This window comes from Hyperoodon ampullatus, assembly GCF_949752795.1.
Source record: "Hyperoodon ampullatus genome assembly, chromosome: 4".
Lineage (NCBI taxonomy): Eukaryota > Metazoa > Chordata > Mammalia > Artiodactyla > Ziphiidae > Hyperoodon > Hyperoodon ampullatus.
In genome coordinates this window covers 23,115,961-23,172,943 of record NC_136917.1, presented here as the reverse complement: position 1 = coordinate 23,172,943, position 56,983 = coordinate 23,115,961, and the positions used below count along the sequence as shown (strand labels likewise).

Here is a 56,983-nt window from a genome sequence, read left to right as displayed (position 1 = left end):
AGAGTCCGCCTGCCGATGCAGGGGACGCGGGTTCGTGCCCTGGTCCGGGAAGATCCCACATGCCGCGGAGCGACTGGGCCCGTGAGCCATGGCCGCTGAGCCTGCGCGTCCGGAGGCTGTGCTCCACAACGGGAGAGACCACAACAGTGAGAGGCCCGCGTACGGCAAAAAAAAAAAAAAAAAAAAAAAAAAATTCTAGTTGTCACTCCTCCAACTACTTTTAATAGGGTCTGTTACACCAAAATGGCAGGCCAAGGGATTGAGATTTTCATCATACAAGACTCAGATACAGGACTTAGAACTGAGAAATATTTCCAATTCAGTGTCTATTCTCCAAATTGAGGCAGGACTATGCCCCATTTTAGCAGAAAGTGGCCAGAGCCGTTGTCATCTAGTTCCCTGAACTGAAACTGAGCGGGACTCTGTGGGGCTCCGGAGTACAAATCCTTTCTGTGTCCCCTGTTTCTTGTTTGTAGGATATAGGCTTCATTCAGCCTCTTTGACCTTCCCTGAGTTCCAAAGGGCAGATTCAAACAGTTGCTAATCGTGGAAGGGAGGGGATGCAGAAACAGGGGAGGAGCAATCAAATGGGGGTGCACCCTTGTGGCAGGGTCCTGGTTCCTCCTCAAGGAGTATGCGTAAGAATATCTTTGAGCTCTTCCACAGAGCTGGGGCCCCCACCCAGGTGGAGGATGGTAACTTAAGGCTGAATTCCAGGTTCCTGGAGCACCGCTCTGTTACCTCACCACCAACCAATCAGAAGAAAGTCACATACCCTGCAGCCCTCACCCCAAATTTTGCCTTCCTTTTCTGGGCCCAGCAATGACCATCCTGTTAGGCCTCCTGTTTGGCCCCTGTCTATTTCAACTGCTTACAAGGTTCATGTCCAACAGGGTCCAACAGCTTCAGGCTAAATTGCTGTTATTACAAGGGTGAATGCCGGTTTTGGGCACAGAATACCTCGATTTAGATCAGGTGGAGAGAGACTTCTACTCTACTAGACAGGACTATGCCCACTCTCAGCAGGAAGTAGTCACAGAAGAAAGAGACCTCTGCCCCAATTCCCAAGAAGTATCTTGAGTACGAAGTCTCTTAGCAGGGAGTCAGGGGAACCACTAACCGAAACCGCCCGCCCTGGCCAGGCCGATAGTAACCACCTGCATGAGTTATCTTACAACAGGAGGTCCTCGTAAGGAACCCAGAACTAACAAGCTACCACCAACTGGAAGAATTTGGGAAAGGTCAAAAGGAGAAAGGAGACACCAACCAGTCCGTATGTCCTACCAAACCCCCAGAATCCTTCTCGCTGGAATCCATCTTGGCTGAGTGATGCATGCCCCACCAGGAAGGACTCTGAGTCAGAATGACTGGCCAGAGAGAACCCGGAAACTAACCCCATTACCATAAAACCTGAGACTGCGAGCATCGTGGCAGAGCAGTTCTCCTGGGTTCCCTTACCCCTGCTGCTCTCTACTCTGGTCCCCTTTCCAATAAAGTCTTTTGCTTTGCCAGCACATGTGTCTCCTCAGACAATTCATTTCCAAGTGCTAGACAAGAGCCCATTCTAGGGCCCTGGAAGGGGTCCCCCTTCCTGCAACAAAAAGATGACCTCAGGGAAGTATATGCTCCTCCAATTCTGCACCCCAGTTCCAACGTGTGGGTTTTTTCCCCACATCGCCAAGCAATTGATAAGAGAAATGTTCACATATTGAGGTATGGGGAAGTCATTCTGGCTTATACATGAGTTAACTTGAATTTTATGCTAACTAGAATAACCTGTTTGTGGCCTATCAAACATACATTGTACATCTGCTTTAATTATTAAAGAAAAGGGCACATTGACCAGAAGTAAAGAATGTTCATGTTAAAAATAAAGATTAAATGCCTCCCTTCCTGGGACGCCAATGCTGGTACTCCTTCAATGGTAAGACTCCCCTCCCAGGTGCTAAGGCCATACTGACTTGCTGTGTACGTGCTGGTCTGGTTTTTTTGAAGCCTTCAGGAAATGTATCCCTGACTTGTTTAATGTTCTTTTTTCTGCCAAGATTTAAAGCTGTGTTGAAAACCATGCTTCTCTGGAGCAGTTTCTCAGAGTAATCTAGAAGGCTGGCTTCTGGTTTATAGTCCTCAGTTTGGCTCAAATAAATCTCTTTTCTTTTCTTTTTTTTTTTCCACCACAGCTTGTGGGATCTTAGTTCCCTGACCAGGGATTGCGCCCAGGCCCATGGCAGTGACAGCACAGAGTCCCAACCACTGGACAGCTAGGGAATGCCCCAGGGAAGGGTTTTTAAAGGCGGTATTTGGGGTGAGGGTGGCAGCTCATGGACTTTCTTCTGACTGGTTCATGGTAAGGTAATAGGGTGATGTTTCTGTAATCTTAATCATCAACCTTCTGGTTCTAACCAGTCTGGGGTGTAGTGCTTGTGGTCAGCATGTGGTCACCATCCTCCACCTGGGTGGTGGGGGTGGGTCTTAGTTTCTGCAGAAGAGCTCAAAGATATGTGTCAGATTGTTGAGGAGGAGCTAGGACTCTGCTTTATGGCTGAACTACTGTTTTAGCCATCTTTACTTTCCTTGTTTGACAGCTTTTCCTTTGTTTCTGCATTCCCTCACTTCCCTAATGAGTAACTGTTTGAGTCTCCTCTTTGGAACTCAGGGAAGGTCTAGGAGACTAAAGCCTTTTTCCATAAATAAGAAACAGGAGACAAAGAGGGCTTTTGTATCCAGGAGGGCCCTGCAGGTTCCTGCTTGGTTTTGATCCCCCCATTTCTTTGATCCTCCTCAATCACGAGGGAAACGAGGGTGAGACAAGAATGGGAATAAAGTTTTGGATAGAAAAGTTAATCATAAACTCAGCAGGGGAACTTGGTTTGGGGGGCGTTTGGTTTCACTTCTGACCAACTGGCTATATCAAGAGATTCCCAAGAACCTCTCCTTGGATTCAATTAATTTGCTAGAGTGGCTCACAGAACTCAGAAAAACATTTACTAGATCACCACTTTATTAGAAAAGGATATAACGGACTTCCCTGGTGGCACAGTGGTTAAGAATCTGCCTGCCAATGCAGGGGACACGGGTTCGAGCCCTGGTCCGGGAAGATCCCACATGCCTTGGAGCCACTCAGCCTGTGAGCCACAACTGCTGAGCCTGCGCTCTAGAGCCCACGAGCCACAACTACTGAAGCCTGTGTGCCTAGAGCCCGTGCTCCGCAACAAGAGAAGCCACCGCAATGAGAAGCCCACACACTGCAACGAAGAGTAGCCCCCACACCCGCTTGCCGCAACGAGAGAAAGCCTGCATGCAGCAACGAAGACCCAACGCAGCCAAAAATAAATAAAAAAATTAAAAAGAAAGAAAAAAAGAAAGAAAGAAAAGGATATAACTCAGGAACAGCCAGATGGAAGAGATGCACAGGGCAAAGTATGGGGAAGGAGCTCGGAGCTTCCACACCCTCTCCGAGGAGCACGCCACTCTTCCCAATCTCCAGGTGTTGACCAACCCAGGAGCTCTCCAAACCCAACCTTTTGGATTTTTATGGAGGCTTCACTGCCAAGGAATGATGGATTAAATCATTGACCAGTGCAACTGACCAAACCTCCAGCCCCTCTCCCCTCTCCAGAGGTCAGGGGGTGGGATTAAAAGTTCCAATCCTCTAATCACATGGCTGATTCTCCAGGCAAACAGTCCTCATCCTTAGTTGCGTCCAAAAGTCACCTCATTAACATAACAAAGGACACTTTAAATCTTCTTATCGCTTAGGAAATTCCAAGGGTTTTAGGAGCTCTGTGCCAGAAACAAGAAGACCAAATATATATTTATCATTTTAAATCACAATATCACAGCTCCCTTTCACATTTAGGAAGTACGCTTATAGCAGCTGCCTTCAGGAACCCCCAACACCGACTACTCCGACTCCTACCCTGTCCCTCTTGGACAGAGGGCCTAGCCATCCAGACTCCTATCAGGGCATCGGGTGGCCTAAGCAGGCAGGGTCCCTGGAGGTCATCCAACATGCCTCTCCTCTTACAGACCCAACTGGTCTGACCCAAAGCTTTTCATGCTGCACCACAGAAATCCTGCCACTCAGCTGCAGCCTAAATTCCCCGCTTCTCCCAGCAGCAGCAGCAGCCACATTCAGGCTTCCAGGACAGCTACACAGGAGCCAGTTTAGCTAGTCCCTCTCCCTCACCCGGGCATCCAGTCTATGGGCACAGAATCCAACCCTGAAGGGCTGAAGAAACCGTGAAGGGCATGCAGTTCAGCTACACACGCAACACTTGGATTCCCTCTGAATGGCTGAGGCGAAACGGTTGTCCAGGCTCAGCCTGAACATTCCCCCACCTCCACGTCAGGGAGTTGGCCACTTCCTGACATTACCTGTTACATCTTGAAACAGTTATGATGTTGAAAAATGGCCTTAGGTTGAGCTGAAAATTGCTTCCCACACACACATTTTCACTGGTCCTAAGTTTTTTCTGGGGTTTCACAGAACAGACCTGCCTCCTCCGCCTGCATCTTAGCCCTTTAAACATGAAGGCTACGATCACACCTCCAGAGGGTAAATATCCCCCATTGTTCTGGCTGGTCTTGTATAACATGTTTCAAGTCATTAAGGGATCTGTCCCCACCTCCAGGTATGTTCCAGTTTATCCAAATCAGGTGTTGCAAACTCAGTGCCTACGGGGGCCAAGCCAGTGACATCAGTGTGTGAGGTGGGTGGTGCACAATAGAGAGTGGCAGCCACTGCAGCAAAGAGAGTATGTACCTCGGTTACTGGAAACAAGCCAGTTGTTACCATGCAGAAGTGGGGCCCCATTATTGCCAGTTCTCTCACTTTCCAGTAGAAACAGGAAATCTGGATTTGTATTTGAAATGTCTTGATTTTTTAATTTGGTAATTAATTAAAACAAAACACTACATGAGTCAATACTGTGCAGGCAAAACAAAAACCTATGGACACCAGTATGTAATCTCTGGTCTACAGGCATCTATTGATAAAAACGTGTCACCTAAAACTGAATGTGACACTCAGAGGTGGTTGCTGACCTATCCCATCCATCCTTCCTTGGGAAAGCCTCTTCCCTCCCTCTTGATGTCTGCTGTTTCAGGTCTTCACCATCTCTCACCTGGACCAGGCCTGCGGTATGCTGACCAGCAGCCATCTCTCCCTCTCCTGCCTCCTCCTCACCACTGCCCAGTGCACGACCATCACCCCAGCCCCCGCCCTACGACCTACTGTGGCCAGACTTCAATCAGCCAGGTCTGGTTCCTTCCAGAGAGCCGACAGGCCAGGGCCTCGGTTAACATGCCCCCTTAGCCTCTGCCCCTCTTCTGATGGAAGCCCCACACTTTTCTGCCCAATCCTCCACACCTTTACTCAAGCCAGGCCTCCCTCCAGGAATGCCTTCCTCCTCCCCCACCCACAGGCTTACTTCCTCCCAGGGCCTTCCCTGGCAGTGTCAGCCCTTCCCCACCCCTTATACTTTGCCACATCTGTAATATGGGGAGAGTGACAGACCAAACTCAGAGGGTGTTTGAGGAATAAATGAGGTGACCCGTGTCACCTTGTTACTGAGTCCAAGCTCACTCTGATGGCCACATGACAGGCCAATAAGTTGGGAGATGAGGTGTTGAGACAAGGAATAGCGACTTTATTCAGAAAGCCAGGTGTCCAAGAAGATGGCAGACTAGCGTCCTAGAGTACCATCTTATGGGTCTGGATGCTAATTTCTTTTATAGAGCAGAGAAGGGAGGAGGTGAGGAAGTAAGGTAAAAAGGCCCTAAGTCTTACAAAATATCTCCAGGTTTTGGCCAGCCTCGGGGGAGGGGATGTGTTAAGTTCTTCTTTTCTGCAGCCATTCACAGGTGGGCAGGGTCAGGGTGTTTCCCTGTGAGCTGAACAAAGGCACTTTAGTTTAACATTCAGGCAGAGGGGCAGGGCTCCCCGAGGCAGGCCATTATGTATGCCTATAGCTATAGACAGAACAAAAGTAACGGAAAGCAAAGGTCAAAGGAAAAGAAACAGGGCCTCCCTGGTGGCGCAGTGGTTGAGAGTCCCCCTGCCGATGCAGGGGACGCAGGTTCGTGCCCCAGTCCAGGAAGATCCCACATGCCGCAGAGCAGCTGGGCCCGTGAGCCATGGCCGCTGAGCCTGTGCGTCCGGAGCCTGTGCTCCGCAACGGGAGAGGCCACGACAGTGAGAGGCCCGCGTACTGGAAAAAAAAAAAAAAGTAAAAGGAACAGATCCAACATGGAGTCAGATTTTGTTCTTCCCTGTTACAACCTGCTTCGAGCAGTACCAGGCACACAGGAAGTGTTCAATGAGCATAAGCTGTGACCATTAATACCTGCTCAGCACAGAATCCACAGGCCGTCATGTGCCTTTTCACATTTGTTACTCACATCTTTCCAGCTAAATGATGAAAGAAGCCTGGATGTGGACACTGGCAGACCTGGGTCTGAATTCCATCTCTCCCACGTTTTACCCTGGTGAAGTCATACAACCTCTCTTGGCCTCTGTCTCTGCATCTGTGAAATGCAGCTAATGGTTCCCACTTCTCAGGGCCGTGATAAGGATCAAATGAAGCAATGTCTGCAAAAGCTCTAAGTAAACTGGGAAGAAATGTTGTAAGAATGACCAGTTTCTGGAGGAGGAAATTCCAGACCAGCCACCATACTGCTGGAGACAAGAGCACGTGGTTCTGTCTTTGAGTAGACCTAGAACATTCTTTTGTTGAAAGTTCAACAAATAGTTCTTGAGCAGCTACTCTGGGCCAGACACCATGCAGAGTTGCTGCAAAGATGAAGGCCCAACCCTCAGAGTAAAGGCAGTTAAGTCACCTTAGAGGTGGCCCCACCAGGCCTCTGCTCGTTCCCCCTGTCCATGCAGACCCTCACCTGGGACCTGGTATTCCCCACACCTCCTGACTTCCCTTCCCAGGCTCTTCCCACTCCTGTCAGTCCTCTCACTGCTCCCAGAATGACCTTCGTGCAACACATTCATTCACTCATTCACACAATTACATAAATATTTATTCAGTAGTTACCAGCCTTCTGAAAATAAATCAGACCAGAATCCCTGCGCCTCAAGGGTTTTACATTCTAGTAACTCTAGTAACTCATTACCTAATTTCTTTGCTTTAAAAGCTCCACTGGTCTTCAATTACTTATGCTAGAGTCAAGTCTTGAGCTTGGCTTTTGGGACTGCTCACATCCGGCTCCACTGCTTCCAGCACCTTCCCCCTTTCCCAGGAAGTCGCTCCCACTGGCTCCAGGTGGGCCACACCCCTTCAGGCTCAGTTTCCTGAGTTTCCTGGTTGTTTCCTCAGTCTGGGAAATTCCTCTTCCAAGTTAGAAGCAGCTGAATGTTTTCTCTGTTTTCTCTGTAGGGGAACCTGTTCTCAGCCCTGCCCATGAGCTCTGCCACACTTACCTGGGAGCTCGCAAAGGTCATTTTCCTTTTGTTTCCCCAGCATCTACAGAGTGGATGCTCAGCCACGGGGATCTATTTGTGTGTATGTGTGTTGAGAAACAAGCTGGCAATGAACATAAATGGTTTTGTGGATGGCCAGAGAAGAGACGCAGAGAGCACCTTTCAGTGGGGAGGTAACAGAGGGCGTCTCAGGGAGGCTGTCCTTGTTGCCTGGGCCAGGATGTGACCACAGGAAGGAGGATCACCTGTTAGGCAGACGGGTCAGTAGGTGCAGGCACAGTGTGGCCAGGATGGGACAGGCTAAGGAGCCGTCCAGCGCTCCATGGGCCAGGAGAAGAAGGTAAGAAAAGGAATGGAGGGAGAAAGAAGGTGGGAGAGAGGAGATGTCTTCTGAGTTGGAAAGGCCTTGAATGTCAAGCTTGGTAATCTGACTTTAGCACATCAGGGGTCAAAAGCTCAGATGGAACAAGGGCAGGTTAAGGAAATGAATGTGGCCCACGAGACCCAGGGGAAGTGCAGACTAGGGCCTTTCTGAAAGGGAGAGGCATTCCTGGCTCCCTGTGATAGAGGCAAAGGTGGAAATCTGGGCTCAGGGCTGCCATAGCTTCACATTTTAAAAAAAGAGAAGCCAGAAGTCCAGTCTTTATAGTGAAATGTTCTGATGGAAAACACCGCCACCACCACCAAACATGTTTATGGGTCTTGAGTTTGCAGCCTCTGGGCAGGGTTTTAGGTGGCAAGACCAGAGATGTGTGTTGGCCCAGTAAACTGGTGACTGGTGTGGAAAATGGCCCAGGGACGGCCAGGGTAGAAGCAGCTGCAGAGGATTCGAGGGGGCTGCAGTAGTTCAGGTGGGCCTGAGTCAGGGGTGGGGATGGAAAGGAGGGGAGAACTGCGGGAGGAGTGTAAGGTTGTCAGACAAAACACTGAAACCCCCAGTTCAATTTCAATTTCAGACAGATTATTTTTTTAGTATTAAAAAGTGGTATAAAAAATAAATCATTGTTTACCTGAATTTCCAATTTGCCTAGAGTTCTGTGTTTTCATTTGCTAAACCTGGCTGCCTTACAGACAGGTCCCAGGTGGCTCAGGGCAGGGTAGCAGCAACCTGGCTGGGGGGCCTGGTGAGGGTGGCTCGGCCCTATGAACCCAGACCCGACCCACCATTCTGGATCAAAGAGCCGGTAGAATCCCAGACACCTGCACCCCTGCTTCCTTGCTCCAGTCCAGTCTCTGCAGGGTGACCCTCAGGCTGGGCTCATGAACAGTGAGGAGATCCGGGGCCCCTGGAGTTGAGGAAGAACAGCAGGACTCCGTCCTTGCAGGGGCCTCTCCCTTCAGCACAGCAAAGCACTCCCACCACGCGTCTTCCCATCAGGTCAGCTGAGCGGGGCTCCCCGTCACTCTACTTTCCCGACCGACTGCATGACGGGCAGGGCAGCGCGTGCACACCTGGGCCCAGCCAGACCCGGAGGGCAGGCGGGGGTCCGAGCCAGGTTTCCTCCTCCCTCTCTGAGGGTCTCGCTGGCTCCTCATCCTCTTTGACTTGCCTTCAATATGGTAATCCCACCAGCCTTGACCTTGAGCCCCATTCTCTCTCCAGAGGATCTGAACCTCAGGGCTTCAGTGATATACAGAGGGCGACAGCAGGGCAATTTTTTACCCTGCCTGTTTAAACCCCAAGGGTATTCTGTCCTGCTGTACCCTGCATGCTCTCCCGTCTCCCCAAATCCTCCGTTTCTCCCTCCCCCTCTCTTTCTGCCTCCCTCTGCCCTTTCTCCTCTCTTCCTTCCCTCTCTCCCCATGTCCTGGTATTCCTCAACTATTCTATTCTCTCACTCTCCATTTCTGTCTTGATCACAAAACTCCTCAAAAATTTCTCCTGGATTCCCTAAGAAACAGAGACAAACTATCACTCTTCCACCGAACACCACCAAATAAAACTGACAACAGCTGAAACTGCACCGGCAAAATGTATGATTGGCTTTAAAATGTTGGAAAAATTCAAATCTTCTTGACATAGCTTAGATCTTCAAAACCTGATCCAGGAGATTGGACTTGATAGACATAACAGTCGCAAAAGGAAATGCTAACTGATTGATGAAGAAATTGATTTTATTTTAAAATTGGATTGAATAAAAAATTGAAAAGCAGTGATAACCATGAAAATAGTTTTTTGCAAAATAAACTTTAAATGCAAAAACTAAGAAGTCGTTTGACTGTTCTGTATTTAAATTTTTTTCATCAAAATAATTTGCTTTAATGCAATTTATTCAAAAAATGCTTTATTGACCCAAGAAAAAATCATCAGTGTTGGCAAAAATTCTAATTAAAATATTTCCAAGAAAAACACAGGGTCAAAGTGCCCCCTTCCTACTGAAGACTCACAATGTTATATATCACTGCCTGAACTCCAGACCCAAATATGCAACTGCCCATGGAACATTCTCTCTTGGATATCCCAAAGCCTCATCAAATATACATACCCAAAGCCAAACTGTTGATCTTCTCTTCCCAAATTGTTCTTCCTCTCAGACACCTGTTTCTGAGACTGGGACTATTACATTCAGTTACTCATGCCAAACACACAAAAAAACCCAAGCCCATCATCTCAACATCCAGAGTAGCTCTCAGAATCTGTCCTCTTTCCAGTTCTGCATCCAATGCCCTCATCCAAGCTTACAGCATCTTCCACATGGATTAACATAACTTGTCTCCCCAAAACCACTCTTGTACTTTCTGATCCACCCTCCACACTGATAGTTTAATAGTTTAAAAGACAAACCAGGCAGTCCAGTGGTTAGGACTCGGCGCTTTCACTGCCGGGACCGGGTTCGATCCCTGGTTGGGGAACTAAGATCCTGCAAGCCCTGCAGCGCGGCCAAAAAAAAAAAGGCAAACCAGGACCTTTCTTCCAGTAAAGGCAGTCTAGATATTTTGGACAAAACCTCCTGCTGAAGACAGCTAAAGGAGCTGGGCAAATGCTCATACAATTCTTACACACACACACTCACATACTTTTTTTGGGGGGGGGCCCTGCAGCATGGCTTGCAGGATCTTAGTTCCCTGACCAGGGATCGAACCTGGGCTCCAGGCAGTGAAAGCCTGGAATACTAACCACTGGACAGCCAGGGAATTCACACACACACACACACACACACACACACACTCACTTACTCACTCTTAAAAGCATCAAAGAGCTAACAAGATATTGAGGAACTGCTGTGCCGAGGTCCCAGGGAGGACAGGATTCCAAAGAGGTGACCCTGATACTTGATGTTGTGGTTGCCCCCAGAAACTTTTGTCAATTGGAAAGAAGTGGCTGAGAGGTCAAGCTCACCTCTAGTGGCCTTGCATGGCTAGAGACAAAAATCAGAGTCAAGGGCCTGCCAAGGCCAGGGGGTGGGGGGGACTGACAAACCAGCCTGACACTGGATTCAGCCCCAAACGACTGCACCCCAGAAGTAAGGGTTAACTGAAAGCAAACCAGCCCTGCCCTGAATGGCAGTCAGGCTCTGACTCATTCAGGTGCCCCAGAAAACATCATGCCCGAAGTATGAACTAACATGATCTCAGTTTGCTAATCCCTCGAGGCACCTGGCAAAAGCAATAGAAAATTCTCCTTGAATGACAAAATCACCCCATTTCAAATTATCTCTACAAATAATTTCACAAACACAATATTCAACATACAAAAATAACCAGACACAGGAGGAAGCAAGATTCCTTGAGCAAAAACCTTTGGAAATAATAATCAACAGAAATAGAGCTGGAGGAACTCCAGACTACAGAACAAATTATACTTACTATGTTTAAGAAATTAAATACTAAAATTGAAAATGTTCAGCAAGGAACTGGGAACTCCATAAAATTATGTATCATACGCAAAAACAGAATAAATAGAAACTCAAAACTCGAAACTCAAATTATAAACTGAACGGATGGGTTTAACAGCAGATTTGACACGGCTGAAGAATGAATTAGAGAACAGGAAATCTGCTCAGAAGAAACGAACCAGAGAGAAGTATGGGAAGGCAAAAAGATGGAAAATACAGAAGCTACGGAAGTTACAAGATCTGACATATTTCTAATTGCAGTTCCAGAAGGAAAGAAGAAAGAGAGACCAGAACAGAGGCAACATTCAAAAGATGGGTTGAGGGGACTTCCCTGGTGGCTCAGTGGTTAAGAATCTGCCTGACAATGCAGGGGACACAGGTTTGATCCCTGGTCTGGGAGGATCCCACATGCTGCGGAGCAACTCAGCCCGTATGCCACAACTACTGAGTCTGTGCTCTAGAGCCTGCGAGCCACAACTACTGAAGCCCACATGCCTAGAGCCCGTGCTCCGCAACAAAAGAAGCCACCTCAATGAGAAGCCCCCGCACCGCAACGAAGAATAGCCCCCACTCACCACATAGAGAAAGCCCGTGCACAGCAATGAAGACCCAACGCAGCCAAAAATAAAATAAGTAAATTAAAAAAAAGATGGGTTGAGAATATTCCAGAACGGATGGAAGATATTAATCTACAGATTTGAGAACTCAAATGGATCCCAACCAGAATAAATAAAAAGAAATCCATGTCTTGACCCAACATAGTGAAAATGTAGAAAATCAAAGACAAATAGAAAAATAGTAAAAGCATCCAGAGGAAAACAGGTAATAATGCTGGTTATTTACCTCTTGTCTCTCAGGTCTCAACCCACCCTTCCATAACCTTCTCTGTGATGTTGGGGCGAGGGTCTGAAAACCATATTTCCCAGGTCCCCTTGCCAGCTGACTTTCTGTTCCGTTCGGCCAACGGGAGGCACTAAAGGGAGATTAACAGGTGGGAGAAGGGGATTCCTTCCTGTAGCTTCGCTTTAGCAGCCCCAGCTCCTTTCAACACTCCCAGCACCAGCCACACCAAACCCCCTCCCAGGTAATAGCCCAAGCCAGCAGGGCCCTTCTTATGGTCAGAGTCCCAGCTGCAGGTCCTCCTCCAAGCCTGTAGGTCCTGCTAACCCTGCCTCTTCCCTTTTATCCTCCCAGGCCAAGGGGTGGCAGCTGCTTCCTGTAATTACTAATATCCGGGTAAACTCAGCATCCTCTTTTGCTCTTGCAGCCTCCAAAAATCTGTGTAAACAATCCATCTTGTGTATTATATCCCCTTTGTTTGAAAAAACAAACATAGTTTATATTTCCCTGGGTGTACCCTAAGTGCTACAGAACTCTTGAAAGAAGAGTATCCCTCAGTATCCACAGGGGATTGGTTCTAAGATACTGAAGTCCCTTATATAAAATGGTGTAGAATTTGCATATAACCTACACACATCCTCCCATATACTTTAAATCATCTTTAGATTACTTATAGTACTTAATACAATGTAAATGCTAAGTAAATAGTAGGCAGGCACAGAGCAAATTCAAGTTTTGCTTGTCGAAGTTCCTGGAGTTTTTTCCAAAATTTTTTTGTTTTTAATTTTTTTGCCGTACGCGGGCCTCTCACTGTTGTGGCCTCTCCCGTTGCGGAGCACAGGCTCCGGACGCACGGGCTCAGCGGCCATGGCTCACGGGCCCAGCCGCTCCACGGCATGTGGGATCTTCCCAGACCGGGGCATGAACCCATGTCCCCCGCAGTGTCAGGCGGACTCTCAACCACTGCGCCACCAGGGAAGCCCCCACATATTTTTGATCTATGGTTGGTTGAATCCACAGATGCAAAACCCTTGGATATGGAAGGTCAACTGTATTTGCCGCCAATCCCCATGGGAGGCTAGTATTTTTCCACCCTGCTGAAGTCAGGCATTGGCCAATAACATGTGTGGATGAACGACATCTGCCACCACTTCTCAGCAAAAGCTTTACAAACCATCACATGATTTTGCCATGGTTCTTTTCCCTCTGCTAGGAGACTAGCATGTCCCAGGTAGGAGCTGCAGCCAACACTTGCAGGACATGGAAATGAAGCTAGAAACAAACCTCTGTTGTTGCAAACCAAGGAGATTCAGGGGCTGTTTGTTACTGCATCATACTCTAGCAAACCTGACTGATTCACAATATTCGACTACATCTGGCTCCTCAACAGCAAAAATGGAAGCCAGCAGATGGCTGAACAATAGCTTCGATGTACTAAAAAGAAAACTAGTGCCAACTTAGAATTCTATACACAGAGACACTATCCTTTAAGAAGAAACATTAAATATACACATTGTCATAAAAAACTGAGAGAGGAAGGAAAATTCCTTGAGATGGCAGATCATGGATGCAGGAAGGAATGGAGGACAAAGACCATGGTAAATACGTGGGTCAATCGAACTGAAGATTGGCTGAGTGAAAGAACAATAATAAAGTCTGTGGAGGGACACCCCTGGTGGTCCAGTGGGTAAGACTCCATGCTCCCAGTGCAGGGGGCCCGGGTTTGATCCCTGATCAGGGAACTAGATCCCGCATGCATGCCACAACTAAGAGTCCACATACTGCAACTAAGAAGTCCACATGCTGCAACTAAGAAGTCCGCATGCCACAACTAAGACCCGGCACAGCCAAAATAAATGAATATTAAAAAAAAAAAAAAAAGCCTGCAGAGTTATACAGAGAACAGTACCTCAGAAATCAAAGGGTAGTAACTGGAATTTAAGTGTTCTAAGGTCTTCACACAGTCACCAGTAAGGAGATACACTAATATCTTATAGCCCCTGATACGCGCTGAGAAGGCACACATCTCTGTGGTACCCTTCCCCATGCTGCTCAGCCTCAGATAAACACAAGCTGAGGATATTCTACAACACACCTGGCCAGTGCTCTTCAAAAAGTGAGGTCACAAAAGATGAGGAAGGATTAAGAAACGTCAGAGCCTGGAGGAGACTAAGAAGACATGACAACTAAACGCCTTGTGGGGTGCTGGGCTGGATCCTGAACCAGAAAGGGGGTATTAGTAGAAAAACTGGTTGAATGCAAATGAAGTCCACAATTTACAGTACCGAACCACTGTTAACTTCTCAGTTGTCAACACTGTACCTGGTTATGTTTGACATTAACATGAGTGGAGGCTGAGTCAAGGGTATAAGCAAACTCCACTATTTTTGTAACTTTTCTCTAAGACCAAAACTATTTCAAAATTAAATCTAAAAACAAATCACCCAGAAACACTGACTGTTAACATTTCTCGTGTATTTTCTTCCTGTCCCTTATCTTGCACGGGGTGATGTTCTACGCTCCACATAAGTAAGATCATGTCAGACACGTGGTTTTATTATAAACCAGGCTTTCGGAGATGTTACCATGTTTAAATCTTACAACAGGCATCATCACCCTCATTTTACAAATAAGGAAATTAAGGTCTAGAGCAGGTTAAAGGTCACACAGTTAATAAAGGCCCAGACTCAAGGTGAGTGCAGGTCCCCTGATGCTAAATTCCAGAATCGCACTAACCCAATTTTTGAAGAGTAAGTTCATCCACTTGTTCACGTATGCATTCGACCATACCCCGCACCTGCTGCGTAGAGACAGTCTAGGAGACCATGATCCCACCATTAACCTGCTTCCATGCTAAAGGTTTTATACTGCAGCCCAGGGCCCCCAGCCACACAGCCTGCCTGGTGTGACTGGGTAGGACAAGGTGATGTGCCCCTGCAAGAAACAACTCATTGGGCTTCCCTGGTGGCGCAGTGGTTGAGAGTCCGCCTGCCAATGCAGGCGACACGGGTTCCTGCCCCGGTCCGGGAAGATCCCACATGCCGCGGAGCGGCTGGGCCCGTGAGCCATAGCCGCTGAGCCTGCGCGTCCGGAGCCTGCGCGTCCGGAGCCTGTGCTCCACAACGGGAGAGGCCACAACAGTGAGAGGCCCGGGTACCGCAAAAAAAAAAAAAAAAAAAAAAAAAAATCTAATTGTGGTAAAATACACGTCACACAATTTACCATCTTAACTATCTTCAAGTGTGCAGTTCAGTATTAGGTACATTTATATTGGGCCACCGATCTCCACAACCCTTTCATCTTGCCATAGACTTCCCCAGACTTCTCTCAATCCTTCCCCCTCCCTTCCATACTTCTCCATTGCCAGCCACCCATAAATCACTATAACCAAGAGACCGGAGCCCAGGTCTCACAAGTTCCAGGGCAAGGTTCCCTGCTACCACCCTGAGTGGCAGCTGGGCCTGGGCCTGGCTGTGGGGCCAGTGGGCTGGCCAGGCAGCCTGGACTTCCGGGCAGCTTTCACACTGCAGTCCTGCTGGCTCCTGCAGATCTGAGCTCTCTGCCCCAGGGCAGGCACCTGAGCAAGTCCAGGCAGCTCTCAGCTTCCACCTGCACCTGTTGGCCTGAGGCTGCCCCAGGTCACCAGGGGAGGGTGGGCAGGGAGGGCAAGAGAGGTGAACTCAGGCTCCTCCCCAGCACGAGTGACTCAAGGAGGGGAGTCCAGGTCCCAGGAGTCCACTTTCAGCCCAAGGCATGAGGTGCAGGCAGGTGAGCAGGGTCCTACTGCCTCCACCCCGACAGCCATAATGCCCCGGTCGTGACAGAGCTCTCAGGTTTAGAACAATCTTGGACCTGGCAGAAGCTACAGCGGGCACCAGGAGTTACCTGTTAGCCTGCTCTTGCCGTGGTCTGAAATCCTCAGTTGCTGCCTCTCCAGGAATGGCCAGCTCACCTCCCTCCTCCCTTCACCCTCGGGCTAGGGCCTGGCCCCAGGGGACAAGAGAAGACAAAGGAGGACAAGGAGTGAAGAGCGGGTGGGGGGTGGGGGGGCACACAGCTGTGAAGCCTCTGTAAGTGCCAGTTCTTTCCCATGGGTTAAGCCATTTCATTTATGACCTGGTTCTGCCTGTTTACAAGTGAAGAAACTGAGGCTCAGAGAGGTCACCAGGAAGTTACACTCAGGATTAGAGCCAGGGCTGCCTTTCTTCATCCTCCTCCTCCTGGTTAGAAAGCAGTCATGAAGTGGCTTTTTTGCAGATGGTGGGTTGGAGCTGAGCGTGGCCAACCGTCAGGTTTGGGGAGGCACTGGGGGATGTGGACTGGAGGCTCAGAACTCGCTGTCTCCTGGGGGTGACAGCCAGATGACCCACAAGTGCCAATGCACTGCATCAAGCACTGCATCAAGCACTGCCCCAGTGACAGAGGACGGGGGAGTGGTTTTGCCTTGGCGGTGGGAGGAGGGGCCTTGGGCACAGTGGATGCCCTTAATGGATTTTCCCAACAACAAGCACTTACAGATGAGGACACTGAGGCAGTCCCCAGCACAGAGGTCCGTGAGGCAGGGGCCAGAGCTGGGCCTGAAGGAGCCGTGGGACCAGTCCTGAAGATGGGACGCTACCTCTCAAGCAGAGGAGAGTGGAGACATAATGCATAGGCTGGAAAGTGCCCTCCAGGGCAGAGTGGGGAAAGGCCAAGAGTAGGCAGTAGGGAGCCCAGGCAGGCTGCTGCAAAAATCAAGGAGAAAGGTGATGAGGCCAGAGGTGGCAGCCAGAGAGAAGGTGAAAATTCCAAGCCTCCGTGGGTGGCTCCAGGGTTTTACAGTCTTGGCCACTCACAAGTAGCATGGATGCACATATTACCCAGCGCAGGGAAACTGACCCAAGACAATGTGAGTGCGTGCTGGGTGGGGGTTAACAGCCTTCCCAGCCACTTTAAGCCAGGCTCTGTGGCAAGCATTCTGACCTTCCGATCAACCTTCCCTATAAAAAGGAGAAGGACAAACTGACATTTACAGATGCCTACTATCTGCCAAGATACTGTGCTGCGCATGTGCTTCACAAATGATACTTCATTTAATCCTCCCAGCCAAATTATGATCCCCTTTTTGAGATGAGAAAACCAAGGTGCAGAGAAAGAGATGAAGTTGTCCAAGGCCAGCGGATTCAGGAAGTGGGTACACCCAGGGAGCTTCTTTCCCTTCCCCGGGACCAGGCATTAAGTGCCTTGCCCCTTGACATCTGGGCAGTGTGGCTCCTGAGCCAACTCCACAGGGATGCCGAGTCTGGGGGCAGGTGGCCCAGGCAGAGGTATCTGCCCTGTGAGCCCAGGAAGGTGAGCAAAGTTCACTGCATACAACCCCCACCCCGCCCACTCTGGCCTCTCCCACACTGTCCAGGCAAGCATGTATAGGGGGACAGAGGCCTGGTTCCTGCCCAGCCCGCCTTCTTTTTTTTTTTTTTTTTTTTTTTGCGGTACGCGGGCCTCTCACTCTTATGGCCTCTCCCGTTGCAGAGCACAGGCTCCGGACCTGCAGGCTCAGCGGCCATGGCTCACGGGCCCAGCCGCTCCGCGGCATGTGGGATCTTCCCGGACCGGGGCACGAACCCGTGTCCCCTGCATCGGCAGGCGGACTCTTCAACCACTGCGCCACAAGGGAAGCCCCCACCTTCTTTTTTGTTTTGTTTTGTTTTGTTTTGTGTTTCACTGAGGCTGCTGGCATTTATTTTTGCTGGCATTTATTATTTATTATTGTAACCACATCAACTCTGTGGTTACCCATTAACCTTGGGTAAATGTCTCCACACCTCTCGGAGTACTGTTTTGCTCAGCCTTCAAAAGGGAATAATACTGCTTACCTAGGAGGAGGCGGCGAGAATCAAGGAGGTGATGGACGGAACGCGCCTCTTCCGAAGCTGTCGGGTTCTGGAAACGGAGACGGGCGGGCGAGGCAGGAGGAGAGGAGACGGCGGAGGAGGAGCGGGACGGGCTGGGCGCCCTCTGGGAGCATCGGCCACGCTTCGGGCTGCGGACTGGCCCGGGTCCGAGCTGGCGCACACCGTGCGGCCGCGGCGCAGAGCGCAACCGGCAGGGAGCTCAGGCGCCACCACTGCGCGACATCTCCACTGGCTGGGTTAGGCTGGAGCCGAGAGCCCGGGCGGGGCTCAGGTTGGCATGCAGTGGGCGGGGGTGGCCCCTGTCCCCGCCCCCCACATCCGGGGGCCTGGACCCGGCTGTGGGCCGGCCGTGCGCCAGTGAGTCAGGCCGGGTTTTCCCTCCGCCTCTGGGGCAATCTAGGGAGCGCTGCCGAACGAATTGGCGTCAGTCCCTCGCCAATCCGGCTTTGGCGCCCGCCCGCCCGCGTTTTTCCGGCGCTTGCCGCCTGGCCGCTCCAGCCTGGTTCGCAGTCTCGGCTGGAGCCCGCGCCCTGGAGGGAGGGTTCAAATCCGCGCAAGGGAGCTGCAGCGCGCGAGGGGTGCGGAGCGGAGCCGGCATGGTGAGTGGGGCGCGCAGCGGCCTGGGGCCGGACTCGGGGGGTGGGGCCGGCCGCCGAGGTCTAGCTTACCCCGCGACCTTGGCCAAATTGGAGCCCTACGCCGGCCGAGGTTCACGTCTGAGAAGTGAGCGAGGGTAGCAAGGTGCGGTGTGCGCCCAGGTACCCCTTGCTTCCAGATACCGAAGCACCGAGGTGCGGGATCGGGGACCGTCCGCGAGCAGGGACGCTCTGCTGGGAGGGCGGGCTGCAGGTTACGCTGCAAACGCGCTTTCCTTGGGGCAGCTCCTGGGACCCCTGTACCACCGCTGGGGTGGGGCAGGTGCCCTTGGCGCAGGAGTCTGACCTCGGTTTCCCCGCCCCCAGCCTATCCGCTCGGGGCAAGCCTTAGAGAGGAGCCTGGAAGAGACATCCCCTTCCGCCCCTCAGGTAGCTGGAGGACCTCCCGCAGTTCTGGGGTAGCCCTCGCCTCGGGCACAGCCTTCCCCGGGAAAATTCCATGGAGATGCCAACCTCGTCTGCCCCTCCACCTTACCCACGAGACCCCTCTCCTGCCCTCTCCCGCCCCCTCCTGGATACCCGCTTCCTCCGCTACCTCCTACCCTGTACGAGCGGCAGCTGCCAGCCTGCTGCCAGGGGTCCCATGAATAGGGGACGCTCCCAGGTCTTGAGCACCATCCCAGCCTGGCCACAACCATTGGCCAAAGTGAGGGCCCGCCTGGGGCCGGGCGGAAATCGGGGACCTGACTGCGTCCAGAAAAAGGACTGGGACCTGTCATCTCCCACCCGACAATCTCCCCGCCTCCACGAGCAGATCGGGGCTCTCCTCGCTTGCACCAGGAGCTCAGCCTGTCCCTCGGCCTCGGTGCTCCCTGCCCCGGTGCTCCCTGCCCGGACTAGGGAGGGAGAGAGGCAGGAGGCTCTCCTGGGCCCGGTGATGGGCCTCCTCCCAGAGCCCTCTTAGGCAGGGCTTCTCTCTCTACCGGCTGGCTGTGTGTGGGTGTGTATGTGTGAGACTGAATGAATGCAGCCAGCCTGCTCCCGCCACCGCCTATAGAGCTAGCAGCTTCCAGGGCTCAGAGTCCAAATGCAGCCGTGCTTCCACTATTTGTTCCTGACCCAGGGGCAAGCAGGGGGGATTCCAGGCTGAGGGCACTGGGATTCAAACCAACTTGGTTGCAGGTGCCCTTGCAAGTGTGGGGAGCTGAGCAGATATAATACACAGCAGTGTGTGCCCATGGAGGGCAGCTGGTAACCCCTGGCTGGGACAGCCTGGAGCAGAAGAGAGGGCCTTGCCTGGGGAGTTGGGATTGCTTGTCGTGTGGGATCTTAGGCAGGTCACCTCTTTCTGGGCCTCAGTTTCCCTAGCTGTAAGATGGGGTAAGGGTAACTACTGTCTTCCCTGCCTCCATGAGGCTGTCGTGGAGATGAGATGATGAAACGAAAGGGCTGATAAAAACTGTACAGTGCCGTGCAACTGTAAGTGACCATATAATGATACTAAGAATCGCTCCTGCAGCATTTAGACGCTGGACTCTGCCTTTTCACAGGTCGAAGTGGGACTAGGGAATGCCAGCCTCTCCCATTCCCTTCTCGGGCCCCTCTTACTGACTGCCCCCTCTTTTGGAGCTGGGACATTCCAGTCCCATTCCTCAGGGGCAGCTGCAGTCATGCCCCTCAGCAAAGCTGATCCCGCAGCAGGTGGTGGGACCCTCCCCTGGGGCCAGGGCTCAAGAGGGGCTAAAGGCAGCCAAGGCCAGACTGGGAGCTTCCTACCTGAGTACTCTGGGTGCACCCCAGAGGAGATGCACAGTGCCTCCCTGAGTGTCCTCTCTTTTTCTGCTTCGTGGCCAGGGTGGTCCCCCAGCCCTGTTCTCCTGTCTCCACCAAGGGTTGGTCCAAAGGAGATGCTCCCAGTGTCCAGGCTGTCTGCGTTTCTGGCTAATCTTGGAGCGGGTGGAGGAGGAGGTGGAAGCAGGAGTAAAGGGGCCAACCGGGACCTGTGCAGAATAGGACCTATGTGGCCCAGCCAAAACCTTGCTGGCAGGGCGGTGGGGTGGTGGTGGTGAGGTTCAGCTCTGTGCAGAGCTCTGGGCCCCAGGCACGTAATGAGTTCTGGGCGGGGAAGCCCAGGCACTTGGAGGAGGAGGCCCTGTTTTTCGCTCTGGCGGTCCCAGTGAGGCTGCAAGTTACTTGCTGTCTCTCCCTCCCTCCTCCCCCCCCACATCCTCTCCTGCACAGCTGCCCTGGCCTGAGTGGACCAGTCCCTGGGCTTCCAAGCAATGGGAAGGAATGTGTGTGTTGGGGGTGTGGGGGAGGCAGGGGAGGTGGATGGACTCCTTTAGGAAAAAGGACTGTCCCCATACTGAGACCTGGGCAGGGTGGAGCCTCCCAAAAGCCAGGGGCCTTGGCCCTACTTGGGGAGCTAATAATATAGCCAGAGAAGTTATCTAGGAGGGGTGGAGGGTGGAGGGTGGAGGATGGAGGGTGGGAGCCTTAGGGAAAGACAAAGGGAAGGGCTGTTTTTGCCCCTCCATCTAGCTCCATAGTTATTTCAAATTGCTCAACTCACTTGTGGAGAAAAGCCGGTCCCGTGTGTGTGTGTGTGTGTGTGTGTGTGTGTGTGTGTGCATGCACACGCACACACACACACACACACACACACACACTCCCCTACATCTAGCAGCCTTGGGGCTAGGGAGGACAATATGTATTCGTGTGTTATGTGTGTGTCTGGAAGGTGATCAGTGCTGTGTGGATGACCTTGAGCGTGACTGTGTCTGCTGTTGGATCCTCTCTGTGTCCTCTAACGGAGGAACTTATGTGCCGCTGGTGGCACTGACTGGACTGCCGTATGTGTGTGGTGTATGTGCTGTTTTGGCCCATGGCTGCCTCTCCCCTGGACCTGAGACCCTTCGTGGGGATTATGGAGTGTCGGTTATTGCTCCTTGAGATAGGAATTGAGGCTCTGGCGAGCAGAACGTGAGGCACTGTGTGTTTGGGATAAAGTGGGCATATTTGGCACCACTGCCACCATCCCAGCCACCATGCTCTCACCAGGCTTACAGTTCACAAACCCTTTCACCTCCCCATCTCTGTGACTGTCACAGCAACCCTATAAGGATGGCAGGGCAGGTAGAGTCTTTACCACTTTGGGGAAGGGTGGGGAAACTGAGGCATGGCGAAGGGAGGTGCCCCGTGGAGAGATGGTGTGAGAGTGCGCTGGAGACCAGATTCTCTGCTGTCTACCTCCCCAAGAAGCAGTGACAGGAGTTCAGTGGGCTGTCCGACACAGCGGTGTCTGTTGCTGGGTGGGCTTGTCATGGTGAAGGGGTGTCAGACTGGGGGGCAAGATGCTTCAATTCCAGCTCTTGAGCTGTGGGTGACATCCTGGGTCCCCACTAGACATTTGGCAGTCGTGGTACTAGAATCACAGGCATCCTCACTCTGACCAGCTCTGTGACCTTGGGCAAGCCACTTCACCTTTCGGAGCCCCCAGTGCCCTTACCTAAAAACCCAGATAGTTAACCATGTGCCAGGACTCCGTGAGACCCCTACGCAGGACCATGTCACTGTAGGTGCCCAGCACCTGTCATTCCTTATCTGGATGACTCCCTTAACCCTGTGTGGCTTGTGACACCCCCAGAGGGGTTGAGCTGTCTGGGGGCTGGTAGGGGAGGGTTGGGAAGGTTGCTTTTGCCCGGGGTGAGATTGAGGGCCACAGGGTGTGGGGGCAGGGCCGTGCCCTTCCACCCCCCTCCCTCCTTCCCACTCCCTGTGAGCTTTGTGTTCTACAAACACAAAACCTGGAAATGGTTGAGGAAGATGGAACCTCCTAACCATTGTTTGGAGCGGGAGTCAGTGTCCCGGAAGCATATTGGGTTGCGGGGCAGGGTGGGGGGGTGGACTGGCAGCTGCATTGTGCCTGCTGGGTGTCTGTCTGTGAATGGGAACAGCTGGGTGGGAGGCAGAGAAGGTGGCATTCGTTCATTTAGCGAGTCTTTTCTCAGCACCTACTATGTGCCAGGTGCTGGCCTGGACACAGGGGATCCAGCGGGGCACTAGGGACAGGCCCTGCCCTCCACAGTGTGGTCCCAGCACAGGTGGGAGACCTGGTCGCTCGGGAACTTGCTGGCGGCGTTCACGCATCTACCAGCCAAGCTCAGCTTCAGCCAGCCTGTGTTGATCCTGGCTGTAGGCCACGCCCTGGACTGGGCGTTTTGTCCTCTAATCTTAGCCAGTCCTCGCAGCATCCCTGAGTGATAAGAGTTGTCATGGCCATTGTCCAGATGAGGAAGCCAGGGCCCACACACTGATTGGTTCCACACATTGGGTCAGGATGTGGGCCCCGCTGCCTGGTAGTGGGCTTTGGAGGGGCAGCATATACAGGGGCTGGCAGGGGCTCCAGCTGCCCTTCCCCCTCACGCCACTGCCCCAACATGGACACCTGTTCCGGAACTTGTGGCCATTGTTCCCACCATCCTCCTTCCCCTCGGGCCCTTCCTGTTTGTATCCCTCCTGCGGTAGTCCCCAACCCCACCCGTGCCAGGTGCTTCCCTTGGGAAAACTCTGACCCTCTGCAGGAAGCGGGGTTGAATGGGGTTTTCCCCCTCCCAAGGGAAGAAGGAATGGAAATTCTGAGGCCACCAGCCCTGGTTCCCTGGTGCCCTCTGCCCACCCACCACATTGGGTACCTGGCAGGAGAATGAACAAAGTCAGAGTCAGACAGCGATGGAGTCCTCAGCTAGCCCAGTCCTGGGAGGGGCCCCTATCCTGCTGCTTCAGGTCCTGGTCCCCCGTGACCCCAGTCACACACTAGCCCCTCGTCAGAGCTGGAGCACTAGACAGGTGGCCTTGGGATCTCTTCTCCTTTCTCTAGGAATCCTGTCTTGGATTCCCTCTGGAACCCACATCTGCCACTCCTGGGTGGGCCAGGTGGGGAGCTGACACAGAGAGCAAGCAGCTGGTTTTAGGGCATCAGGGGAGTTGGGCAGCAAACACCTACCTACTCTGATGGAGCCTCCCGACCCCCAGAAGCAGCCGCCTGTGCCCTGGTGAAACTTCATGGCCACAGCCCCAGGCCCTGCTGGCATTGCCATGGGCAACGTGGGCAGCCTGTTGGAACGGCAGGACTTTTCCCCTGAAGAGCTACGGGCAGCACTCGCAGGGTCTCGGGGCTCCCGCCAGCCTGATGGGCTGTTCCGGAAAGGCTTGGGCCAGCGCGAGCTCTTCAGCTACCTGCACCTCTCCAAGAAGGACAGCAAGACCACCAAGCGGGCCCCTCGGAACGAGCCTGCCGACTATGCCACCCTCTACTACCAGGAACATCCTCGGACTGGTGACTTCAGCAAGACTTCGCTGCCTGAGCGGGGTCGTTTTGACAAGGTGTGCCTCTGCCGTGCCCCTCCCTACTGTAGTAGTGTGGGGATGGGGACTTCCTTGGAGACCCTGATGCTGGGATGGGATGTGAAAGTCTTTTTTTTTAATAACATGCGGAATTTTTTTTTAATATATAATTTATTTATTTGGTTGCGCTGGGTCTTAGTTGCGGCAAGTGGGCTCCTTAGTTGCGGCACATGGGCTCCTTAGTTATGGCAGGTGGCCTCCTTAGTTGCAGCATGCATGTGGGATCTAGTTCCCTGACAGGGATTGAACTGGGGCCCCTTGCATCGGAGAGCGGAGTCTTAACCACTGCGCCACCAGGGAAGTCCCATGAAAGTGTTGCTATGGGCTGGCTTGAGACTTGGTCACTGCCTCCTGGCGACATGTCCCCCATGTTCTCAAAGAGGATTCCCAGGGGCTGCGGGAGGGAGCATCGGAGGGCAGAGCAGAGCAGTCAGCCCAGGGTCTCATTCCTGCCCTCTCTTCCTGGCAGTGCCACATTCGCCCATCAGTATTCAAGCCGGCATTGGGCACCGGGAAAGGCTTCCTGTCCATGCAGAGCCTGGCGGCCCACAAGGGTCAGAAGCTGTGGCGCAGCAATGGCAGCCTGCACACGCTGGCCTGCCACCCTCCCCTGAGCCCGGGGCCCCGGGCCAGCCAGGCCCAGGCCCGTGCCCAGCTGCTGCACGCCCTCAGCCTGGATGCGGGTGGCCCCGACCCCGAGCCCAGTCTGTCCGACTCCTCCAGCGGAGGCAGCTTTGGCCGCAGTCCCAGAACCGGCCCTAGCCCCTTCTGCTCCTCCCTGGGCCATATTAACCACCTCGGGGGCTCCCTGGACCGGGCCTCACGGGGTCCCAAGGAGGCTGTGCTGAGCTGCTTGCCCGAACCACCACCCCCCTACGAGTTCTCCTGCCCCACTGCCGAGGACATGGCGGCCGTGCTGCCCGACACCTGCGAGGAGCTCAAGAGGGGCCTCAGTGATGAGGATGGCACCAACCCCTTCACGCAGGTGAGAGCAGCCCCTGCCTTGGTGCGCTGTTCTGTCCCTTGGCATTAGAGCACAGGGCAGACAGAGGGTCACCAGCCAGCTCTTCCACACGGCTCTGGGCACAAGAGAATAAGGAAGAGAGAGGTGATTTGGCTCCTCTCCCCAAGCCCCATGTGGTGGGGATGTCATGACATTGGTGGTCCTTGCTGGGAGTTGGGTGGGAGGGAGACTCCCTGGGAGGGCCATGTGTTGAGGACACTTCACCTCTGGAGGACATCGTGGGTTAGGGCACATGTGTGGCCAGAGCATTGGACCCTGGACCCTGTGGTGTTGAGGCACAGGACGTTAGAAGCAGCTGGAGTGTTGGATCTGTGGGCCAGCCATGGGAGTGTAGGCAGCCGGTGTCCGGGGGGCAGGGCCGTGTGTGGATATCGGGGCATGGTGGGTGCCTCTTCCTCTTGGCAGGTGCTGGAGGAGCGCCAGCGGCTGTGGCTGTCTGAGCTGAAGCGCCTGTACGTGGAGCAGTTGCACGAGGTGACCCAGAAGGCCGAGCGTAGTGAGCGCAACCTCCAGCTACAGCTGTTCATGGCCCAGCAGGAGCAGCGGCGCCTACGCAAGGAGCTGCGGGCACAGCAGGGCCTGGGCGCAGAGGCCGATCCCAGTGCCCGATTAGAGGAAGAAGCCCGCTGGGAGGTGAGAGACTAGGCGTTCAGAAACTCCTGCCCTCGTTACTGTCGTCCCATCCTCTGGCTGCCTTCCAACTGGTCCCCCCTTACCCTGCTTTGCTTGGCTCTTGCCCATCCCTGTCCCCCTTCAGGTGCGCCAGAAGACAGCAGAGATTAGCCTCCTGAAGCAGCAGCTGCGGGAGGCCCAGGCTGAGCTGGCACAGAAGCTTGCTGAGATCTTCAGCCTGAAGACGCAACTTCGGGGCAGCCGGGTGCACGCCCAGGCCCAGGACGCAGAGCTGGCCCAGCTGCGAGAGGCTGTGCGGAGCCTGCAGGAGCAGGCCCCTCGAGAGGAGGCCCCAGGCAGCTGTGAGACCGATGACTGCAAGAGCAGGGGGCTGCTGGGGGAGGCAGGAGGCAGTGAGGCCGGAGATGGTGCCGAGCAGCTGCGGGCTGAGCTGCTGAAGGAGCGGCTCCGGGGCCAGGAGCAGGCACTGCGCTTTGAGCAGGAGCGGCGGATATGGCAGGAGGAGAAGGAGCGGGTGCTGCGCTACCAGCGGGAGATCCAGGGGGGCTACATGGACATGTACCACCGCAACCAGGCGCTAGAACAGGAGCTGCGGGCACTGCGGGAGCCCCTCGCGCCCTGGAGCCCTCGGCTTGAGTCCTCCAAGATCTGAGGCCAGCGGAGTGAGCTGACAGCAGAAGCACTGTCAGAAGATGGCTTGGACAAGCCCACTCTGAGACAGCCAGCTCCTTCCTTACATTGGTCTGGGGCAGAATCTGCTGTGACCAGCCAAAGATGGAGAGGCTCGCTGAGAGGAGGGATCCAGTGGGGCTGTGGGCTGGATGGATGCCAGCAGCAGGAGCCAGGGCAAGGCCCTACTGGCTGAGGAATACCCAGGCAGAGCCCAGCCCTGCTTCCTGAAGTAGGCGTGGCCCAGGAAAGGAGGTTTGGGAGTGAAGAGCCCTGTGATGCAAAAGGGCCAGTGTGAGGGAGGGAGGCTGGGGTGGGAACATTGGCCTCCCCAGAATAAAATCACATTTTCTACGAGGAGGCACCAGGTGATGATGTTGGGCGTGTCCCTGACCTGAGTCCAGAGGATCGTGGATGGTCAGGGTTAGGGCTGTTGTCCCAGGCTGTAGCTCCACCATGTTCATGGTCAGTGGGGAGGGTATGCCTTGTGCCTCTGTGTGCAGCTGCTGGACATGCACGTTGGGGACCGGAGGAATCCTTGCCCTGGCACCACAGAGTTCCTTAGCTGCCATGTGGGATGAAATTCCTTTCTTTAGCATCAGTGGGACTTTTCAGAAGGCAAGTCAGCCAAGGTATTGCTATAACATGGAACGACGTCCTCTTTTTGGAAAGTCTGGGCCCCAGGTTCCCAGGCCCAGCTGGATGCAGGGCCGGCCTAAGACAGCTTCTGCTGGAGAACCTGCTGGAGGGGCCCTGCCCCTCCCAGAACATACCTCCCACCTTTCTCTCTGGCTTGTGCACCCCTCCCTCCGTTGGGATGAGGGCCCTGGGAAGGTGCGGGAGATGAGGCAGAGAAAGCTTGGTAAAGGGCCAGAACCACAGCCCTTTACCACAGAACCACAGAACGACAGGGAATGTGGACGTTTCCCTGTAGGCATGGGGGGCCATGGGGTATTCTTGAGCAGGAGTGAGATATCTGATTTGTATTCTGGAAAGTTCTTTCCTGGGAGGAAGCACCCCCATCCCTGGCCCTGCATTAAGCTTCCTGACCCTTGCTCTTAGCCAAGGCTGGTCCTTGGCCCCTAAAACCCACTCCCATCCTTGCGCTCTCAGACATCTGGCTTCCCCTCTGGCCCCTTGCTCCCTCCTGGGTGGGTGATCTGGAGCACAGAACCAGTCTGGCTGTGCAAGAGGCATGTCCCTAGCCCTTGCTCTGAAGTTTGATGTCCTTACAGATGCATCCATATAACTGCTGCCATGCATGGAGCACTTCCTGCCTGCCTGGTGCTGTGTTAGGCTGTCAGGGCGTGGGGGGGTTGGGGTGAATTAGATGTGCTTCCTGCCACAGGGGAGCCAGCGCACAGACGTCTCCCTCCCAGGCCTTGTCATGGTGGGGCAGTGGCCACCTCTGAGATCTCTGCAGAGACCCCCAGTTTGTTCCCTATGGCTGTGATCAGCTCCTTCCCTGGCCACGCCTGGCAGCCCCCTCAGGCCCCAACAGGTGGGTGCTGGTGGTGGAGCGGAGTCGCTGTGCAGGGGTTTGGATGCAGCTGTGGAGTGTGAGCCAGTGTGCCCCACCTTTTTAGGGCAGAGAGCAGGGTGTGTGTTGTCTGCCGTGAGGGTGGTGTGTTTATGTCTGTGTGAGTGTCAGGTGTGTATAGTAGAGATGTGCTGTGGGTGGTGGGTGTGTCTAAGGGGGTGTGTTTGGGGTTCCTGGGTTGGAGGGCTGGAGGGCTGCTTCCTGGCCCCACCCTCTGTTGCATTCTTTCCCACCAGTCTCAGCCCGTTTTAGCACTGGCCAGGCTTGGCTGGAGCCTGTGGCCAGGGCAGACCTCTGGGCCTAGCTGAGACCCATCTGGGCTCACCCCTGAGCCCAGGTCCTCTGCCTGGGGAGGGAAAGCAGGGACACTTGGGTTAGGCTGGCCTGTCCATGACAGGCCTTAATACCCATTTCACACACCCCTTCTAATCGAGGTTTCGGGGTCAATGGTTCCTCCAAAGGGCCCTCCAGAGCTCAGTGCTAGCCTGAAGCCTGAGTCACCCCCAGGGCCTGGAGCTGGTCAGGCTGGGTGCCCATGTGCCCCACGGTGGCTGGGGTCCACCTTTTGGTGTCCCAGCTCTGCAGAATAGCTCCCCACCCAGCAATTAGGGAGCTGGGCTGGCCAGTATAGCCAGCGGGGAGTGGGCGGGTGGTACCAAAACTTGGCAACTGTGCCAGAAACCAAAGCCAAGCCCAGATATAGGGGGAGGGCACGAGAGAGCCGAAGCTGGGGTGGCTCAGAGGGAACCAGATGCCTGTGAGCTCATCCCTGCTGGGAAAACCAGTTCCCTGTCCCCAAGCCGGCTGGGTGGCTCTGGGGCCAGCCGATCACAGGTGTCACTGTAGTGGCTACTGCTTGCGGCAGCCCCTCTGTCCTGCCCCTGGTGGATCCCTCAGCTCCCCAGCTGTCCTCAGACCCCCTCCCCCGGCAGACTAGGCCCAAGAGCTAATTCTCTCCAGACTGAGACTAGCTCCCTACACTGGGCTCCCTGCTCTTGGTCCCTCTTGTTCTCAGCTCAGATAGCTTCACACCCTCCAGTGGCTCCCTGGGCCCCTTAACCTGTCACTTGAGGCCTCTGACAGTCTCCCTCCAAGGTCACTGATAGTGGTGCCCCTCCTGATGCCAGCAGCCCTCTGGGCCCTCATTCTCCAGACGCCCCCTCATGGTGCTCAGATCTTGCCTCCTTAGGAAAGCCTTCCCTGCACGGACACCTTGCCTAGGCAACTCCTCACTCCCTATGCCCGCAGCCCCTCCGTCTCTCCACCAGCTTTTTCTGTGCTGTTGGAATTGTCAGTTTGCCTCTGTTGCCACTGGGCTGTGGGCATGGTTGGGGCAGGGCAGGCTCTTCTGTTTTCATCCCCAGAGCCTGCTCTGGTTCCAGCCCAGCAGGCACTGGGGGGCTTTGGAGTCAAGAGAGACCACACCCCTCCCCTGACTAGCATATGGATTCAAGCTGGTGGGGCTGGGGGAAGATGGCAAAGGCTCTAGCTCCAAGCGTTCATTCACCTTTTGTGCCACCTGGTCTGAACCAGGTCTGTGCCAAGCACTGTCATTCACTGCACAGTGATGTACTGAGTGCCTCCCTCGGGGAGGAAGCCAAGGTGGTCAAAGCCTCTGCCCCCATGGCCCTTCCCGGAGGGTGGGGGAGAGAGACAACACACACACAGGTCCACAGTAGTGACTGGCCCAGAAGAGTGCAAACATACAGAGGTGGGGACAACAGAGGCACCTCCACAGTGGTGAGCAAGTCAGCAGATCACGGGGAAGGCAGAGGGAGCCCATCTGGGGGATTGAGAGTAAATTTCTTTCAGACTGGGGGAGCTGCAGGTATTAGGGAAACTTTTTCCAAAGAGGGTGCAGGTGACAATTCAGATTGCATAACCACCACCCTAGTAGGTGGGGGCTTTAGCCCTCTGTATTGGATTCAGGAAAGAAAAAGAATGTGCTGTTTCTTGAAACAAAAACAAAAGTGGAATAGGTCATGAGAGGTGAAGTTTGAGTGCCATGGAGTTCAGAGGAGAGCTGGCTCACTTATCACTCCACGTCATAGTGGGGCAGGGGGACGGATGTTGACCAAACTTTGGTCAGCCACTTCCGAGCTTTCTTTTTGACCGTGCCTTCCTGTGTCCTTCCTTGTGCAGTCCAGTTCTAGCGAGAATCCTGCTAAGTTAGGTTGGACAGAGTTCTCCCATCCTCCATATTTGATCACCTTCCATATCCAATCTGGTTCCTCAGCCTCCACCATCTCCCAGGTTATGTCTGGTCACTCTGGCCTGCCTTCATTGAGAATCCTCTGAGGTTGTTTAGCCAGTTCACCCTGCACCTTGAGGTTTCCTCTTAGTAATTTTCCATCTGCTGACCTCCACCCTGCTCCTTGGCTACGAATTCAACATTTCCTGGTTATATTTGGAGTTGAGGCCACTCTCTGGCCCCTACCACAAAACCCCATTCCAGTAGCCCCCCTTGAATAAAGTCTCCCTTACCATTCCTTAACACGTGTCATGAGTAATTTTTTTCTTTAACAGGTAATCTTCTCAGAGGAGGGGAAGTTGGGGGGTATTTCCTCTGGAGTAGGGTGAGATGAAGGCATTCCAGGATGGGCCTGGATTTGGTCACGGGGAAGCGTGGGGCAGGTCTATGTGAGGGTCTTGTCTGGAAAGGGGTGAAAGGAGGCAAGCTGGACAGCCTGGCAAGCTGGCACAGAAGGACTTCACCTCCTGTGACTGTGGGTGGGTCCCTCAGGTAGCCAAGGGGAAGGGCCAGAACCAGGACCGGCTTTGTGTGTGTGTGACCTGTGTAGTCACCAAGGGCCCCACACTCAGAAGGGCCTTAGACTTGGTGCAATGCTCTGCTGTCATCATCCGGAAGTTAATGATGTTTGAACAAGGGGCCTCGCATTTTCATTTTGCTCTGGGGCCTACAAATGACATAGCTGCTCCTGGCCTGAACCAAAGCTTTGCAAGCAGTGGCAGGGGTAGGGAGAAACAGGAGACTGATTGGGAGCCACCTGGAGGGTGGAAGGAAGAGCAGGGCCTGAGTGGGCAACTTGAACTGATGTTGAGCCCTGGTGCTCCCAGGTTCTGCAGAAGGCAGGTGGTGGCTGCACTACCCACCGTTGCCCTCCATCCCCCCAGCTATCGGGGGGGTTCATCTTTTCCTAGCCTGGCCTTCCTGGACACACTCTGGGAGGTAAGGAAGGCTGTTTTTCAGGAGAGCACTCCAGGGCTTGTCCTCTCTATCAAGAACCTTCCTTCCTTCCTTCCTTCCTTCTTTGTTATCTAGTATGCTCTTTGTGTACTGGCCTCCCTGCCCCCTGCCATGTTTAAGGTGTAATTTACATACAGGAAAATTCACTGCTTTGATAGTACAGAGAATTGTACAACCAGCCCTACAGAATAGCCAAGATACAGAATCGTTCCATCATCCCCCCCAAATCCCCGTGTACCTCTGTAGTCATCCATTCTACCCCACCCTCAGGCAACCAGTGATCTGCTTTCTCAATAACCTTGTGTTTGTTTTTCTTTTTTGCCCTTTTTGTGAGCAGTGTTTAATCCCACCACATATTAGAACATATTACAAAGTAGTGAGTAAAACAATGACATTCGTATAAAAATAAAACTATACCTCAGTGGGAAGAATGAAGAGCAAGAAATAGATTTCATTTTGTAGAAAAATCTTTTTTTTTTTTTTTTTTTTTTTTTTTTTTTTGCGGTACGCGGGCCTCTCACTGCCGTGGCCTCTCCCGTTGCAGAGCACAGGCTCCGGATGCGCAGGCTCAGCAGCCATGGCTCATGGGCCTAGCCGCTCCGCGGCATGTGGGATCTTCCCGGACCGGGGCATGAACCCGTGTCCCCTGCATCGGCAGGTGGACTCCCAACCACTGCGCCACCAGGGAAGCCCGAAAAATCTTAATATTATGGTAACGGGCTTCCAAACGAGAGGGTAAGGATGATTATTTTTTAAGCAGTTCTGGGATAACTGGACAAAAATATGGGAAAAAATAAGTCATATTTTGCACCACCCCCTGCAAAATAAAATGGACATGCATTGGGAATTAAAATTTAAAAATCAAATCCTAGGAAACTAGCGAAAGATAAAAAGACTGTTACTGAGTTAGTGGAGAAGAGCTAAGTTTTTCTGCTTTGAAGCAGCCGCCCTCCAACAAAATAAAACAAAACAAAACCACACAATCCCAACAAGGAAAGATTGACAAAATCAGCCATGTAAGAAAACGTGGTGCAACCTGAAAAGTAACGAAACCATGATGTAAGAAGAGCCACATACTGGGGAAAACAATGACAGACAGAGGTGAAGGAGCCTGACGTATGAGCTGGGCATTCTAAGTTCTGGCAGAAGCTAGGATTTGCTCACACCCAGTGTAGCTGAGAGGCAGGCTTCCCCAGAGGAAGTGGGGAAGCCTGGGGCGTTCGCGAAACGCTGTGAGGTCCTGCTGGCTTGGACGCAGCCTCAGCCTCGGACTGTGGCCCCAGGCAAGGTTCACTGGTTCACTCAACCCTCCCACCCCCACAACTCCCGCCTGGGCCAGGACCACCGAGGCTCACGGCGCAGGGACAGGCTTCTTCGCCCCCGCGGGCTGCTGGACGGGCTGTGGACCGCCCTCTTCCTTGCGTGTTTCGTCAGGTTTGAAACCGGGGTTTCCCCATTCATAAACGGAGGATATCGGCTACTTCAGACTATTTCTGTGCAGCTACTGTGTTCCAAGCACATAGTGTTGGGGCTACAGCAGCGGTGGGTACAAGCTCCTGGCCCCAATGGAGCTTTTATCCTAAAAGGTGGGGGGAGGGGGGGAGGTTAGGGGCAGGAAGACAGAATAAACAAATAAACGCTCAAGATAATTTAAAGTCAAATATTATAAGGAAAACAGGGCTGGATTGTGCAAGGGTGTTTTGTGGGGGTGGGGAGGAGGTATGGAGGGTTGGAGGGTAAGATGCCCTGGAATGAGACTGGCCCTAAAAGGAAGCTAAAGTCAGGGAGAAAGAGACCGAGTCTTTTTTCTTGGGCTGTTTCTAGTCCAAGTCCCTGAAGCCTGAGGAGGGGGCGGGAGGCTTCTCTGCCCTTTCCCTGCAGAGCAAGGGGGCCTTGGAGGGTCGTGAACTCAGCCCTGGCCTGGGCTTGGGGTCACCATCTCCTCTCACCTCCTTCCTAACTCTTACCCTTCCTCCTTAGGGCGGTTGTGCAACCCCTGTCTCCCCTCCATTCTGAAAGGAGAGCGACCAATTTAGGGCAGCAGAGCAGGGATGAGTCCCTCGCAGCAGAGTTTAATTGCCCAGTGTGTTAAGTACGGGCTTAGGGGAGCAGCAGGGCTGGAGTAGAAAAAAGGGGACTTCTCTTTTAAACGTCATTTGATGTTTCAGAAAGAGCATCAAGGAGCCACCGCGGGAAAGCCTAACTGTTGGACCTTACATGCATTGTGTTGTTCGGTATTGTCTTTACTTTGAATGAGGGTGGGAGGGCGCGGACCGGGGAGGCACAGTTATTTCTGGTCTAGGGCTTCTGAACGCGGAGCCGCCGCGCGCACCCCTGCTGGCCAGCGAGTGGGTCGCTCCGATTCCTTCCATCAGACGTGCAGAGTCGGGGCCGGGCCGGCGGCCTCGGGCTCCCAGGGGAGCCCCGGCGCAGCCCCGCGACGGTCGGAGGTGCGGTTTCCAGCTGCCGCCCTGACCCTGCGGGCGACTCCACTCGTGCGCGGGAGGGGGAGGCTCGGCCACCCCTCCGCGGAGTCGCGAGTGGGCGAATCCGGAGCCTCGGAGCAACTGTCGCAGGTTCCGGTTCCGTTGACAGCGGCGCCGGAAACCAGGGCCCGGGCTGCGGGACCAGGTGAGAGCCGGCTGGCTTCCTTGCCGGGAGGTGCGGTCGGAGGGCGGAGCGCGGTGGGCGGCTGCTCGGCTACGCAGGCTCCCAGGCCCCGGGTCTTCTGTAAAGCCTCGGGACTAAGCCCCCTCACCAGTCCGCCCTTGGGTTTGTTTTCTCCTCAGACGTCGGCCAGGGCCGGGAGTTGGACCCCTGCATTCTCAGAGACCCTTCGGGGAGCCGCCCCTACCTGGGGAGTAGCTCGAACTCACACGTCCCATCCTATTGCGACCCTGCTGAGCCGGAGGTAACCCGTTGCGGACGTGGGAGCCAGGCAGGGCATTCGACTAAGGTCTTTTGAAGGATGAGTAGGAGTTTGCCAGTAATTTGCATGCTAATGCAGGTGAAACTCCCAGCAGGGGCTGTAGTCCAAGAAGACTGGTGGGCTTTTTCCTCCTTCCAGGTTTGGTTAATGACAGAAGAAAGATTTGAAACTTGAAATAAAGATGTGCAATGAAGAAAAGGAACAGGGTGATATGATAGACTCATAGGTACGGGGCGGGGCAGAGGGGCAGCATTAGCTACTGTGGCCTAGGAGAGCATCTCTGAAGAAATGCGTTTGGAACCCTAATAAGGACCCAGTCATAGGGAGTTCTGAAAGAGTGTTCCAGGCAGAGGGAAAAAGCCCTGAGGTAGTAATAAAATGATATTCAAGAAATAGAAAGGAAACTAGTGTGGTTGGAATATGGCCATTGAGGAAGAGAGTGGTAGGAGATGAAGTTGGAGAGGTGGTTGGGAGTTGACTCACATAGAGCCTTGTAGACCCATCTCCCATACTTATTCTGAGTATGTGGAAATCTACTGGGTTTTAAGCAGAGGAGTGGTGTGTAAGGTGAAGACTGGATAGAGATGGGGGGTGAAAAGATTAAGTGCTGGGTCGGTGGAGGCTGTCCAGTTCTGTGTCAGGCAAAGGGGACCTTTCTGTGATCTGTGCAAACTTCCCTTCTTCTCCCCAGGCCCCAGAAGGGGCCCTCTTGTGTTAGGATGCTGAAGACTGGGGACAAAACCCCTATACATGCCTTGGTGGGGATTTCAGTATTTCACTCACGTCTCTTCCTGCCCAACCGTGACAAGTTTGAGCTCAGGGCCCCCTAGTTTGGAAATGGATGTACCGCCTGTGGACCAGGCCCTGGGCTGGGCACTGAGGGGACAGAGGATGAGATTGGACTCCAGCCCTGAGCAGCTCAGTCTAGTGCGGGGAGACAGACGTGTGAATAGGCAGTTTACTGTGCTGCAGTGCTGAGAACTCAGATGTGTGTGGTATCGGCGCCCTTGACAGAGGTTTGGTTTGTGAAGCAGAGGAGGAGGCAGGGAGATTTCATTGAGAGCTTCATGGGCTTCATGATTAAACAGCATCTTGTGTTCTCCGTGCAGAGAAGCACGGAGGGCACTCTAGACACAGGAATAGCTTGTGCAAAGGAAGTGAATGTACAATTGCAAAGGGCATGTTATGTCAAACCATGGCAGTGATACGTAAGGGGGTGACAGGATCTGATGTGTTGTATTGGGGTGATCACCCTGGTAGATAATTTCTGTCCATGTGAGACCTTGGGGAGGAGGGCTTAGGATAATGGAAATGAAATTCCCTGGATTAATCCTGAAGACAAACTCACACTCATCCATCCTTGTGCCTGGGGAAGATGACCGGCTGTGATTAAGGGAGAGTGGCTAACCCTGGACAGGCTGAATTGGCCTCTTGGGCTTTTTGGATAGAATACCTGCAAGCAGTTCTGTTTTCCCATCTCGTTTATTTTATAAAAAAAAAATTTTATTGAGATAATCACATTTATCAGTTCATTGTACATTTAACTGGTCCACACAGGCCCTTTTTCTCCTTTGCATTTATTTACATATTCCCTTTTATTCCCATTCTCCCCATTCCCTCCCCGCACCACCCAACTGCAGCAAACCACTCTGATGTGTTTGGTACATATCCTTTTATTTGCGTGTGTCCTTGGTTGTATGCATATATTTTTTAAAAACATAAGTGGTATTCTGCCTGGACTTCATTTTGTTTCTTTTTCCCTTCAGTACCATGTTTTGGGATCTTACTGATGTTGCTGTGGGTATATCCGGAACATGGTTTCTCAGTGCTACCCAGGTTTCCATAGATGCATCTCCCACATTTTACTTGACTTATCACTTCCCGTAGGCTCCTGGGTTGTCTCAAACTCCCTGCCACAACACAGCACTGGGGTGAAAATTCTTGTACCCATCTCCTCCCTCAGCTTTTTAATACAATTTCAAGATGCTGACTTGGGCGTCCCTTTGATAATCCTGGTATTCGTTGATGTCTGACAGGGCCATACTGTTTGGCCTTGGTGAGGTTGTAACCTTTCTTGAGCTGTGTTTATTTTCAGTAGATGGTGATTCTGGTTCCCACTCTTGGCAAACATTCTTTAGTACTGCCATCTTTCCTAGTTGATCATCTCACAGGCTCTGTGGTTACTTTCCTGTTTCTTGTCATCATTAATCATTGCTGTACCCTCATTCCAACCACAAATATTGGCTGCTTTCCTTTCCTGGTGAGATGGTGGCCTGTTAAGCTGGTCCAGAGAGGACTGTGCTTCAGAGAAGGGCTCTGGAGCCTGGAGCCAGACTTCCCAGCTTCGGTTCCAGGTCCTGTACTTCCCAGCTACGTAACCTTGAGCAATTTATTTAATCTGAGTTTCATTTTCTCATCCGTAAAGTAGGTCTAATAATTGTACCTACCTCATAGTGCTTTTGTAAGAACTAAGCGAATTAGTTAATGCATGCCAAGTCATTAGAACAGCGCCTGTCACATAATAAGCCCCTATGAAATATTAACTATTCATAGCAATAATTATTGTTATATTATTTCCAACAGGTGTCCCTGTTATATTTTGCCTGTAATGGTTCATATTCCAGTTATAGGGTATTTCCTTAGGGGGCATGAAGAGGGGGGCATGTCTTCTAGACACCATGATTAACAAATTCTACTGTGATAGTGTCAACCATCTCAAGGCCCTGGATACCATTTCTCCATTACTCATCCCCTGTCTGATAAGGACATGGTGGCTACAGGTTGGGCCAAGATGATGGGGCCAGGGCTACCAGTACTGGTGGGAATGGGAAGAGAGTCTGGTGAGACTGGGAGAATCCCGATGGTCACTTTGGACACAGAATTCTCTTTGTGATGTTACTCTGTACCTTCTTTGAGAGAATGAACAACTGGCTAGATTTGAACGTTTGAGAGGTGCGTTTGACAGAGCCCTCTCACTTCACATCCCATAGATGGAAAGATGGGGAGCGAAATCAACTCTATCACCAACATTTTAAGGATCGTCCGTGTGTTCAGTGTCAACGGCTGCTCTGAAATGGAGGGGAGCAGTGGCCCAGTGTTGAAGGGACTTAGGAGTGGGACCTTAGTGGTAGGAAAGGTGGGACAAGAAAAGTCAACTTTCTTCAATGGTACCATGAGGAGGAAGAGCTTTACAACAAGAGATGTTCTCGTCTAGTGGGGGAGGCAAGCCCTCAAACAGATCGTTACCCAGTGATCAAAACTGAAATAGAAGGGTGCCAAGTGAGAGTGGAGGGAGCCAGGTGAGAGCAGGCTAGGGACAGCTGCAGAAGGAGATGACCTCTGAGCTGCCTTGGAAAGGATGGGCCAGCTTCTCAAGTAGTCGAGGAAGTGAGGGGTGATGGAGAGCATACCAAGGCACGGAGCTGTGAGGGAACAAGGGAATATGAGCTGCCTGTCTGTGGGCAAGCGGCAGGGAGGCTGAGGTAGGAGTGGTGGGCAAGGCCTCTCAGGCCATTGTGGTCAGCATTTGTTCCATAGGCTGTGCTTTCAAGCATCAGCCATTCAATGACTGCCTTCATGGCTTCTATCACTATAGTACATGGAAAACCAAGTCCACTAAGTGAAGAGGTGGCCATAATGAATATATGAAAATACATGAAACGTTAGAATATGCGATGTACGCATGGATTTCTACTTAGATAGCAAGATAGTATTGCCTGCTGAGAGCTCTGCAAGGCCTGCTCCCTTTTCCGATTAAAAAAGAGATGAGGGGGCTTCCCTGCTGGCGCAGTGGTTGAGAGCCCGCCTACCGATGCAGGGGACATGGGTACGTGCCCTGGTCCAGGAAGATCCCACATGCCGCGGAGCGGCTGGGCCCGTGAGCCATGGCCGCTGAGCCTGCGCGTCCGGAGCCTGTGCTCCGCAATGGGAGAGGCCACAACAGCTAGAGGCCCGCGTACCGCCAAAAAAAAAAAAAAAAAAAAAAGAGATGAGGGGAATTTCCTGGTGGTCCAGCTGTTAAGACTCCGCGATTCCACTGCAGGGGTCAACGGGTTCGATCCCTGGTCGGGGAACTAAGATCCCCGCATGCTGCGGCGCAGCCAAAAAAAATTAAAAAAATAAAAAAGAGATGAACAAGGATTCTAATGAAAAGAGTTGAAAACAGTAATTTTCTCACCATGATTCAGAAGACCCGTCCTCACGCCTACCTGCACCTCCAGTGGGCACCCTGGCTGGGGGTGATGGAAGCTGTGTACAGATATGTTAAGCTGGGAATTTCTAAGCATTGATATATGATATGGGAATGGTGAGGTGGGATCTGGGAGCCCTCCTCACTGTGCCCCTCTGGCCCAGGTGGGGCCTGACACAGTGGCTGCCATGGAGCAGTGTGCGAGTGTGGAGAGAGAGGTGGACAAGGTCCTGCAGAAGTTCCTGACCTATGGGCAGCACTGTGAGCAGAGCCTGGAGGAGCTGCTGCACTACGTGGGCCAGCTGCGGGCTGAGCTGGCCAGCGCAGGTGGGTGTCCCCCCACTAGAGCCCCACACCTGCCTCCCTTGGGGCCTAGGAGACCCTAAGGCAGCTTGATAATAGGGTTCTGGAAGGACGATGGTTAGGGCATTGATACATGGATCGCTAGGCCTCTTCGAAGGGGAATAATGGAAGTCTCTGAGCTATTTCAAAAAGCCCAACAGAAATTATTAATTTACCTGAGATTATTTTCATTTACGTTTTGTTTTCAATTTGCTTTTCTATTTTGAATCTTTAAGACACTTTAAGATAATTTCAAGTTTACAGAAAAGTCCTAAGAACAGTATAAAGAGCTCATATATACCCTTCACCAAGATTCACCAACTGCTAGTATGTTGCCATATTTGCTTTATCAGTTTTCTTGCATATTCTTACTTTTAAAACCATTAGAAAGTAAGCTGCAGATATCATACACCTAAGCCTTTGGTGTGTATGTCCTAAGATCAAGGGCATTCTCTTACGTAAGTACAGTATGATTATTAAAATCAAGAAGTTAGACATTAATATTATGACCTAATGAATATAGCTCATATTTCAATTTGCCACTATCCAATAATTTTCATAAAACATTTTAATTTTATTTTCCAGTCCAGGATCCGATCCAAGATCAAGCATTGCACTTAGTTTCTTGTGTCTAATCTTTAGTTTTTTAAATCTGGGACATTTCCTCCACCTGCCTTTGCCTTTCATGACATTGACATTTTAGAAACATTAAAGCCAGTGATTTTGAAAACGTCTCTCGATTTGGATTTGTTTGCTGTTTCCTCATTATTTTTTTGCATTTTGGGCAAGAGTACTTCAGAACTGATGTGTTTCTCAGTGCATCACATCAGGAGGTACAAGGTATCAACTTGTTCCATTATGGGTGACGTTAACCTTGATCAAGATCTTTGGTTAAGATGGTGTCTGCCAGGTTCCTCCACCCTAAGGTTAATATTTCTTTCTTTAGAGTTAATCAATAAGTAATTTGTGGGGAGGTACTTTGGGACTATATAAAGTTCCTGTGCTTTATCAGACTCTGCCCACTGGTTTCAGCATTCATTGATGATTCTTGCGTGAACCAATCATTACAAAGTTAGTTGCAAGATGGGTGATTTTTCCTGGTCTATCATTCCCTATACACTTATTAGTTGGCATTTAACTATAAGAAAGGCTTTCCCTTCCTTCTTCCTTCCTCCCTCCCTTCCTCCCTTCCTTCCTTCCTTTCAAGTTCATACTCATAAATTCATATATTATTCAATGGGTTATAATCCATTACTGTTATTATTTATTTTGATGATCAAATTGTCTTAGATTTGACCAGAGGTAACCCCTAGTTCCTATGTCCTTTTTTTTTTTTGATTGAGCTATAATTCACATTAAAATTCACCCTTTTAAAGTATACACTTTAGTGGGTTTTTAGTATATTTCCAGAATTGTACAGTCTTTACCACTATCTAATTACAGCACATTTTCACCTCTCTAAAAAGAATCCCCCACCCATTAATAATCACTCCATTTCTCCTTCTCCCTCAGCCCCTGGCAACCACTAATCTACTTTCTCTCTATGGACTTACCTATTCTGGACAGTTCATATAAATGGAATCATATAATATGTGGCCTTTTATATTCTTTCACTTAGCTTGTTTTCAAGATTCATCCCTATGTACCATGTACTTCATTCTTTTTTTATGTGCTGGGTCATATGGTAACTCTCTGTTTAACTTTTTGAAGAAAATGTTGGCACACTGTTTTGTGTGCACACTGTTTTGTGTGCACACTGTTTGGCACACTGTTTTCCAAAGTAGCTGCAACATTTTATATTCCCACCAGCAACGTATGAGGGTTCCAATTTCCCCACATCCTCACCAACACTTATTATTACCTGTCTTTTTGGTTATAGACATCCTAGTAGGAGTAGGCCCAGCCACCACCTCCTGTTTGTATTTGTCAGGACTCATTCAGTTACAGGTGACAGAAACCTAGTTCAGACTAGCTTAGACAAACAAAGGGGGTATGGTTGCTGGATTTATAGATTCAGGTAACTGAAAGGTCCAGCCCAGTTGGATCTAAGTGCTCATGTGATACCTTCAATCTACACTGGCTTCATTCTCAGAGCAGTGCTCCCCTGAGGTGGCCATGGTGCTCCAGCAACTCCAGTTCACTTTTGTTTGTTTAGCAACCTGGCAGAATGCTTCTCTCTTCCAGGGCTTCTGGTCTCGGAGCTTGAGACACTCCCTGGCCCTCTTGGGTCACGTTCCCTTCCCTGGGTCGTGTTTTCTTCCCTGAACCGAGGTGCTGCCATCTAAAGAAGGGGCGTAGATGCTGGGCTGGAGGAAGGGACCCGTGCCCTGTCTGCCCTTCTCTATTCCAAGCCCCACGTGCTCTTGGTAGTTCGTGTGGCTCATCCAGCCATGGGGGGTGGAAACCACTGTAAACCTGGCATCCTGAGCCAGAAATGTCCTTGTGCTTCCCTGGAGGACCCTGGCCTGCCTGGTGTCCTCTGGGTTAGTTAGAGGCATTAACATGGGGACAATACTTTATGGTTCAAAGCCTTCCCACAGGGTATCTCCCTCAAGATAATAAGGAGCCATCTGGTGTGGTGGTGAGGAGCCTGGGCTTCAGATCACTGCTGTGACATCTGGCAAGTTACTGCCTCAGCTTCCTCAGCTGTAGTACAAGATACTAACAGTGCCCACTGCATAGAATGGTGGTGAGGATTAAATGAGCTAAAACCAAGTACTTGCCCACAGTAAGTGCCAAATCATCTTCATTTCACATCAACCTACAAGGCCAGTGCTATCACCCCCATTTTGCAGATGAGGAAATGAAGACTCTGAGAGATGAACCGGCTTGTCCCACTTGACCAGTTGCAAGTCATGTAGTTAACAAGTGGCAGGACCTGTAGTAGAAGCTTTCACTTTGGAGTTCAGGGCTGCTTCCCGGCCTCCATGCTGGCATTTAGAATAAGGAGGCAGGGACAAGGTCTGCTCCTCTGTGTCCTGACTCATTGCCAGTGTTTCTCTGCAGCCCTCCAGGGGACCCCTCTCTCAGCCACCCTCTCCCTGGTGATGTCTCAGTGCTGCCGGAAGATAAAAGACACCGTGCAGAAACTGGCTTCAGACCACAAGGACATTCACAGCAGTGTCTCCCGAGTGGGCAAAGCCATTGACAGGGTGAGCATGTGGGTGGCCCCGGAGGGGGTGGGCAGGAACACCTGCTGCTAGTGTGTAGCAGGGCTTCTCAGGAAGCCAGTGTGAGAAGTGAGACCCTGAGTCACAGGGCCCTGTCTCTCATCCTCGTCAGAACTTTGACTCTGAGATTTGCGGTGTAGTCTCCGACGCAGTGTGGGACTCTCGGGAGAAGCAGCAGCAGATCCTGCAGATGGCCATCTTGGAGCACCTGTACCAGCAGGGCATGCTCAGTGTTGCTGAGGAGCTGTGCCAGGTAACGAGCCCGCTGGGAAGGCACTGGTACCTGCCTGTTCTGCTTTCTACTTGGTAGTTTTCTTTATATTAGGACCCCGTTATTATTTTTTTCTTGTATCCAGACAGGTCAGTTTACTTACATGACTCAAATATGTATGTCATCAGCTCTGACTGTCTGATAGGGATACCTGTTCCCAGAGACCTGTTTCCAGTGGACAGTTGGCCTGGCAGGGCATCCTCCCCTCTGGACTGCACATGGGAAGTCCAACATTTCCTCCAAGATCGCCCCTTAACTTTGCTTCCATTGTAGACCAGCTCCTTTCTGTTGATGCATTCTTTCCTTAAACGGGTTAATAGCTATTTTAAAAATTGTATTTAATTTATTAAAACTAAAAAAAACCAAAAACAGTTCACCCATTTCTCCCACACCCTACCCTGCACCTCTGGTAACCACCAATCTGTTCTCTGTATTTATGAGCTTGGTTTTCTTAAAAAAAACCTTTTTAGATTCCACATATGAGTTCATATGGTATTTGTCTTTCTCTGTCTGACATATTTCATTTAGCATAATGGTCCATCCATGTTATCACAAATGACAGGATTTTCCTACTTTTTTAATGGCTGAATAATATTTCATTTTACACACACACACACACACACACACACACACACACACCATCTTCTTTATCCATTCATCCATTGATGGACACTTACGTTGTTTCCTTATCTTGGCTACTGTAAATAATGCTGCGATGAATATGGGAGTGCAGATATCTTTTCAAGTTAGTGTTTTCATTTTCTTTGGATAAGTACCCAGAAGTGGAATTGCTGGATCATATGGTAGCTCTATTTTTAATCTTTTGAGGAACTTCCATACTGTTATCCATAGTGGCTGCACCAATCTACATTCCCACCAAAGGTGCACGAGGGTTCCTTTTTCTCCACATCCTTGCCAACACTTGTTATTTCTTATCTTTTTGATAATAACCATTCTAACAAGTGCAAGGTGATGGCTCACTCACTGTGGTATTGATTTGCATTGCCCTGCCCTGATGATTGAAGTAGAGAATCTTTTCATGTGCCTGCTGGCCATTTTGATGTCTCCTTTGGAAAAATGTCTATTCAGATCTTCTCTCCATTTTTTAAGTTTTTTTTTTTTTTGCTATTGACTTATATGAGTTTTTATATATTTTGGATATTAGCCCCTTATCAGATACTCGATTTGCAAATATTTTCTCCCGTTTGGTAGGTTGCCTTTTCATTTTGTTGGTGGTTTCCTTTGCTGTGCAGAAGCTTTTAATTTAGTTTGATGTAGTCCTGCTTTTTATTTTTTGCTTTTGTTGCTTCTTTAAATAAATTTTAGAAATCAGTGCCCCTGATACAAAAAGAGAGTAGCTATAAAAATATATACAATGGGGGCTTCCCTGGTGGCGCAGTGGTTAAGAATCCACCTGCCAATGCAGGGGACACGGGTTCAAGCCCTGGTCCAGGAAGATCCTACAGGCTGCGGAGCAACTAAGCCCGTGCGCCACAACTACTGAGCCTGTGCTCTAGAGTCCGCGAGGCACAACTACTGAGCCCACATACCACAACTACTGAAGCCCGGCACCTAGAGCCTGTGCTCCACAACAAGAGAAGCTGCAATGAGAAACCCGTGCACCACAACCAAGAGTAGCCCCTGCTCGCCTCAAGTAGAGAAAAGCCTGTGCACAACAACAAAGACCCAACGCAGCCACAAATAAATAAAATAAAATAAAATAAAATTTAAAATATAAAAATATATATATACAATGAAAAGTGAAGTTATTAATTTCTAGGTAGAGTTGGTTGCCAGCCAGAGGTCTGAGTGCCTGGTAATCCCTTTCTTAAAAAGGAAGATTGGGCTTCCCTGGTGGCGCAGTGGTTGAGAGTCTGCCTGCCGATGCAGGGGACACGGGTTCGTGCCCTGGTCCGGGAAGATCCCACATGCCGCGGAGTGGCTGGGCCCGTGAGCCATGGCCGCTGAGCCTGTGCGTCCGGAGCCTGTGCTCCGCAATGGGAGAGGCCACAACAGTGAGAGGCCCGCGTACCGCAAAAAAAAAAAAAAAAAAAAAAGAATATTAGTAAAATGACGAAGTAGCACTTGTTAGGTGTTAAAGACACACTAGAAGTGAAAGTAAAGGATACTTTCCCTTAATGTAATTAGGGGAATTGAAAAGGAATAATTTTCTCTCCATGCTACTCAGTATGGGTCTCCAGTACCCCAGCAGGTGGGGTGGGGTTTGCAGTCTGCTCTCTGGGAGGCCAGCATGTAGCACTCAGCCTCCCAGAACTGAACTGGGAATAAGAGGGGTCCAGGTGGCTGGCAAGAGACCATGGCTCCTCATGTAAAAGCTGGCTCTCTCTAGCTTGTCTTTGGTGGATGAGGTTTTATTAGGTGTAGAGCAGAGAATTTTGGAAACACTGTCCTCCGGTGGTCAATTGTTCTCTCTCCCTCTAGGAATCAACACTGAATGTGGATTTGGATTTCAAGCAGCCTTTCCTGGAGTTGAATCGAATCCTGGAAGCTCTGCATGAACAAGACCTGGGGCCAGCATTGGAGTACGTTGGCCCTTGGGTGGGCCCGCGGGGGACAGGGCTTGTCTGTGCTCTTCACCTCACTCAGCGTACTTGACACGTCTCCACCTCTGTCTCACGGGCCTCACATAGGCTCTTGGAGGCTCTGCCAGGGCCCCTTCTCTCGCCCCACCAGCTCCACACTCAGCTGGCCCCTTTCTTCCCAGATGGGCCGTCTCCCACAGGCAGCGCCTGCTCGAGCTCAACAGCTCCCTGGAGTTCAAGCTGCACCGACTGCACTTCATCCGCCTCCTGGCAGGTGGCCCTGAGAAGCAGCTGGAGGCCCTCAGCTACGCCCGGCACTTCCAGCCCTTTGCTCGGCTTCACCAGCGGGGTACGTGCCCTGAGTGCCAGGGTGGGCACTGCTGGGCTCTGGCGGACATCAGCACGTCTGGGATTGCCCGTCCCTGCCCCACGTGGGGCTGCGTGTTACTGGAACCCCTCCCCCACTGTCGCCCAGGTGAACTCCAAACTCAAGGCCCTTCCTCACCGCCTCTGCCATACCCTCCTAGCTTCATCTCACACCACCTCTGGTCCCCAGCCACGTGCCACACCCCGACCCAGAGCTCACCAGGCCTGCCCACGACACGCGTGCCCTCATGCTGCTCTGCATCACAGTAGGAATTCCAAACCTCAGTTGTTTGAGCTTCACCTTCCAGATGTTCACAATTAGTAACCACCCGACTACTAGTAACTTTTTTCTTTAGCTCCACTCACATTTATTACTTCACATTTTATTTAGAGATAAACAACATGAAAACCCAGCAAAGTTATGAAATCTTAGCTAGATACTGCTGCCTCCTGAAAGCTTTTTAAAAAGGGAGATTAGGGAATTCCCTTGGAGTCCAGTGGTTAGGACTTCACACTTTCATTGCATGGGGCATGGGTTTGATCCCTGGTCAGGGAACTAAGATCCCTCATGCCGCAAGGCGTGGCCAAAAAAAAAAAAAAAAAAAGGCTGGCGGGGGGGTGTGTGGGGGGGATTAGCTAGTGTTGGAGAATAGAGACATGAGCGCCGGCCTGAGGTCGCTCCTTGATGCAGCTGAAAGGATGGGAAGGAAACTGAAACCCTTCCCTACCTCATGCTGTGGGGTCATGATTGCCACAGAAGCAGGCCTGAGACCCCACTTCCTCACTGGATTTTGGGGAAAACTGGTTTTGCCAGAGGGCATTTTAACCCCCATTTGGTCAGGTCTCAGGCGTGGGAGCCATGGGGCTCATACTGCCTCTGCAGCCCTGCCACAGCAGGGCTGGACGTGGAGACCTGGGAAAAGGCTGCCTCCTTGTACCCTGATTCCCCCTTGCTTTGTAGAGATCCAGGTGATGATGGGCAGTCTGGTATACCTGCGGCTGGGCTTGGAGAAGTCACCCTACTGCCACCTCCTGGACAACAGCCATTGGGCCGAGATCTGTGAGACCTTTACGCGCGATGCTTGTTCCCTGTTGGGCCTTTCTGTGGAGTCACCCCTCAGCGTCAGGTACAGCCAGCCCTGTGGGGGCAGCACAAGTGGGAGGGTTGAGGGAAACCCAATTTGCCAAGGCCCTGCCCCATCCAGGGATGGTGCTTGGTGCCTTCACAGACCTAAACTGGCTGTCTTAGTCATTCTTCCAGATAGGAATTACCTTTCTTTCTACAGTTGGAGAAACAGAAAGAGTTGTGGCCTGGGATCACCACAAGGTCAATGGCAGGGTCAAGGTTCCCATTTTGTAAGGTCTCTTGAGTGAGGTCTGTGTCTCCTGCACTTCACCCCTGGGTCATCACAGGACCCTCTGACAGCCTGGCCTTCTTGCCACCTCATCCCTCAAACACGACTTCCCTTCAGGGAGACTTGAGTGGCTGAGTCACACGTGCTGAGAGCTTTCACTCAGAAGACTCCTTTATAGTTAATATTCTTCTCATGGCTTCACAACAAACCAAGGAGTTAGAGGTACTGTGATCCTCATTTTACATGAGAAAACAGGCTCCTAGGGCCTCACAGGGAATAAAGGTCACCTGGACCTGACCCCGCCACATACCGCACCACAGTGGTGTATTTTATTTAGGCTGGCTGTGGAATCTCATGCCTTGCCCTATTGTGATAGGCTCCACCCTCCAATTCATTACCACAGACTCTGGTTATAGAACAGTCCTTCCCAGTGGGAACACCGGTGCCTTAGGACAGTTCTGTTGCGCACAACTGCCCTGCGTGTTGTAGGCGTTTGGTACCCAAGGCTCCAGCCAGTCGGCTCCCCACCCCCTGCCCAATCCTTGTGAGAACCGAATCTGCTTTTTCCCATATCTAAGTGCCCTGGTTGATTGCAGTTACAGAGGTGCACTGTGACAACGGAATGGGGTAGACAGGCAGGATGGGGCCCTTCCAAACATCACTGTCCCTGTCACACCAAGGACTTATCAGTGCTTGGGATGAACAGGTTATCTGTCCCCTGGATGTTCCTTTTGTGTTTATTATAGGTTCTCAAATTTGGGGGTGCATTAGAATGACTCTTTAGAGTTGGACTCATGACTACATATGTGGCTTTATGCGTGACCTAAGAGATTTTTAAGGACCGGTTTGATCAAGTGCCACTTTGAAACCTTGTCCCAAGTCACATTCCAACAATGTGCTGGCCTTTCTGTCTGTCTGCTGGGTTCTCGGTCAGGGTCACTCCAGCCCCTGCTCTTTGTTCTGCAGCTTTGCCTCTGGCTGTGTGGCGCTGCCAGTGCTGATGAACATTAAAGCTGTGATCGAGCAGAGGCAGTGCACTGGGGTCTGGAGTCACAAGGATGAGTTACCGGTGAGGCCTGGCAGGGGGAGGTACAGCAGGAGGCGCTGGGGAGGGCAGCCGCCGTGGGACGTGGGACTCACCCCTCTGCTGGCCTCCCCAGATTGAGATCGAACTGGGTATGAAGTGCTGGTACCACTCAGTGTTCGCGTGCCCCATCCTCCGCCAGCAGACGTCGGATTCCAACCCTCCCATCAAGCTCATCTGTGGCCACGTCATCTCCCGAGATGCGCTCAACAAGCTCATTAACGGAGGAAAGTAAGTTCCATGTTCTCTGCCCCACCTTGGCTTGAGCCTTCTGCTGGCTGCCCCCCGGGACATTCTTGGTTCTCCTCCCTTTGTAGGCTGAAGTGTCCCTACTGTCCCATGGAGCAGAACCCAGCAGATGGGAAACGCATCATATTCTGATTCCTGCCTGGGAGGAACTTTGCTGAAAGAGGTTTTTCACCCGTGAGCCTTGGTCTGTCTCCGTGGGGGTGGTTGGCTTCTGTGGACTGTGGTTCATTTCAGAGCAACTGCCTGAGCAGTGCCACCACAGGCAGAGGCCAAGGAGGGAGATGAAGCAGCCTACATCCGGCAGCTGGCTCCTTGGCTCTAAGGGCAGGGAGACTCTGGCCTCTGTACTCCTGCTCTGTCTCCCCTTCATTATATTTGCTGTTGATTTAGTAGCAACTGACAGAGAAGCAAAGGACTTCGCGGGCACAGCAGATGTCTTCCATCCTGCCCTCAGCCAGGTCTCTTACTGCCACACCAAGGCTTGTGTCCACTCCTCCCGCTGTACAGCCTCATAACTGTATGCATCAATTTCCCACTGTAAATAGTCTGGGATAGAACTGAATGCCGTTGTTTTATAACTTTGAGCAAATATATTCACAGGCCTTCTCCTTACTTTGCCCACCTTTAGCTTCACTGGCAAAGAATTACCATGTGCCCACTGCACACAGGTACTGGGCATGGCCTAACCATTGCTGCTGGTTGGGAGCGTGGCAGCCACAGAGCCCAGTCGAAAGAACCCAACCTGCATCTGACTGGGAGAAAAAGCTAGGAGATGGCAGACCCTGGGCAAGGTGCTTTTACATATACACATATAAAATCGTATTACCTCCTTATTAGAAATGAGTGTGAAGGGATGTAGGAAGATGAAATGACTTGCCCAAAAAGGCTCACAGCTTATCAAGAAGAGAGCTTGGAGTTTAAACCAGATCCAACCCTCAAGCCCAAGGTCCTTCCAGTTTATTCCGGGGTGCCTGAAGCTTGGCTGCTGTGTGTACTGACTGAGTCCTGTGCTGGGCCTTTGAAAACAGGAGGGCACCATAAGTCTAAAATGTTTGAAGGGATTAGGTTATGGGGCCATTATGCCAAGCAGGAGAGATGGCCTGGGGTTCTGCAATTAACTTCATATACTTATTTAAAATTTACTGTGTGGGTGGGTACATTGCTTCTGTCAGCTTCCCAGTGGCATTTAAGGCTCTTGGGGGGGAAAAAAAGAGGAATGGGGGTGTCCCCGACATAGGAGCTACAGGCTTAGATGAAGTGGGGCCTGGGCTCAGCTGGCTCGCCCTGCAGCTCCCAGCTACTCTGGAAGCGGGAGTGGAAAGCTCAGGGTGGGCAGCAGGGTCTGTTCTCAGCTTGAGTCTAGCACTGGCTCTGGTGGCCAAGCATTAGCACTGAACATTCTTGAAGTCCTCGGGTCCTCTGAGGAGAAAGGCTGCTTCTGCTCTTTCCTCCCCACCAACTCCTCAGCCCCACCAGGAGCTGCTGCTTAAAAAAACACCCACAGACTCAGCACATTTCAGTTTTAGCATTTACTTCTCCCACGTCATCTTCATTGAAGCTCAACAGAAAATAGCACTGATGGAGAAGATGCTGGCTTTGCTGCCGTGAAGTAGCTGTTGGAGCCACCTGGGAAGAACACGTGCCTCAGGGTACCACAGAGATGCTGTGAATGGGGGCAGCAAGAGGGCAGCCAGCTGGTGCGCCGCCAATCCAACAGCTTCTGGAGCAGGTGCCCAGGTTGCCGCCTAAGTCCTTCACATGGGCGGGGGCAGGGCCTGTACTTCCTCCAGGCACTCGTCATAGGCCTCCTGGTATTCCTCATGGGGCTTGACCATTATCACACAGGTGGGGCGCTTAGAGCCGGCGGCTGCACCCAGGTCCTGCAGAGAAGGAAACAGAAGGGCTGTTTGGAAAGAAGGCCGCACAACCTGTATACCAGGGAGCCACAAACTGGTGATCCACCAGCCTAATCCAGCCCACAGACTAGTGCTAGTGTCAATGTTAAGACACGTGCTAGTCAGTCAATGTCAGTCATTTTGCCACCATTTAAACTCAGCAAACTTTCGAGTTGTGGTCCAGCAACACTGGGCCTACAGTTCCACATGGCAACTGTGAAAGGGCTCCAGCCCAGCAGGGGCTGTCCCCTTGGGCAGTGCCTATGCTTTCCAGGTCCCTGCCATCCCCCACTCCCTGGACCCCAGACCTGGCCTCTGCTGTGTAAGGGTAAGGACAGCTTCAGGTCCCTAGAACATCCCCTCTGAAACTGCACCCACCTAATAGGACTTACATATCCAAGTTCACCTTCTGTTTCACTCCCATAGTCCGTGGAGAAGGGGATTCCCATTTTACAAGAAAGAAATGGAAGTGCAGAGAGGTAACTTATCTGCAGTCCCTCGTCTAGGAAGCAGCGGAGCCAAGAATCCATCCAGGTCTGTCTGAACTCCAAAGCTCACACTCCTTCCCACTATGGCCTGCTGCCACATACCTGATCCCAGACACCCTCCCTCCTGTGCTGACCAAGATCGGGCACACGTGCTCCTTACCGTCTTAGAGGGGATATAGACGTACGGCAAATTCCGGTCTTCACACATAACTGGGAGATGGCAGTATACCTCAATGGGTAATGTGTCTCCTGCCAAAACCATGATCCTGAAATAAGAGAAACCACTGTTATTTCCAGCTTGCTTGTTCCCTCTTTCAGTCATAAGTGTTGCCTCTGAGCTGGGCCTTGGGGGTACAGAGATGGGTAAGCTGCCCCATGACCTCAAAGAGTCCAATTATTAATGTGTGTCTCCCAACCTTTAGAAATTCATGCAGGTTTGGTGAGTGCATTCCTCTGGGGAGGTAATCTCTATTGCGTGGCAACAAGTAAATGCCACCAAGTGTGACAAAGCATATCGTGCTGGGACAGATGAGGTATGAGAGAGATGCCAAGGAGTAAGAGTTCACCCCTCCTTGGAAGATCAAAAAATGAATCAGGAAGTGACACTTGAGAGGAAAGCTGAATGATGAACATGTCAGGCAGCCCGTGGAGGGGCTGGAGGCAGGGAAAGCATTTAAGGTCGAGAGAATCAGAAGGATACCAGATACACAGGGGCTGGCTATTGCTGGGGAGCCAGGGATGGCTTTGGAGTCCAGGATGGGGATGGGGCAGACAAGACGGCTAGAAAAACTAGTCACATTTAAGGGCCTTGAGTGCTTCCAGGATCATTCCCAAGAGTGACAGGGAACCAATGAAAGCTTGCCAGAGAATCTCCAGCTAGGGCTCTTAGCTGGCAAAGTGTTGGGGTTCTGGGACAAGGGCCTCAGCAGCCCTGATGACACAGAGGGAAGAGTCTGTTCCCTAGGGGAGTGAGAGGAAAACACAAGAAAGAGCTCTTGGTTCAAAGCACTGCATCCACACTCCTAGTTTTCCGTTTGCCTCAAATACTCTCCTCCTCTGCAGTCTCCTCTTCCTTTGAGTAGCCTTTATTTTATTTTATTGGCCGTGCCGCACGGCTTGCGGGATCTTAGTTCCCCAACCAGGGATCGAACCCTGGGCCCCCTGCAGTGGAAGCACGGAGTCCTAACTGCTGGACTGCCAGGGAATTCCTCAGTAGCCTTTAAATGCTGGTGTTCCCACAGTCTGGTCCTTGGCTGCCCTGTCAGTACTTTCTCCCCAGCTGACCCCATCCATAACCAAGGCTTCAAGTGCCAACTATGTGTTGACAACTCCCAAATCTATGCTCTCCAGCCTGACCCTCTCCCAAACTGCAAAGCCTTATAGCCACTTGCCTGTTTGACATTTCTGCTAGGGAGAGGGTTCATATGTCTAAAAGGCACCTCGGGCTTCCCTGGTGGCGCAGTGGTTGAGAGTCCGCCTGCCGATGCAGGGGACATGGGTTCGTGCCCCGGTCCGGGAGGATCCCCCGTACTGCGGAGCGGCTGGGCCCGTGAGCCATGGCTGCTGAGCCTGCGCGTCCGGAGCCTGTGCTCCGCAACGGGAGAGGCCACAGCAGTGAGAGGCCCACGTACCGCAAAAAAAATAAAAAATAAAAATAAATAAATAAAAGGCACCTCAAAAACTTGTCTAAAACCAAACTCATGATCTTCCCATACAAACCCGGCTCCCTCCACTACTCACTATTTCAGCGAGTGTGCCCCCTGTCCATTCGCCTGGAACCCACACCTCTTCACTCCATAGCGGAAAGTCCTCTCATCCGTCCACTGTAATTCTTTCCATCTCGCCATCACTAATCCAATCAAAAGTTGCCCCCGCCTCTTCTATGCCACAGTAGCCTCCTATCTCAACTTCCCCATCTATTCTTCCACCTCTGATCCTTTCCAGAGTTGCCAGAAAAATCTTCTTAAGGTGTAAACATAATTATGTCACTCCCTGGCTTACCTCAGTGGCCTCCAAAGCCCTGAGTACAAAAACTAAACTTACCATGGCTTACGAAAACCCCATGCGAAGGTAGCACTTCTGCCCACTACTACCCTCTCCTGCCCTGAAATCCACTTTCTTCTGGCAGAATGCCTCCCCTCCCCACCAGCCCACAAACTAATTCCTATATCTTCAGACCTCAGCTACCCCACCTAGGTCAGACTCCAAAGAGCATCAAATCCCCCCAGCATTATTTACCTCTGGAGCACCTACAATGTACCAGACACTTCTGAAAGTAAAGCAGTGAGAGGCTTTTTCCTGTTCTCAAAGAGCTTACTTTCTGGCCCTAGTGGGAGATACAGGGAATAAAAATGCAAGTAAGTTTCAGGTTCTGAAAAATGCCAGAAAGAAAAGATGTAGGATAATGAAGTCAATCTCACTGCACCCTGTACTTTTCCTTCATGGTTACCTATGACACTTGTAATTTTGTGTGTATTTGATTACTGTCGTTGTCTCGCCATAGTATAGTGCCTGAAAAAGAGTAGGCAGTCAGTAAATAGTCGCTGAATGAATGAAGCTGGGATCTACCCTAAGTGAGCTGGCTTATGCGATTCGCTTCCCCTGGAATTCACTTTCCCCATGGTGTCCCTTTGCGCTCGTGTAAGTGATGTATCAGCATCTGTACGGAAGGGAATTTACCTTCTGCACATGAGGGGGAGTCATAGCTCTTTTACCGACTACCTACTAAGTAGCAGGGATAACTTTGTCATCGTTTAGAAATGCAAAATCCGGCGGGAGGGGTTTCTTACCCTTTCTCGCCTTTGTTGATAAATTTCTGAACTTCCTTCACCCCGCGCCGAATCTGCTTCTGCTTCACGGCTGCAACGACAGAAGAATCAGTCGAGGGGACCTCCGCCCGCCACCCGCGTCCTGTCCCGGCTCACCCCGGCGTCCACCCGCACATTTTTTTGTTGTTGTTTTTTTGGCGACGCCACGCGGCCTGCGTAACTTCCCCACCTAGGGGTCGAACCCATGCCCCCTCCAGTGGAAGCGCAGAGTCTTAACCATTGGATCACCAGGAAAGTCCCGCCGCACCTTTCTTGATGCATTTGTAGAGCTTCCGCGTGAGGCGGCGAGAAGCCAGAGGCTGCGCGATGGGGTTCAGATTCACCAGCAGCTCATGGTAAGTGCGCTCTCCGCAGCACGCGTCCGCCTGAGCCTCCGGTCCGTCTGGATCTGCCTTTATTTTGGTCATGGCAGCGAACGCGGCAACCGACCGCCCCAGGTGCTAATCCACGCGGCGGGCGCTTCAGGAATCACTTCCGGATCATGCCGCTCTGCGGGAAGCAGGCAGTACACCATAACCAATTAGGAACTCAGGTCTCCGACTCTGACCAATCCTTGACGCTCAGCTCCTTAAATATACAGCACGGAGGGGCGGGGTCTCGGCCGTAGGGGCGGGGCCACTTCCATAACTGGGGCGGGGCGGGGCGCGGCGGGGCGGGGCGGGGCGGGGCGGATTAGGGCCGGAGTCGGAGGGTTCAGGAGGCGAGGGCCGGAGCCCTGAGGGATTTGGGCCCTGGAGGAGGTGAGGAGGCACTGCGACCCAGACTTGCGCTCTTCTGAGAGTTCGGCGTCACAGAATAGGCGGCGAGAGGAAGAGGAGGAGGAGGAGGCTGTACCTGTAGGATCGTGACCACATCTAAGACGACAGGATCCTTGCCTAAAGCTCGGGGTCTGCGACCGGACTGGAAGAATGGGAAGTCTGCTCGGTGTGATTCCAAACCTCCTTAGAATCTGATCCCTTAGGCAGTGCCTAGCCCGGTCAGGTCTCTGGTCCTGAACTGGTCCTGGCTGGTGTACCCTAGGTGCCAAGGTTAAGGTAAAGCCTCACACTGCTAACGATTCCTTCGTTCCAGCACGATTTTTCACACTCTGCTTTCTCTTTCCTGGCAAGGGATGGACCCACTCACTCACTGATTGTCTCGGTCTAGACCGCTGTTCCCCAGAGAGCCGGTGGCTCGTTCCCACCCTTACCCGCAGGAATCTGCTCAGATGTTTACCACAGGAGAGGTTCTCCTGACCAGAGTATCTAAAATTGCAGTTCCCGCCGACCTCCCAACGGCATCCCCTAACCCTCTGTTTTCCTTGTAGTTCCTACCGCCGCCTGGCATCACGCCCACGCAAGGCATGGCGAGGCAGCTGGCGGGAGCTGAGAGGGAAGACAGCATGAACACTGGGGTTGAGACTTCGGGGTGTGGTGGGGGAGAGCTCTGAGTAGGCGCCCGGTTTGCAGTTAACTCTAGAGGATTAATGGACTGTAATGCTGGGGAGGCGAGCAGGCCTAGACGGGGGTGGTTCTTGTACCTCTGACTTACTTCATGTACCCTGTCTTGGAACACTGGATGAATATTAATTAGATCGTTACAAATTAGTTGCCTTTGATTATAGGATTGACAAAGGCAACTAATTTGTAAATTAGTCCCGTCATTTTTGTGGTGGCCAAACAGGCCAGAAAGTGGAACTTTAGAAGTCTGCATGTGGCCTTGCCAACGCAAGGCAGTTAAGCCAGCTGAAAACTGATCTTTTAACCCTGTAACCAAGTGCAGTCGTTACATAAAAAACAAGTAGCTTTTTAAAACTTAGTATTTTAATACGAAAAAGTAGGATGCAATCCATACTAACCTTAGACCCCAAATAATTTCACAAATAGAAAAATATATCAGTTGAACAATGAGAATAGTTATATAAGCAACAAAAAATAATTTGAAAATAAGCAAAGTTTGTACGCACAATGTAACCAAAAATTGACCTTTTAAATGTTTGCACTTTGGAATTCCTTGAGAAAAGATAGTCGCTCCTGAGCTTTAGGACTGGTGGCTACTGTCAGCTTTGCCTTACTGTCCACCACTTTGCTGTACCATTTCTCACCCCAAACCTCCCCCACCTTCTCCCTCCCCCTACGTCCTGCAGTAGAAGTTCTGGCCCTCCCTCGGGAGCCCTCCCCAAGTGGCACATGAGGCTGTGAGAGCAGAGCTCCTCCAAGCACACAGCTGGCAGGGCTCTGCAGGGTGGTTTTCTTTTCTTTTTCAATCTTAGTATTTTTTTTGTTTTATTGGAGTATAATTGCTTTACAATGTTGTGTTAGTTTCTGCTGTACAATGTATACATATATCCCCTCCCTCTTGGACCTCCCTCCCAACCCCCCCATCCCACCCATCTAGGTCGTCACAGAGCACCGAGCTGAGCTCCCTGTGCTATACAGCAGGTTCCCACTAGCTATCTGTTTTACACACAGTAGTGTATATATGTCAATCCTAATCTCCCAATTCATCCCACCCTCCCCTTCCCCCACTGTGTCCACATGTCCATTCTCTACACCTGTGTCTCTATTCCTTCCCTGGAAATAGGTTCATCTGTACCATTTTTCTAGATTCCACATATATGCGTTAATATACGATATTTGTTTTTCTCTTTCTGACTTCCCTCTGTATGACAGACTCTAGGTACATCCACATATGACCCAATTTTGTTCTTTTTTTATAGCTGAGTAATATTCCATTGTATATATTTACCACATCTTTATATCCATTCATCTGTCATTGGACATTTAGACTGTTCCATGTCCTGGCTATTGTAAATAGTGCTGCAATGAACTTTGGGGTACATGTGTCATTTTGAATTATGGTTTTCTCAGGGTGTATGTCCAGTAGTGGGATTGCTGGGTCATATGGTAGTTCTATTTTTAGTTTTTTAAGGAACCTCCATACTGTTCTCCACAGTGGCTGTATCAATTTACATTCCTACCAACAGTGCAAGAGGGTGCAGGGTGGTTTTCTATTCCTCTTTTAGCCTTGTTGGTTGGGGTGACAATGTGTCAGTGTTGCAAAGGGGAAAGGTGCTCCCAGATGTGAGCACTAGGCATGATGAACTCCGCAAAGAATTATCATCCCCAGGAAACCCAATTCAGGCAAATGTGCTTGACTGACCTCACCAAGGTCTCAGTTATGAAGACCTCTCAGTTCTCAAATGGAAGGAGGAAGGAATCAACATTTATATGCCAAGCACATTACATGTGATATCTCATCCAGTGCTCACAAAGAATACCTTTATTATTCACAATTTTCTGAGGCTCATAAAGGTAATAGCTTCATGCAGCTCACACAGAGCTGAATTTGAATCCTGGTCCGCTAGTGTCCAAGCTCACGCTCTGCTCATCTCCTGTGATTCGGTATTCAACTTTAGCTCAAAGTTTATGAAATGTGGCTGGATAGTGAAAGTGTGGGAATCTTGGCTTGGCCAGGTCACAAATGTCAGTTTTTTGAGCCATAAGACAATGAAGTGCCAAGAAGTGTCCTCAGTAAACCACACTGTGTATTTCTAACACGAGGCTCAGAGATCTGTGCCACATCCAGGGTGGTTTGTGTGACTTCACTGATTTTGTGTGAATGGCCACTCCCGCTCACTTGAAGCAGGGTAGAATGGGTGAGAATGTAATGGCTAATGGGTAGTCAATCAGGGTTCTAAATGACAAATGACTTTGTGCAAGTCATTTAACCTCTCTGGGCTTCAGTGCCTCATCTATAAAATGAGAAAGTTAGAACTAGATGGACTAAGGTCCCTTCTTTTAGAAAACTGGGGTAGATTATTTTTTTTAATTGAGATATAATTCCCATATCATACAATTTGCCCGTTTAAAGTATACGATTCATTGGTTTTAGTGTATTCACCAAGTTGTGCAGCCATCACCACAGTCAATTTTAGGACATTTTCATCACTTCAAAGAGAGCCCCTGCACCCTTTAGCTATCACCCCTGACCCCCTCATCCTCCCTAGACCTACGTAACCACTAATCTCCTTTTTGTCTCTATAGATGTCCCTGTACTGGACATTTCACAGAAATGGAATCATATAGTATGTGGCCTCTTGTGTCTGACTCCTTTCGCTTAACATGTTTTCAAGGTTTGTCCATGTTGTAGCATGTGTCAGTGCTCCATTACTACATAACATTCCATTGTATGGGTATACTATATTTTATCCATTT

General features: G+C 51.5%; 3 protein-coding genes across 3 annotated transcripts; 2 read left to right on the top strand and 1 right to left on the bottom strand.

Moving 5' to 3' along the window:
* Window positions 1–23,662: 23,662 nt before the first annotated feature.
* N4BP3 (NEDD4 binding protein 3) lies at window positions 23,663–26,657 on the top strand (the record flags this gene model as incomplete). The annotated part of the gene is made up of 4 exons (XM_079702405.1): window positions 23,663–23,983; window positions 24,474–24,989; window positions 25,434–25,661; window positions 25,786–26,657. 4 exons carry the CDS (start codon window positions 23,663–23,665, stop codon window positions 26,311–26,313), a joined length of 1,593 nt encoding a protein of 530 aa, XP_079558531.1. The 3' UTR covers window positions 26,314–26,657.
* A 10,625-nt stretch (window positions 26,658–37,282) lies between these two features.
* On the top strand, window positions 37,283–48,155 carry RMND5B (required for meiotic nuclear division 5 homolog B). Its single transcript, XM_079703450.1, has 9 exons — window positions 37,283–38,523; window positions 41,545–41,690; window positions 41,821–41,961; window positions 44,422–44,522; window positions 44,705–44,871; window positions 45,850–46,015; window positions 47,210–47,312; window positions 47,404–47,558; window positions 47,645–48,155. Exons 1-9 carry the CDS (start codon window positions 38,385–38,387, stop codon window positions 47,706–47,708), a joined length of 1,182 nt encoding a protein of 393 aa, XP_079559576.1. The 5' UTR covers window positions 37,283–38,384; the 3' UTR covers window positions 47,709–48,155.
* Window positions 48,156–49,090: 935 nt separating this feature from the next.
* NHP2 (NHP2 ribonucleoprotein) lies at window positions 49,091–53,316 on the bottom strand. Its single transcript, XM_079702258.1, has 4 exons — window positions 53,035–53,316; window positions 52,749–52,818; window positions 50,120–50,225; window positions 49,091–49,456 (listed from the first exon to the last, which is right to left on the bottom strand). The coding sequence occupies exons 1-4, from the start codon at window positions 53,192–53,194 to the stop codon at window positions 49,331–49,333; spliced, it is 462 nt and encodes a 153-aa protein (XP_079558384.1). The 5' UTR covers window positions 53,195–53,316; the 3' UTR covers window positions 49,091–49,330.
* Between the last annotated feature and the right edge of the window lie 3,667 nt (window positions 53,317–56,983).

What these genes read in the sequence shown, in the direction of transcription:
- NHP2 (XM_079702258.1), bottom strand. Translation starts at nt 53,194, where the DNA reads ATGACCAAAATAAAGGCAGATCCAGACGGACCGGAGGCTCAGGCGGAC. An exon ending in ATCAACAAAGGCGAGAAAGG is followed by an intron (nt 50,226 to 52,748) that starts GTAAGAAACCCC and finishes CTCTTATTTCAG; the next exon opens with GATCATGGTTTTGGCAGGAG. An exon ending in TCTATATCCCCTCTAAGACG is followed by an intron (nt 49,457 to 50,119) that starts GTAAGGAGCACG and finishes CCTTCTCTGCAG; the next exon opens with GACCTGGGTGCAGCCGCCGG.
- RMND5B (XM_079703450.1), top strand. Translation starts at nt 38,385, where the DNA reads ATGGAGCAGTGTGCGAGTGTGGAGAGAGAGGTGGACAAGGTCCTGCAG. An exon ending in GGCTGAGCTGGCCAGCGCAG is followed by an intron (nt 38,524 to 41,544) that starts GTGGGTGTCCCC and finishes GTTTCTCTGCAG; the next exon opens with CCCTCCAGGGGACCCCTCTC. An exon ending in TTGCTGAGGAGCTGTGCCAG is followed by an intron (nt 41,962 to 44,421) that starts GTAACGAGCCCG and finishes CTCTCCCTCTAG; the next exon opens with GAATCAACACTGAATGTGGA.